This window comes from Lycium barbarum, chromosome 6 (genome assembly GCF_019175385.1).
Source record: "Lycium barbarum isolate Lr01 chromosome 6, ASM1917538v2, whole genome shotgun sequence".
Taxonomy (NCBI): domain Eukaryota; kingdom Viridiplantae; phylum Streptophyta; class Magnoliopsida; order Solanales; family Solanaceae; genus Lycium; species Lycium barbarum.
Genome location: NC_083342.1, coordinates 23,449,124 through 23,521,212, shown reverse-complemented (window position 1 = coordinate 23,521,212; position 72,089 = coordinate 23,449,124). Strand labels below are relative to the sequence as shown.

The 72,089-nt window shown below is 35.1% G+C and overlaps 1 protein-coding gene and 1 long non-coding RNA gene across 3 annotated transcripts; both read left to right on the top strand.

Annotated features, from left to right (window-relative positions):
• Window positions 1-20,133: 20,133 nt before the first annotated feature.
• Window positions 20,134-23,264, top strand: LOC132643622 (uncharacterized). Its single transcript, XR_009583679.1, has 2 exons — window positions 20,134-20,903; window positions 21,070-23,264. It is a non-coding gene; the product is annotated as an uncharacterized LOC132643622 (long non-coding RNA).
• A 2,556-nt stretch (window positions 23,265-25,820) lies between these two features.
• LOC132643621 (ubiquitin carboxyl-terminal hydrolase 24-like) lies at window positions 25,821-40,006 on the top strand. 2 transcript variants are annotated; one of them, XM_060360094.1, is made up of 7 exons: window positions 25,821-26,099; window positions 28,850-29,479; window positions 32,868-33,055; window positions 35,012-35,271; window positions 38,213-38,358; window positions 38,638-38,811; window positions 39,430-40,005. In XM_060360094.1, the coding sequence occupies exons 1-7, from the start codon at window positions 26,085-26,087 to the stop codon at window positions 39,616-39,618; spliced, it is 1,602 nt and encodes a 533-aa protein (XP_060216077.1). In that variant the 5' UTR covers window positions 25,821-26,084; the 3' UTR covers window positions 39,619-40,005. The 2 variants fall into 2 exon arrangements, with proteins under 2 accessions (XP_060216077.1, XP_060216076.1); XM_060360093.1 differs by lacking the exon at window positions 25,821-26,099 and adding an exon at window positions 26,159-26,297 and having other exon boundaries at window positions 39,430-40,006.
• Window positions 40,007-72,089: the final 32,083 nt, after the last annotated feature.

Sequence of the window (72,089 nt, the reverse complement as noted above, 5' to 3'; positions counted from 1 at the left end):
CTTCTCACTTATCATCATCAGCACCAATCACAGGTAACATCAATGTTTTATGGAAATGAGGATGAATGCAATGCAAAACAACAATATCAAGTGAATCATATCAATCCCAGTCGTGCCACACATGGACACATATCACGATATCAATGTAAAGTCAAGTCCTTTCCTTTATCGATGATAATTTCAAGATAAGTGAGGGACAATCGTATCATAATCGCAATATGGCAACTAAGTACAAATCCAATATCACACACATGGAACAAGCCAATAAATCACAAAGAGGCAACAATCCCATAAATCAGTCAACACTACCAACCTAAGAATATCCATCCCAACTTCATACCCAAAGGCTTAACATGCTTTCTACGATAATAACTAACTTCTACATATGATTCACTAACTTAAGTCTAACCGAAAGGTAAGCCGTAACCTACCTCGCTGCCGAGCTAGAGCCACGAATAGTCAAATTCGAGCCTTGCCCTTCTGAAGAGCCTCCAAGTACTCAAAGTCTAGCCATTATCTAATTCTAAGGTGGAAACGAGAAACAACGGTACCCATATTGCTATACATTCGTTCGAATCAAAATAAACTAAGTAAAAGAGGGGAAACAGGCCCACAAGGGTAGAATGAGTATTTCAAAGATGGAATAGGTAACTCAACGTTCTAGAAGTTCAATTCTACTCCCTAATTGCTATATTAGCTCTAGTACTGATCAATTTCAATATTCAAAGCAAAACCCCCAATTTGGGTATTAACCCTAACTTTCAATCTTTCAATTTCTCAACCAGAAAGGAAGATTCAAGCCTATTGGTTACTAATTCATGATATTCCATGCTTAGATTAGTCAAATCCATCAATTAATCTCATATTGGAAGACTAAATTATCAAATAATGAATTAAAAGCCAAAACACATCTTCTTCCTTAAGTTCTATAGGTTTTCTACCATGGATTCATGCTTAAGAATGGTGAATAAGGAAATCAAGATTAGAGAACTTACCTCCAAGAAGAATCTGCTTAGAACCTCTTCAATTCGCCTTAAAGAAATTTAGAAGGAATAAATATAGGAATAGGAAATGAAGGGTTTTACTTAGCATTAAATAGGATTTTGATCTTCGTTTTCACCACAGCGGTAGTGGGACCGCTATAGGGTGTCTGCTCCAGCGGAGCTCCGTCAGCTGGAGCGGATTCCCATAAATCCACTTACCACGCGCCAGCGGACCAGGCCTCGCCGAGGCAGGTCCGCAACAGTGCACAAGGTCCCGCCCAGACGGGACATCAAACACACAGATTGCTGGTTTTTAACTAACCTCTTCCCAAAACCCGACGATGATCCGAGTCCTTCCAGATGCAAAATAGACATGTAAACATACATAAAAACACGCTATAGACTTACTCGTGGTCTCAGAATTCCCGACGGATGTCTATTTGATCGAGTCAACACCCAATGGCCAAATATCAACTCTCAAAACAATATCCCAAAACGCTCCCGAGTGCCTCAGGAACCGAACTGAACATCCCACCAAGTCATAATCGACCATCCCAACCGATTGGAATTGACGAATTTCTGGAAAAAGGTCTGTTTATCCAAAAATCAACTATCAATCAATAACTTTTCGCTTTAAGGATCTATTTCATATAAGTCATCATAAATCTCGTCTGTTACCTCGGGAACCGTGCCACCCATTCCCGCTGGTCAAAATCGTACTAATAGCGTTCGGAGAAGGGCCAACAGGGGTAAATAGGTCAAAAGCGTAATAACGATCAAACAGATCGTTACATCAGCCACCAATTAAATAATCGTTTGTCTTCGAACGAAGAATGATAGTAAGAAAACTGACGGTAGCCAAGGAATCTTTAATATAACAACATGGAAGCCTCCACGGCATGAAGTACGCCAAAATCACTACTCGTTCACCTTATCAGTCAAACTTTCTTCTCAATTTCTATATTTAATTTACTCAAATTTCTCTCACAACTGATCCCCGAATATAAGAACTGTTTTCGCTGGAATTCTCTGATTCGATAGGTCCAACAAATATTTTCCCAAATAACACAATCCTTTAGATATAGATACAACCATAGCCCACTCTGAACCGGGAAGATATTCTGATTCCACTAACCTTTCTTTTACCCTTCTAAGGTCGTTCTTCACACCACGATTTCTTAGAAACACATACACACAAGTCCGATACCATAACTTACTCTTTCCTAGAAAACAATCCTTACTTTATCGGAGAAACTCTAAGCAATTCCTTCAAACTGATCTTACTCACAACCAACTTCACAAGTTCCAAGTGTTCTCAAAGCTTTAAATCACAAAACTAGAAGCATAACTACTGAATATCTTGCTGAGCCAAGTCGGTAGGAAACCATCTGATCACTCTTACGACCTCTTGCAACCGTAATACCTCCTCAAATCATTACCAAGTACCGACATAAACCATAATACTTGTCTGAATAGCTGCTCTAGGTAAACATATCATTAAGTCTACTCGCAAACCCCAATAAAGCTCGGTGAACATGTCATACCTCAAATTTGAACAGAAACTCATCGAATCCGTGAAGGTCATTTATTGGGAGCCCATAAATCCTCCTGGAAAAACAAACATAGTCCATCAAGCTCAAATTGAACAACTCTAACCCGGAATGAATGCAGAACCCTTGAATACGACCAACAGTCACTTAAACTGACCCCAACTTTCTAAAACCAACCACAGTCCTATCACACATTTGTGGCGGTCAATTCCAATCTTTTCCTCATGCATGATCAATTATGTTTGTCACCCTCGACTCCAAAGCCGAGTTCTATCCAAGTCATCAACTTAGTACCAAAAAATTATACCTTACGATTGCAATCTTTATGTTTCTCAACCTTCACCGGACACGAAAATCTGATACAACCCCGAACTTTTCAACGCAAAACTTGTAGCCTCATATAATACCCCCTTTGACCATCAAATCTCCCACTGTAACACCTCGATAAGTCTATAACCATTCCGAAAGCATCAAATCTCACAATATCTTGCGCCAACCTCGCACACCTATTCCCTTGCCTTTAGTATTCCGAAATGCTCACCCAAGCTATTCGATCAGTAATACCCACGACATAATACACTACCACGAATACGGTCTCATATCGAAAATATAACTCTAGCCTTCAAATTATAGAGATTTCCAGAATTTCCTTTCTTTTAAACCACACTAACTCATTCATTGAAGAGGGTTAAGAAATTACCCAACTGCGTACCACACAAGCCACTTTCCATAAACCTTAATATGTCGGTTACCTGAAATTTTCTCCTTACTAGTCGCTGGTCACGAAACCTCACGGAACTTCATCATGTCACTTAGTCCATTTCTGTAAATTTCCTTCTTTAAGCGTACTCAACAATTAGAGCCTGGCTTAGCTTATAAGTTGTTGAAATATATGTTGTTTTCAGCTTTTTTGAGTGTTTGGCTGGCCGGTTTATAAGTCATTTTGTGCTTGTAAGCCCAAAAAAATAAATTAGCCCGTTTGGCTTAGCTTGAAAAAAAGCAGCTTATAAGCTGAAAACAACTTATAAGCTAAAAAAAAAAAAAATTGGCGTACCCCAATTTTTTTTTTGGCTTAAAAGCTACTTTTTTTAAGCCCATTCAAACCGGCTCCCTCATTTGAAATAAGCAAGACAACAACAACACAATATATACTAATCCAAGTAATCCCGAAGATATACCTCATTCTTACCAATTCTTGATCAACTATACATTTTCTTGACTCTTCAATTCCTCAATTTTCATCAATCACAATCACCGCCACCGTACCATCACTCGAACCCACTCAATAACATACCGCATAATCATAAGTCTTCCAGTCTAGCCTAGTCAATTCTGGAGATAATAGCATGCCACACACTCTACACCTTAGAGTTCCCTTACCTTGCTCAACTCTAAAACTGATTGCTTTCTAGATCCAAGGAATCACATACACAGTCCCACTAATGTCCTCATGTATCTCCATTAAGATACCCTTGCTCAATTCCCTTAACTCAATTTTCGAAATGTTTTCCATAACTCGAATTAATACAATCCCCATCATTGATATACCACTTCAAATGGCCTTAAACGTTACTTGCCCGCGAAGAATCACCTCCAACAAATCGTGCGATACCCTTCTCATTCAATCGATTACACAGAGTCAGAACACCAGTAGTAGCCGAAACTTACACAACAGAAACAAGGCTCTCAATCCAAATCTAATATTAGATGCAACGCTTGATAGCTCATTGCGCCATGCACTTGTCCAACACTAGAGTCATTCTTATTAGTCAACCACTGGCTCCCATGGGCCCACGACATAACCCAACATACCAACTCAATACTGAACCCTCATGTCAATTCTGCCATTTATGACCGTAACATAATTCTCAAATCAACTAGCAATTGATTCCACGATATCTTTACCATTCCTCTAAACATGACGACCATGCGAACATACCTCTTACTGAAGGACCATGACCACAGCTACCCAATATTTTAAGTCTCCACTCGTCACAAGTAACCTTGCTTTTCGATCTAGAACCGTTAATCATTTCCCTGGAGGAACTCACAAACCACCCGTTCTCACTTCACCACTACCATAGTGCCATGTCGAACCCCAACTTAACTTTTCACAACTGAATACGAAATTCACTCTCGTACAAATTGTAACCTTATCCTGATGAGTACTTGAGATACCAATTGTTTCTTTCCTATAGCGAAGAGTGATCTATCCAAATACCCGTCCTTACTTCTCCATCCCATAATACAAAAAGTACTCTTACCAATAAACCCTAAAAAAATCTTACTTTGCTACATGTTTTCCACAAACGTCATCCTTCCTGTCCTTATTCTCATCTTCCCTTTTTATTACACACGGTCATTATCCTTTTGGCGAACCCATACCTTAAAGATTCATCCAACAACAAAAATAATATATAAAAGCAACAGAAGCCTAAAATTATAGATGGCTAGTAATGCGGAATATAAACACTATCCGAGGAATCTGGTCTGAATTGTACAAGAGTTATTAATACAAGTCTGAAAAATACGAGTTTGAAATATACAAGGTTGTCTTAAGATATAAAATAAAGACAGCAGGATAGAATAGTCTCAGGGCAGCGGATCGAAACATGGATCACCCTGAAAACTTCAACTGACTGCCTCGGGAACTCACCCACGAGGGCCTGAAGTGGAATCTGTAAAAAACTCTGCACTCAAAAGAATGCAGCAAGGTAGCATCAGTACAAACAACACGCACTGGTAGGTATCATAGGCCGACAACAATTAACTAACATATATAAAAGAAAGTAGTTAATAAATGTCTGGAATCTTGGGTTACTAATTGGTGGAATACTGGGAAATCCAAATTATTTGTGAATAATATTCAAGAAAAGAGTCTTCTAGAAAAATTCATAGAATTAGAGGAACTCCTCTTCTTGGATGAAATGATCAAGGAATACTCAGAAACACATGTTGAAGAGTTTGGGATAGGAATCCATAAAAAAACGATCCAATTAATCAAGATACAAAATGAGAATCGTATCCATACGATTTTGCACTTCTCGACAAATACCATCTGTTTTATTATTCTAAGCGGGTATTCATTTTTGGGTAATGAAAAACTTGTTATTATTAACTCTTGGGCTCGGTAATTCCTTTTGTCACGACCCAACCCCGTGGGCCGCGACCAGTGCCCGAGCTGGGCACCTATACGTACCCGATACCCAAATTAGCATATTAACAGAATAATAATATAATAATAATATCAGTGGACGCTACAGAATTTAACAGAAAAGCAGACTTGGCACACATAGGCCGATAAGGCCATCATAGAACAAAATATCCCAAACATATGTACAGAACCCACACAGATATATCCACAGACCTCTACAGAACATATCATAATCATAAGACGGGACAGGGCCCCGTCATACCCAGAATAATGTACATATCCAGATAGCAGTGACAGACTGTACCAAAAGATGGGCTCTGAAGAAGAGAGCGCCCCAAAATAGCAGAGATGGGATCCTAAACAGATGGATCAGCGAACCTGTCGTCTGTACCTGCGCGGCATGAAAACGCAGCCCCCGAAGAAAGGGGGTCAGTACGAAATATGTACTGAATATGTAAAGCGGAATCACAGAATTCAAATCATAATGATTACAGAAAATGAGTACAAAATCCAGAGTGTCAAATGCATATTTCCAAAACAGACAGAATGTGTACAGAAACATATGTCATATCATATCCGGTCCCTGCCACGGGACTCGGCAGACAGAACGTGGCCACCCTCCCGACACTGGTGCCACCATACAGAGGAATCAGAAAAAGGGGCGTGGCCCCGCATCATAAAATGTCATATCAAAATGGCCATAACAGATCAGATCAGAATAGGCGGACATGGCACATCATACTCCACAGACCCATGTACGCGTATACCTGCCCCCTCACATCGGGACGTGGCGAACAATGCAGAGAATCACGCTTGACAACATATCCTGGCCCGGGCTCAGTGTGGGAAACATTGGGACATCCACGAATGGAGTAGTGAGAGACTAATGCAATTTAAAAATATCATAAAATGTTTTCAAAGACTCGATGAAGCGTATCAAAGCCAAACAAATCCATGGAGTCAGACGGAATCATAATAAATGTATTTCGGATATCATAATAAATTACAGAAATATAACTTTCCTGAAGTCATTCCGAGTGTCAAAATAATTTATAATATTTAGTAGAATATTTAAAATAATATTCGTTAAGCGATTAGTAGGGTAATCGAAGCATTTCTTTCAAAAATCGCTTAAAAAGGAAGCTTTAACACATTAAGGGCAAAACCGGAAATAGTGGGCCCGCCTCGGGACAAACAAGGCGGCGGGCTCAAATTATGCCCTCTAAGCTTATGGTATCACCTAAAAAGGTTCTACAGATATTCCATGAATTTTTAAGTGATTGAGAGCAAAATTGCATAATTCCAAGAAATAGCGTATCAAAATGGTTCAATTCTACTGAAGGAAAAACTGAAATTTTCTCTTGCGGATTCCGAGGGCCATCAAGAGGTCCTTCGAGGCCCGGATCCGACCCTAACACACTAAGGGCATGCAGAGGGAAGAATTGGGGTTGCTTTACATACCTTTCACGCTCCTTACGCCTTTCCAAACTCACTTCCCGTTTCGTCGAAAAACTGCAATTGGTCAAGTTTACCAATTGTAAGTTATAAATACCATAATTTCAACTTAATGCATATTTGTCTACCGAAATTTTGACAGCACTTCCCCTATACATATAGCACCCCGAAAATTCAACTCGGCTATAGATTATCAACAACAACCCAAACGACAACATCAATATCAACAATGAACATTAAAAACACAAATATCCTTCAACTAGTCATTTTTCTCACAAGTTGACATCATCTTCAATTCAACCCAAACTTTCAGCTAATATCAATAATTTCACATTCATCAACAATCAAGATCATCACCATATAGTTCTAGAAACATTTCATATCGTTTTCCTCAAGTTATACACTCGATATACATGATATACAATTTTCCGCCAAAGTCATAACTTATGCAAAACATCAAATCTTTGGCATACAATTTCATAACAAGTTTCCAACTTCCAAATTCAAATCCCAAACTCTCCAAATTCTACAAATGGTCACAATTACCAAATATTAATTATACGCTCTTAGGAATTGAATCTTAAGTTAACATCTTTCTACAGAAATTTGGGCAGCATCTCCCCTGTTTATATGCCTAGCCCGAATTCTCAATTCAACAACCAGCACAACAATAACAATACCAGAATCAATAGTATTATTTCCCACATCAAATTATTCCATAAAACATCCCATAGGGTGTTTGTACCATATTTCCACCAACCAAATTAATTTACAGCAGTTAAACAACTCCTTTTCCGTAAATCAACCAAGATTAATGTTAACAATGAAAGCTTCATACCTATATCGCGATAATATTTCTGTATCTTCACTTCTTCACCCTGACCTTGAGCCACAACACATTACTACACAATTTTGTAGTTGCAACTGTGCGCTGTCTGGACCGGAATTTGAAAATTATATTTTGATTTGCGTGAAAATTGATGGGTGGAAGTTGGTGGAAGTTTTCAGAGATTTTGGGGAGGCTTAGAGGGTGTTTTGTTGTTGATTGGGGGCTAAAGCCCCGTTATATAACCTTTTAGAATCTACCAGAACTGTCTAGAAAAGTGTTCAGCGCGATCGCGCCACCTTCTGGCGCGTTCGCGCTGTGTTACAGATTTTCTTCTGCGCGTTCGCGCCCCTCCCAGGCGCGATCGCGCAGACCTTTTTTTCTGCCTGGACCTTCGTTCAGTAAAACGGTCATAACGTTTGATCCCGATATCGTATGAGGGCCCACGACCTATGGATGGAAAGCTAATTCAATTATCTACAACTTTTATTTCTGGGCGTTTTCCCAAATTCCAAATTTATAATATCGTTTTTGCCCCTAGAAGTCAGATCATCCGAAAATGCTTCCTTAAATTGTCCCTTTTGGAGGGCTTCCACTTTGATTTGGCCCAAGGATCCTTCTTGACTTGTGTTTAACTTCACATATGTGATTCATATAATTTGTCACATGTCCCAAAAAAAAAATCTTGACGTGTGGGCCCCACCTCAACTTACAATTAGTCCGACGTTCAAAAAAAATACGGGATGTAACATTCCTATATAACTTAAGTGACACAGTGAGAAACTGAAAGATAGGCATATAAGCAGTCAAATATACAGTCACTCAGCACATCCACGTCAGACTTACAATAATGTGATCCACTCTAGACCTCAGTAATCTACAGTCATAGCCTAGGCGGAAACCTTTAGTCCTCGAATCCATCAAGTGCCTAGATAAGTGATTAATAAGCACACATCATCTCAAATGAATCAACAACCAAGGGATTAAGGCTGAAACGCACCATTCAATGCAATACGTATAACAACCAGAATCAGAGATGTGAATAGATGTAGTATGAATACATGTACGATGCAATGCAATGCACTGGCCAACTGTATCATATCGTACACACAGGCTACAGACGGAATACCTCTACGTCTCGATAGTCATGACCCATAAGGGACTCGCGAAGTCCATGTACCACTCTCACAGTCCCAGCAAAGACCTCGGGCATCAGACACTCTCACGATCCCGGCAAAGACCTCGGGCATCGGACACTCATCTCTCTTTTATGCCCTCCGGCAAAGACCTAGGAGGCTATACTCTTTCACTTATCATCATTTCCAATCACAATTCATAACACATCATTATATGAAATAAGAATGTATGTCATGCTTGATATCAACATCAATAGTAAATCATATCAAGGATCTCATCCTTACCTGTCATAAAGTATACTTCAATATTTCAATCTATTTTCATTATCCTTCCATTTCCAATGATAAGTGTGATATCAAGAGAGAGATGAATGCAAATAAAAGTCACAAGCATAGAAAATATGGCGACAGGCCCACATAACACCTTATGGAACCAACCTAATTGTATTTTACCTTCACACCACTAGCCATTCCGCACACAGCCCAAAGATGGCTACTATATCAAGTATGGCCAAAGAATCACGAATATTTCCTTCCCACTTATCATCATTGACGAATGTCTAGCGTATATATATTTTATCTCTGTCAAATAATAGTATAGAAAGATGTCGAACCCACAGAGATTAGTTTATCTATTCTACACACGTTTTTTTGTTTTAATTACTATTTGAGACAATAAAAAAAGAGTTGAGTTGTGAGTTAATTAACTAAATATACGCAAATAGGGCAATGGAGATATATTTTGGTTTTTCTCAAATATAAGAAAGGTGTTGGGATCCTGACTTTACTTGATATTTCTATTATAAAGTAAATTCTTTAATCTTCAATTTCTGTTTCTCATAAATGTATAAATGCCTCTCACGATTACATTTATATATTATTACTTAAGTTGAACAATCAATTGCACTCCTCTCAGTTATACAAATTAATTATCAAAATAGTAATATTAAAGAACCAGAAATATATGCTTGAACCGAAACATGCTCTTTATAGTAAGTCCCTTTCGGTTACCTTACTTGCTATAACTAATTAATACACTATCCGCCTCTCTCGATTACAAATAAGTATAAAATTAATTATGACATAAAAGAGATAGATGTCACCAAATAAATGTTAACATCTATCAATACGACAATTAACTGTCGTACCCCATTTTAACCGAGTTAAATCAGGAGTACAACATATTGGTGATTCCTATTTTACTTATTTTAAGGAGTCGCCACCTAATTAATTTAACGGTGAATTAGGACACCTAGATGTTAACTAAGGTAAAGTTAAAACTAAACCTCCGTTAATGGTCTGCTTAACCAGTGTGATTCTAGATAAGGGTTCTATATTATCCTAAAGGGAAGGGGTTAGGCATCCTTTAAGATCCGTTAACTTACGGTTATCCGGCCAAACTTAGGTTAATTAATTAAGGTTAAATAAGGTGCTTAAATTTTAAGAAAATGACTTATTATGTTACTAAGGTTTTAAAGGGAAATATAATAACACTGTTTAAAATAACATTTAAAAATATACTAAGGCTTTAAATAAAAAATGTTATTTTAAACAAGATTTGCATAAAATAGATAAGTAGAAGAAAGTGAGTTTATGCAGCATTTAATAAGTATTTGAGATAATTCAAGTGGCGAGGTGTTAATTGGTTTGGCATTTTAGGAATATAAACAAAAATACAAAAAGTAGCTAATGCAGGTTTTTTATTTTTTATTAGCTATATTTTAAAATTAACTTAAGACTTGAAGAGTTATTTATAAAATATATTTGCGTATTAATGACATTTTTTTTTTTATAATAAGAATACATTACGATTCCTTTAACTCAAAATATACATTCATACTATTGTGAAAACCAACTGTAGTAAAAATAAATATTATAGATGTTGTAAATAATTTTAACATAAATAGAAGAGAGTGTAACTTGCGGAATTAACCTTAATTTTCTTAGGTTAACTACCCACCATTCTAAAACCAATCATACTAATTCCCTATAATTCAAACTAAGCTAAAAAAAACCTACACAGTAAAGAGTTAGTCAAATAATACAAGTCAACTGCACAAGAAATAAAATAGAGGCATAAAATAAATTAAATAGGCTCAGCCCATTTTTCTAAGGACTGCTGCGGATCTGATTGCTATTGGGCTTCGGCCCAGTAACACTCTTATATACTGCTGCTGTTGTCATGCCTATTGGGCCTTGGCCCAGAATTTGTGTTTTCCATTTTTTGCTGTGAAAAGAGGGATGGACGGAGAACGGCGTCATGTTGGGCTTTTAGCCCAACATCAAATGCAGAAGAAAACAAGACCTCGGACTCGTATGCGATAATCATGCATAAAAACGAAAGAAAAGGATTAATGTGTGATCAACAAATAAAGTTAAAATGTATAATGCAAATTAAAAGATCAAACCAATGGATTGCACATATACTATATATATTTAATGTATACCTCATGTATTACACATTCATGGAGATATATATTTTCATGAACATACTTCAAATATACATTCATATACATACTTCAACTGAAATACACTTGCAACGAACGCACAAAATCTAAACAACCCAAACGACAATATAGACTATGTATTTCACCAAAGTATGGTAATCCGTTTCTTCTAAGAAGGCAACAAGGTTATGATAGCAACTACTACATCAAGTGTAGCATATATACTCATTTTAAACACCAATTTAAGTAGCCAACAGGGCTGCAGCTCGATCACAAGAATGTGAGAGTCAGCTCATAGCATCAATATACTTCAAACGTGCAGGCAGCCATAAGTAGTGCTTTGAACCTCAGACACCATCAGTTATCTCAGAGACTGACTCATTAAGTATAGAGCCTGTTGGTTTAAACCAACAGCTAATCCATTAAGGATACTTTAAGAGTGATCAACATGCTTGACTGCAAACAAAATCAACAGAATGGCAGACAAGGAAGCAACAAGTTTATCCCAAAAATGTGACAGCCACAGAGGAGTCTTAAAAGCCAAAATGCTACAGTTCAGAAGACACCCCAGCTACAGGCAAAACAAGTTCTGGACACCTAACATGCGTAATACACTTAGAGAAATATGTATATGGAAAATAGGCTGCAAATTTTCACATGGCTCATTTAGTCACTAACCGAACCTTTAGCAGGGAACAAAATAACCATAGCGGAATCTGAAAGAAAAGAAGTCAACTAAACCAAATCATGCTCGAGTTTATCAACATGTCATAGGTCATCTATAAATAAATAAGAGAGGACCAACTCTGCCTTAAACTGATCAACCCAGAACTTTAGCAGAAACCAAACCTCAAACAAATAATGAAAACCCTCAACGGAAATATGGAGTAACATTTATATATTATTACTTAAGTTGAACAATCAATTGCACTCCTCTCAGTTATACAAATTAATTATCAAAATAGTAATATTAAAGAACCAGAAATATATGCTTGAACTGAAACATGCTCTTTATAGTAAGTCCCTTTCGGTTACCTTACTTGCTATAACTAATTAATACACTATCCGCCTCTCTCGATTACAAATAAGTATAAAATTAATTATGACATAAAAGAGATAGATGTCACCAAATAAATGTTAACATCTATCAATACGACAATTAACTATGTTACTTCTTCCGCCTCTCTCGATTACAGAATTAGTAACAAGTTAATTAGTAGTATAAATTAGATAAACGTTAATTAATAAAATAACATCTAACTGTAAAGCATATAAAAGTTAAATAGAAAGCTTTCGCTCAAACATGTGAAATTGAGGAATAATATCTACTATTATATAAAAATATCAAGATCCGTCATTTTCCCAACACAAAAGAAAGTTACTCCATATTGGAGTTAGTACAACCAACGGAAATATCGATGTCCATTAAGTAAGAAAATAGAAGAAATATTCAAGAAGAAGAATTCCGCTATTTAATTAAAAGCAGAAACTAGAATAATTTCGTATACTAAATAATTGAAGCATAGTAGAAGAAGAAGCTTAAGGATGGGAAGAATTGTATCCGCAACTTCTCCTTCAATTTTGTTCTCTCAAAATCGTCTTTTTTTCAAATGGAAAACAATGTCTCTATTTATAGCCATAGATGCCCCCCAAGCAGCCAATGAGAGTAGGCTATTTGCAATTTGCCAAAGTCTGAATTGCTCGCCTACCATTTCTCTTTTTCCTTTTCCTTTTTAATATTATTTAATATGAACTTTCAACTTGGCAAGTTGTAAATGCCAATTGCTTCTCCAATTAGTATACAGGATACACGAACCAAAATGGTAAGTTGCAACTTTTTCTCTTTCTTCATTTGATTTTCTTTTTGTTTTTGTTTTAATTTGGTGGGTCCCACACTAAAGAAAATTTGCACAATTGGTTTCCTCTTTACAGGCTTCCTTTTCTCTTTCTTTTGCTTTTCTTTCTTCTTCATTTTGATCTCTTGAATTTATTTATTAAATTATAGTATTTCCTGCAAATAAAATATAAAAATATTAATATTAAAAATTAAAACAACTTAATTTATATACGTATTTTTCCCTCATCAATCATCGGCACCAATCACAGGTAATATCAATGTTTCATGGAAATGAGGATGAATGCAATGCAAAATAGCAATATCAAGTGAATCATATCAATCCCAGTCGTGCCACACATGGACATATATCATGATATCAATGTCAAGTCAAGTCCTTTTCGCTATCCATGATAATTTCAAGATAAGTGAGGGACAAGCGTATCATATCACAATATGGTAACTAAGTACACGTCCAATATCACACACATGGCAACAAGTCAATAAATCGCAAAGAGGCAACAAGCCCACAAATCAGTCAACAATACCAATCTAAGAATCTCCATCCCAACTTCATACCCGAAGGCTTAACATGTTTTCTCCGATAATAACTAATTTCTACATATGCTTGGCTAACTGAAGTCTAACCGAAAGGTGAGCTGTAACCTACCTAGCAGCTGAGCTGGAGCCACGAACAGTCAAATCTGATCCTTGCACTTCCGAAAAGGCTCCAAGTACCCAAAGTCTAGCCATTATCGAATTCTGACTTGGAAACGAGAAACAACGGTACTCATATTGCTATACATTCGTTCAAATCAAAATCAACTAAGTAAAAGAGTGGGAAACGGGCCCACAATGGTAGATGAGTATTTCAAAGATGGAATAGGTCACTGAACATTTTAGAAGTTCAATTCTACTGCCCAATTGCTAAATTAGCTCAAGTACTGATCAATTTCATTATTCAAAGCAAAACTCCCAATTTGGGTATAAACCCTAACTTTCAATTTCTCAACCAGAAAGGAAGATTCAAGCCTATTGACTACTAATTCGTGATAATCCATGCTTAGATTAATCAGATCCGTCAATTAATCTCGTACTAGAAGACTAAATATCAAATAATGAAGTAAAAGTCAAAACCTATCTTCTTCCTTAAGTTCTATAGGTTTTCTGCCATGGATTCATGCTTAAGAATTGTGAATAAAGGAAATCAAGGTTAGAGAACTTTCCTCCAAAAAGAATCTATTTAGAACCTCTTCAATTCGCCTTAAAGACACTTAGGAGTAATAAATATAGGAATAGGAAATGAAGGGTTTTACTTAGCATTAAATAGGATTTTGATCTTCGTTTTCACCACAGCGGTAGTGGGACCGCTACAGGGTGTCCGCTCCAGCAGAGCTCCGTCAGCTGGAGCGGATTCCCATAAATCCACTTACCACGCGCCAGCGGACCAGGCCTCACTGAGGCGGGTCCGCAACAGTGCACAAGGTCCCGCCCAAGTAGGACATCAAACACCAGCAGATTGCTAGTTTTTAACTAACTTTTTCCCAAAACCGGACGATGATCCAAGACCTTCCAGATACAAAACAGACATGTAAAGATACATAAAAGCACGCTACGGACTCACTCGTGGTTCAGAATTCCCAACAGAGGTTTATTTGATCGGGTCAACCCAATGGCCAAAGATCAACTCTCCAACCAATATCCCAAAACACTCACGGATTTCTAAAAAAGGTCTGTTTACCCAAAAGTCAACTATCAGTCAATGACTTTTCACTTTAAGACTCTATTTCACATAAGTCATCATAAATCTTGCCCGATTATCTCGAGAACCGTGCCACTTATCATCGCGGGTCAAAATCATACTAATAGCGTTCAAGGAAGGGTCAACGGGGGTAAATGAGTCAAAAACACTATAACGACCAAACCACCCTGTAATCTCGAAATAGACCGCCTCAGGATTAGTCACGGGGCCGAACGCTGGAACATGGATCAGAATCTACACCGACAGAAAAGATACAGCAAGTGTAGTATAAGTACAACCACTAGGACTCGTAGGTATCATAGGCCAACAACGAAGGGAAAACAAATACAGGATATAAAGATTGAAGTTAACAAATAATACATCAGTTCAACTTAGCTTCACTACTAAGCCCAATTAAATCACAGATCATACTGAGGGAGCCAAAGACATAAACATGTAAGGAGAATAAGAGACAAATAGATATATGAATGCATGAATGCAATGCAATGGCCAATAGAAAACCTGGTACACACGCATTAGTTGTCATTCCATCTAGTCGTGACCTGTGGGGGAATCGCGAGGTCCATATACCTGTCATTGTACCGCCCGAGGCCTTTTCCTTCGGACTGTGACCACTCTCTGTACCGCCGAACAATGAGACACTCACTGTATAGCCCGACTTTACAGTCAGACTGTGAGAACAACAACCTTACCTCATTCTGATTATTATATTATCTCGTATCTTTCCCTTTTCACAATTTATCCATATGTGCATATAAATGGAGGATGAATGCAACAGTGTAACATATCATGTCAACAACATTATAGACTTCAAGTATGAATATGCGTAATCAATGAGATTCATGTACCAACTCATAATTCTAAATCAATATCCTTCCATAATTATACGAGGTATGAAACGATGAGGTAAACAATCCAATCAGAAGTACAAGTCAAATCACGGCTATCATAGCCCACATAAACAGAAATCATACCAAACTAGTGGATTTATCACCACATCCACGCCTGAAGGCCTAACATGCTTCCCCGTTATCTTAACTACCTAACAATATACACTGGTACCCACCCAAGTGCTCATCGTAATCATTAAGGTGGGAACCCCATCATGCCTAATACCCCTTCAACATTTATAAACTATATAAGCCCTGCGATCGGAGTCTAAAGAATAAACCATAACCTACCTCAAAGCCGAGCAGGCGCCATGAACCCTCAAGCCAAAGCTTTACCCTTTCGAAGTGCTTCCAAACAATCAAAGCCTAACTAGGATAAATTCTATGTCACAATATGAATCTAAGGATACTCCATAAACCGTAAAAGGATTTGGGTCCAAAAAGTCAAACCAAAAGCCCAAATCCAAACCCCAAAGGTAAAAAATGTAATTTATCATGAAATTAAACTTAACATGATCAAATTAGTAACCTAAACGGTCATACGAACCCAACAATATTCATATTGCTAGACTTAAATTAAAGTCCAAAAATGAACCCAAAACAACCAACCCTAAGCCCTTAGGGAAAAACTGAAAATTGAACCATAGTCTAGATTAGGGTGGCAATTGGGCCATTTGGGCTAAAGTTGGGCGGATCAAGATGGGCTGAACCTATACATGGGCCAAAGCCCAACCCTGCCCAAAGTTTGTTTGGGCTAATATGGGCTGGGTCAAGATGGGCTAAATGAAGGGTCATAACCCAACCCGCCCAACTTAACCCACCTTTTCAACATTTTAAGAAACTAAAAATATCGATATTCTTTGATTGCAAATATTCTCTCGCTCATGCATTTCTAAATAAATAAACGGTGTTTTGAAAAAATCAACTTTAAATACTTTTTGGATATTAAAAAAAATACAAACGAGTGTTTTTACTCAAAATTATAAAGATATTCACTGTAAATATTTACTCATGAGTTATCTAGTACATATATATTTGAAATTATTCCGAAAAGTAAATCAAAAGAAAACTAAATGTTAATTTATGTAATGAATAGTGATTTTGTTAGATTCCTCTCTTTTACCCCTTTGTCTTATTTATATATTTTTATGGTTGTCTTGTACATAACTAAGAGTGGCAAATGTGTGTGGGTCAAAAATAGGTTAAACAAAAACGGATAAGCATAGACCCTCACGAAAAAAATGAAAAACTTAAAAATAAAAAATTACTAGTAAAAAAGTTAAAATAAGGAAATAAAAAATAAAAATATTTTTTTCTAAAATAAATTAAAAATAAACGTTTATAAGAGTAAAAATAATTACAAAAATAAGTTTAAATAATAATTAAAAAGAAGTTAATCATGTTTTATAGCTTTTATACATATGCATAGAGGACAATTGATGGGTCAGTTTGAGCTCATTTGATGGGCCAGTTTGGGTTGATGATTTGTGATGGATCAACTTGGGCTAGCCCAAGTCAGCCCATCTTCAAAATCATTCTAGCCCAAACCCATTAATGCTTGGGCGGGTTGGGCGGGTCAAATGGGTTTGGGCTAGTTTTGCCACCCCTAGTCTAGATAGTTTACAACCTAAATATCATGAAAATCTAACCAGAAATTAGCCTTCAATTTCACTATTTAGTTAAACCCCAATCTATAGAAAATCCTTATTTTTATATGTGAGTTCATGGATTAGAAAGGAAATTGGAGAATGAAATCATGTAATAAAGTCTAGAAGAGAGTTATACTCTTACCCCAATGAAGAATCTTGAAGTTGGAGCTTGGAATCACCCAAACCGAGCTCTAGAACTTAAAATATTTGAGAGTGAAGTCTTCTTTCGAATTTTGAAATTAAATTACTAGTTCAGTGATTTCCTTCATCTCAATCGCGGAGCCACCTAGCGATCGCGATGATGCGCGACTTGGTCCAAAGGACTTGGCCTTCGCGAACGCGAGGCTTCACGAATAGGCCAGCCCAAACCCATTCCTCTTTGTTAATGAGAGAAGGCCCATGCAAACGCGACCCTTGCGAATGCGGTACCTTCCTCGTGAAAGTGAAGAATGAAACTAGCAAAATTGAACCAGATGGTTTTTCACAAACTCGGAATGGATACCCGAAACTTACTCGGAACCTCCCAGAAAAAAACCAAATATGTAGACTGAGAATAAACAACGCTACGAACTCGCTTGCACCTTTAGATTTTCCAAAAGAGTTCGTCTTGACCCAGGGTTGACCACGGTCAACTCCAAAACATCCAAAACTTATAATTCCAACCAATGACCCAAATCACACCTAAACGCCTCGGGGCCCGAACCAAAAACTCAACTAAAACTCAACTAAGTCACAAATGAACCTAATGGAATTGACAAAACTTTGAAAACGATAAGAATACCCCCGGTGTGGACTTTGGTCAACTCTTTTGACTTCTTTAACTTAGAAATCTCTAAAATGCCCAAAACTTTCACAAACTCGGAATGGATACCCGAAACTCACTCGGAACCTCCCAGAAAAAAACCAATTATGTAGACTGAGAATAAGCAACGCTACGAACTCACTTGCACCTTTAGATTTTCCAAAAGAGTTTGTCTTGACCCAGGGTTGACCACAGTCAACTCCAAAACATCAAAAACTTATAATTCCAACCAATGACCCAAATCACACCTAAACGCCTCGGGGCCCGAACCAAAAGATCAACTAAGTCATAAATGAACCTAATGGAATTGACAAAACTTTGAAAATGATAAGAATACCCCCAGTGTTGACTTTGGTCAACTCTTTTGACTTCTTTAACTTAGAAATCTCTAAAATCCCCAAAACCAACCAAAACCCGCCCGATTACCTCGGGAATCGTGTCACCCATCCCCATAAATTATAAATATAGAAAAGAGACTATGGAAAGGGTATTTTGGGTAAAATGGGGTAAGAAATTTAAAACGACTGAATGGGTCGGTACACTTCTTGAGTCGTCTGTCAATATGTTTATAGAGTTGAAATTGTACTCCTTGTTTTATGCTCCTAAACAAACTTTATATAAATCATGTGTTTATTTTCTTTTAGCTTTTAGATCTTACAATGAACCTTTGTGCTCTATTCCGATATGTTAGGCATACGGGTCGCATCTAACCTATTACGGGAGGTAGTTCCAGGTATTTGAGAAGAGAACTAGAGTACAGGCTCTGATAATCTCGAGTGAGAATCATAAGAGCAGCGAGAGTGTATAGTTGTATCACATATGTCTCCTTTGACATGACTTCCTACCCTATGTTTCCTTTCCTATGTGAGTTCTAAAGAACGATTCATCCTGAATCTCCTATTCGTATATTAGACGTTCATATGTTTCTCTCACCTATAATTGTTCATACGATATCGATCTTTCATATGGCCTTATAGGATTCTTGTTGTTTTTCGAGTATGTTAGACTTCTTTATGCGAGAAATCCATATGCAACATGTATATCGAATGAATCACTTCCACAGTAACAACTTCACCAAATCATACGTAACGCTTTCATAAGTTAATGAACGATTATATTTAAAATGCAACTATATATGTTACGCGGGGGGGGGGGGGGGGGGGGGGGGGATCATTTGACGTCTATTGTATGGGGCCTGATGTGGTTTATACATGGATATCATTTGTCGTGCATGACAGAGAGCCCATATGGCTTAAACGGGGGATGGACTTTTGACGTATCCACTCGTTATATGACTCGTTATATATATATATATATATATATATATATATATATATATATATATATATATATCTTTCTCTTCTATGTCAAGGATGTTCAATAGTTAGTACATATCAAACAATATCTATATTTAACCTATATATCCAGAAAAATGCTACTATATATGTTACCAGGGGAAATCATTTATCGTCTATTGTATGGGGCCTGATGTGGCTTATACATGGATATCATTTGTCGTGCATGACCAGAGCCTATGTGGTGTAAACGGGGGATGGACATTTGACGTATTCACTCGTTATATGACCTATGTGGCTCAATTGCTTATATTTTACTATATTATAGAAATGGGACTTGGGTGGACGAACAAAGGTACTGTGGAGATTACACATTTATTTAAGGATAAATTGGTAATTTGATATTGCTTTTCATGCCTTTTCACTAGACGTGTGCACTCTATATTAGTAAACACGTGTGTTGAGCACTTTAATTAGATACAACCAGTTCAAAGAACTTAACTTTCTCTCTCTTCTTCACTCCTCAAAGCCCATCTCTTCTCAACTTTTAAGGCTTCTCATCATTTTTCACTCTTTCAAGCACATGGTTTCTGATTGTAATGAAGGCATATCCTCTTAATTTTGCCTGTTCTTGATTGATTTCTTACATGTGAGTCATTATATTTTAGCACTTCTTTGTATGCATGTTTGATATAGGGAATAGATACTTGGGTACATTTATCGGAATGCATGTTTGTTTCCTTATTGGAGAATGAACACCTACTGAAAATGGAACTTTTGGAATGAATACATATTTATTTAGTTTACCCAGATATTGTTATAGAATTTTGGTGGGTATCAATTTGCACAATATTATACCAAAGATGCTCGACAATATGCCTAATACAAATAAATTATTTTTTCAATTTTCTAAAGGTGTTTTTTTTTCTTCAAATTGAGTTGTGCTTCTATTTTCATTCTAAATTTATATGGGTTTTCTGATATCGTTGCACAAGTAAGTAGACTCAATTTGTTGAGAACAGTCAATGGATGAATCAAAAGGCGCAAAAGAGTAGAGTCAGACACGAATTGTGCCATTGACAAGATATACCCATTTTCTCTCCTCCAACGCTCTTTTTAGGTATAAGCTTTTATCAATCTTTGTTTCTCAATCTCTTTATATCCTATTTGGATGTTCATTTTTGTGCTTTTATTTTTGGTTTTATGTGTGCATGTCATTGTTATGGTAATTGAAATATCAGGTATGTTGAAATTTTTTCATTCTTGATGTTTCTTTTGAGCCTCAGGTGGGGTAATCTAATTGCAGCTTTGGGATAAATTAGTCGTGCTACCTTTTCCCTAAAGGTAAACATGTTTTTTTTTTGGGTTTATATGCAAGAAGCATCTCATGGGGGACAACAATCAACAGATAATTAGCTGGTGCGGGATTATACTCTGAATAACATGTTCGCATACTCTTTTTATCACTTGACACCTAGAAAATTTTGGTATAAATTTGCTATCCTAGACTTGAAGCAGTTAGAAACAATTACCATGAACTACCCTATGCCTTCAAACTTAAAACAAGATTTTTTTTTATTTTTTTTTTAAATTCTCTTACTCATTCACAAAGATATAAAGCAGTATATGTAGTAGTTAGAGAGTCAAAAGCTGTAAACACCTAAAATACACTGACATTCAATGGTTAATAGAAGTTTAAGCCATGATCATCATGTTCGACTCCATTCTTTCATATTCGTTTGGAATATTCTAAGACTCAGAAGCATATTTGTATTCTATTAACAGTTGACTTGCATATTATGCTCTTTGTTTATGAATCTAAGACTTTGATCTCTGTAAAAATCAGGTTTTGAAAGTTTTATTTCTCAAAGAAATACTTCTGATTGGGTATTGTGACCTTTTCTGTTAAAGAATTCTTACGTATCTATAAGAATTCTGTTAAGAAAGAACGCTGCATTGGTATTTAAAAGAATGTTGCATTGGTATTTAAATTGAATAATTTAAAATCAAAGATTATTTAAAAATGCTTTTTCATAGCATCGCATCCTTGGATATTTGTTATATAAATGAATCGATGATGTTGAATGATTAATGCAGGCATCTATTTCTTTTTTCCACAATACTTAGGAAAATGCAAAAGTCCAATATCACATCATGATCATTTACAGTCATTAATATCCACCACATTCTGGTTTTTGTTTTCATTAACGAAAGAGTAACAAAGGAATTTCCAACTGATAAATAGAAAAGACAAAGAATTCAAGAAATTACAGTATATTTTCACCTTAGTAAAGCTGAGAATGAAGCATGTCATCCATCAATTAGAAGCCCCGTTGCAAGAATTGTCGAGCAAGAAAATTTCAGTTTTAGCCTTTACATAGAATTGTGTTATTTCATTGAGCAATAAAAGACAACATTTATAAATGTCCCACTTATGTGAGGGTTTCTACTGACTGGTAATCAAAGTTGTGATTAGAAGAATTACACTTCCTCAAGAAGATATTTGTAAGTCATGTTCCAAACTCCCTCCAGCGTTATGACATTTTACATACGATGTTGTCTATTCTGAAGTCACTAAAAAAACATGTTCATAATATTTTCAAAAACATGTTCATAATATTTTCCTAAACATATGTAAGAAAGACAAGACCGAGATATCAGTCAGCACAAACCCCCCACCACTCCAGCTGCAGATTGGAGGTAAAGGATGGACGAGATTAAGATAAATGAGTCGGATAGCTTTCACTCGGTAGAGAAGTTTGTCGTTTTCTCTTCTGTTTATACCAGTTTCTGAGTTTATCATATTATGATAATGCCTTTTATTTTTGCTAGGTATTTAGTTTCACTCCCAGGATTACACATTTGCACTCAGGATGATGTTTTAAGGCATTGAGGAGAAGTACATTCTTTTAAGCAGTCGAAAATGTATATCAATTTTTATTCTTTCACTTTATTATTGTTACGGATTTGCTGCCGCGGTTAAATGTTGTTTCCATAGTTTTTGGTATTGTTTCTGTTATTAGATATTTTTAGGCGAGGAAAAGTTTCTTTTACAATCTTGGCGCTTCTTGAAGATGTGACATTGTCGTCTTTGAGACTTCTCATTGACATTGTAGTGGTGAGCAATATCTCTTTGTTGCTATAGAGAAGGAAAAATGCAGTGGGAGAACCCTACATCATGTTGAGGCTTCAATTGCATAACTACCGAGTAATGGAAAGAGACATCATTCAAGATTAAATTTCTATAGTGAAAGGGAAATGGGGACTCTATACCACTGTTATTGCCATTGTTCTTGCTGCTCTGGGTTTGTAGTTTTTATCTTTGTATGAGTGATGAACCAATAACATTTAGCTATTATTTAGCTTTGCACTTCACGTATAACTGTCCTAGCACTTAATGTAGTTGTTTTTCCTTTGGTTGAATGTAGTTATGTTAACTGCAACTGTAAGGGTGTTTCAACAAAAGTGTTAGCTACTGAAATTTTGGGTATTTTTTTTTTATCAATTTTTAATCAAGCTGCGACACGATATTGAACTATTTTAGTGTTGGGCCTATGCTTATATATATATATATATATCAAACAATATCTATATTCTATATACCTAGAAATATTTTCCAATGAAAGGTGTTTATCTGACCACCCTTTGGTGGGTGTAGCTCCGTCACTGGGTTCAGGTGAGTTTCGAAATACTGGAACCTAAACTAATGACTGTAAAGTTAAAAGTCAACCAAAGTCAACATTTTACAGACTCGGATTCGTAGTTTGATATATCAGACAATATCTATATTCTATATACCCAGAAATATTTTCTGATGAAAGGTGTTTATCTGACCACCCTTTGGTGGGTGTAGCTCCGTCACTGGGTTCGGGTGAGTTTTGAAATACTTGAACCTAAACTAATGACTTTAAAGTTAAAAATCAACATTTTACAGACTCAGATTCATAGTTTGAAGTGTTATAGGCTCATATGATGATTTGAGACTTATCTGGAAGTTTTTATTGGGACGCGAGAGGTTTGGGTAACATAAACTGGATTAGATTGTTATTGATTTTTTTTTGCTGGTGCAGCCGCAATTGCGGACTAGAATCGCTTTCGCGATAGCTGCATTTGCGATTTATTGACCGCTTGTTGCGAACGGCTGCAAGATTAGAGGCTTTGCAATTGCGATGACGTAGTCATTTTAGGAGGGGCCTGGGACCTGTGAGTTTCGCAATTCTGATGGTCTTCCCACTATTGTGAAGGTCGCAATTGCGACAAAGGGATTGCAATTGCGGAGGTCCATATAGTATAAAAATGGACAGATTTGAGAAATTTGACATTTTTCTTATTGTGGAGCTGGGATTTCGAATTTGGACCATTTAAGGATGGTTTTTCATCACAATATATTTGGGTAAATGATTCTAACTTTGTCCCGATTATTTTGCAATAATACCATTGATTTTCATGCTTAGATTCCTAGATTTGAATGGGAATTCAAGGCTTTTTGGACTTCAACTTAAAAGAATGAATTTGGTTAATTTGAATGTCTAATTTGAACATTGGTTATAATTGAATTCATAGGAGTTTGGGTGAACGTGCCAAAGTTATAATAGAGTATCGATGGACTCGTTTCACTCTATAGAATACAGTTTTAATTAGGTTAGGAGCTTTTCAGAGGCTTTGAAGAAGAGCAAAGTCATTCATGGTATTTGAAATGCTTCAAATTAAAGTAAGTCAAAGCCTTTGACGGGGAAATTTATGACACATGAGTTTCATAGGTTTATTTCATGCACTAGTTACATGTCAAATGACTGCATATGTAATTCATGTTTTCATAATATACATTTTGAATTTTTTGATACGTCCGAGGTGATTATGGCTAAATCAAATCTTCTTTCTGGCGGATTATTTTGAATATGGTCCGATGAGATTTTGCCCGAGGTAAATTGATATGATTATTTGACATGATGAGATCATTATTCTATGTAGGCATATGAACAATGTGATTGTCCCAGATGGGTCAATGGTCGAGCTACCCTCAGCCGGACCAGTGTGTGGACAGTGTGCTAGGAGCACTGGTTGATCAGTTGTGGTATAGAGTCAACATCACATGCATTATGACTCTTATATGTTCATATCATCTCTATATGTTGATTTTGTGCATATTTTATGTTGTTTGATTGGATCTATGCATTTCATTTATATATGTTGATTCTGTGCATTTTATTACATTGTTCGGGTGGATTTACCTTGTGTGCAGTCATTTCCTTATATGTTGAAATTATATAATTGTAGAAGTTGAACGTAAATATTTTGAAGGTCCAACACTCGCCACTGTCTTGTTGGGGTCGGTCGTTGATACTTGCCGAGTACGCATTAATTATTGTACATTCTACACTTACTGTACTTTTTGTGCATATAACAATCCTTGTGGAAATGACACCGTGATCGAGTTTAGAACATGCTTGGAGGGTAAGCTGCTTGACTAGTTCGCAGCACCATGGACTCTCTCTCTCTCTTTTATTACTATTATTCTACTCTTATTCAAACAGTGTATCAAATTTCAAACTTATGTATTTAATTTTTTTTGGATGCTTTGGACTCATATCGCCAGATTTTGAGATTTTCGGTCGTACTTCCGCGCTTATGATTAAATCAGACTTGAATAACCTTATTTATTGTCTTCGGTTGCTTTCAAGTATAACGGCTAAATAAAGATAATCATGTAAAGTTGGAATTAATGCGCCTATCGGGTTGACGTGCAAGTGTCATCGCAGCTTAGAAAATTTTGAGTCATGACAAAATGATATTAGAAAATTTGGCGAGTGATTTATAGCACTTCTAATTTGCATAGAAAATTAGACCCTTCGATTATTTGTATTTTATGAACCATCCATAAATAACTCAATTATACAAAAATTATTGTCCGGTGGTCAATGTGAAATTGACTCTTTATTTACCCATGTACCCTATCCTTTTACCCCCATTTTTTCACCTAAGGTATATTCTTGATTCCAACTTTCCTAAAATAATTCATTTAACCCCCAATCATTTTCATATACCTCTTCTCCCCTTCTGTCATTTTTTCCTCTTTCCTCAAAAACCTTTGCAAAAAATTGCATCTCTGACCACCCCCAAACTCCCCCTTCCACTCTCTTCTTGAGAGAGACCAAACCCTAAAAACTCCCGCCACCCCTCAATTAACCCCACCTCTCTCAGTGAGCTCCATTACTATATTTTACCCTGTATTTTTCATGTCTTCCATTGTTGCTTTGCTCCACTATGGGTTTACTTTGAGGGTTTTGTCCAATCTTCCAAGATGAATGATCAAAAGGTACTTAAAGACTTGTCCTTTTATCATAACTCTACATTTTGATGTGTGATTATTCAACCCTTTTGCTGTTTTTTCCTAGAAATGACAAAGTTGATGCCTTCACACAAAAAAAAAAAAAGTTTTTCTTCTTGAAAGCTTTCTGTTTGATGGGTTTACTTTGCGGGTTTTGTCCAGTCTTTGAAGATGAATGATCAAAAGGTGCTCAAAGACTTGCCCCCTTTTTTTTTTTTTTTTTTTATCATAAAACTACATTTTGATGTGTGATATTTCAACCCTTTTGAATGCTCAAAAGGTACTTAAAGATTTGAACTGTTTCTTTCATAAACCTACATTTTTTTGTGTGATTTTGCAACCCTTTTTCTGGTTTTCATAAAAATGAGAAATTTGATGCCTTTTTACTACAATGGTTCCAAACCCTTAACAAAAAAAAAAGCAAAAAATAAGATTGTTTTTTGAAAACTTCTGGTTGATGGGTTGTGCAGTGGCTATATAGCATTTGAGAAAATTGAATAGCAAGGAGAATGGTGTTAACTGTCAGAAGAAAGAAAAAAAAATATAATCTTTTCCGATTTTCTTTTGGATTTTAGGTGTTATAGAGATGAAGAGAAATTGAGTAGCTAGAAAATGATGGTAACACTACACTTGAAAGAAAATAAAATGTATTCTTTTTTGCGACCTGGGTTCTCTATGGATATGGTACCTTCATCGTGTTAGAGAAATGATGATTTTTTTTAAAAAGCTTGTAGAAGTAAATGATGCATTTGCAGTCATCTGGTATCTATTTCTGTGACGAACGAGTTAACCTCTAACATTAGATATAAACATTTAAGTATAGTTTTTGCTTGTCAGTAGACATTGACTTTGATAGATGAGTTATGATCTTTGCCACACTATGAGTTGTATTGTTGAGCTGAAAATGAACTTTCACTGAAGTTGAGAACACTTTTACCATGAGTAACTAATCTCCTACTGAATATAGTCTTCCTTTCAATAGTAGTAGAATTTTCTTTTATGTTAGATTAGTGTTTGAAATGATAAATTACGTGGTCCAAATCATTGTCCCTGTGGTATCATTTATGTCCTTAAATCCACTCTGCATATGAAGTATGTGATTCTGACAATCTTTTTTGTTTAAGCATTTCAACTATTCTTACTTATAAAGTTAGTTATTGAGTTTCGTAAAACCATAATGGGACGCTGCCTAAACAACTATCCTATTTTACATTTGGTGTGATTTCTGAATCTAGGCAATATAATTAGAGGTGATCTGCGTCTTCTCCTAAACATGTACATCCAAAGCACCCTTTTACATATGTAATCCGTTGTTTTCCTCATGTTATCCGCTGTCAAAATTGCCCCTTTAGCTGTCAGCCAAGCAAGAAAGCACAATTTCCCAGGTGCTCTAGGAATCCAAACCCACACGCAGTAAAATTAACTCCTCTCTCACTGAAAATACACCATCACTTCTTGACCCCCACCTCCATGAATCCTCGTCAGTGAGTGTGGTATTTTGTTTCTAGAGCATTTCCATCAACCTATGGAATTTATCTACCTCCTGATTTTGTAAATTCCTTTTGTATCTCAAGTCCCAGTGAACTCCCAATCTTGTACCACCAGAGTTCTTTTAAAAAGGAAAGGACAATATCAGAAAGAAAAGCCACCTGAGTTTGTTGCTCCATCATCTTTTTCTGGCACAAAATTCTAAACATTTTGGGGAAGATCACCCTCAACGTACTCTCTCTGCACCACCTTTTATACCAAAAACTTACTCTACCTTTATTCGCTTACCCCATAAGTAACTAAGCTGCTGAAATCTTCACAATCCTTTATGATATTTTCCCAAAGACTGCATTCATAGGGTAATGTTATGTTTCAAGACCTTCGTTCTCATTCCAAGACTCCATATTCTCCTGCTATCATCTCCCTTCATAATTCTGCTTCTTAATCTCGAATCTCCATGGGCACTTTCCCAATAGTGTCTTGCTGAAAGCTCTAAGGTCTTTCACTCCAAGGCCCACAAGAAGTTCCTTTGGAGCCTTTCCGACTTCTCTGTCACGCTAACTGGAGCTGGACCTGGGGACAGAGGTGTGTATGTGATAAATTCTGCAAGGAAGTGATGCCAACCGTCACTCAAAAGTGAAAAGGGAAAAGCAAAGCAAAAGATATAAGTTTGGAAAGCTTCTTTTCTCTCTTTATTCGTGGTTCTCCCCTGTTCTTGTCTCCTATTACTAGGCTCACCAACCAATTTGGTCCTTTTTTAATTATTTCTTCCGAATAGTTTCCTAGCCATTAGTCCCTATTGAATCAGTACATGGATTTTTCGGATTCATTAAGAAGGAAGTGTAATAGGCTGCTTATTTGGTCTCTGTAGGAGTTCTGTACCGTCTTGGTACTTTATCAATAAACTTTTACCGTATTAAAAAAAGCCACGACATCCCCTATGACATAAGTACTATTGTGTGGGGCGGAATCAACAACTTCTCAATTTTGACAATATCTCCAACCTAAAGCTCTTTTGAAGCCATACTTGTGTGAGTAGATTGTGGTAGTAGTTTACTGGCTTCTGCCTTTTTTCCCCTTTTGGGAATCCTACTAGTTTGTTTATTAGTTACTCATTTGATATGAAAATGCTCTGCTGTTAGTACATCTTCTTCAAACTAGCAAAAATTGTTATCTGGTTATGTTGCTTCTTGCATCTGTTTTGTGGTTCTGTTTATTTACCTATTTTCTTTTGCTCTTTTTATCATCAGGTGTTGATCTTTGGGTCATTTACAGAAGATGAGATTAAAACTTTGCAAAGCCAGCCGATAACTGATGTAGAGATCACGTTTGGTTCTTTGGATTCTGCAACTTTGAAATCTGTGGGTATTTTCGACACAAAATTGACTGAGTTTGATCATTCTAAGAAACTTCAGCCATCGGAGCTTGCTCATAGAGAGAGTGTCACTGAGGGTCATAGCAATACCGGGAAACCCATACAATCTGTCGGCAAAACTATAAAAGAATATGGTAGTTCTAGTTTTACAAATCCTGCTTACAATAGGAGTGGGTTACATCCATCAGTGAATACTGAAAATGCTTATGACTCGTCAGAGAAATCAAGTTTGTCGCAGTGTGCAGCTGATTATGTGTCTGAATTGTCCAACAGTGTGGAAGACGTTAATTTAACTAATCAACTTAAAAACTATAACCTGGTTAATGGTAGACATAAATCTTTGGAGGCATCAAATGGGTCTGCTGTGGTTTTCAGAAGTTTGTTACCTCGAGGGTTGGTCAACTTGGGGAACTTATGCTTTCTTAATGCAACTCTTCAGGCTCTTCTCTCTTGCTCTCCTTTTGTTCATCTCCTGCAAGAACTAAGAACACGTGACATAACAGAGGTATGGTTATAACCTACCTACTAAAAAAATCTTTTTTGTTATAACCTATACAACAACAACAACCCAGTGAAATCCCACAACGTGGGGTCTGGGGAGGGTAGAGTGTACGCAGACCTTACTCCTACCAAGGTAGGACGGCTGTTTCCGAGAGACCCTCGGCTCAATAAAAACATAAAAACATAAAAAGAGGTCAGATAAGGCTAAGAGATTCAAAGCGATATGGAAATGAAGTAACGCAAGCGAAACAGATAACATAGAATAATCAAAGCACAGGAAATAACAGATAATAGCATAAATCAGAGCACAAGAAATTATACTACGATAATGCGACTACTAATAAGATAGGATAATGAGACTATCTACTAGCCTTCTACCCTAATGTGGGTCCTCCAAATCCTCCTATCTAAGGTCATGTCCTCGGTAAGTTGTAACTGCGCCATGTCGTGTCTAATTACCTCTCCCCAATACTTCTTTGGCCTACCCCTACCTCGTCTGAAACCATCCATGGCCAACCTCTCACACCTCCGCACTGGGGCATCCGTGTCTCTCTTCTTCACATGCCCAAACCATCTCAATCTCGCTTCTCGCATCTTGTCTTCCACCGAGGCCACTCCCATCTTGTCCCGAATATCCTCATTCCTAATCCTGTCACTCCTGGTGTGGCCACACATCCATCTCAACATTCTCATCTCAGCAACTTTCATCTTTTGAACGTGAGAAATCTTAACTGGCCAACACTCCGCCCCATACAACATAGTCGGTCTAACCACCACTTTGTAGAACTTGCCCTTAAGTTGTGGTGGCACCTTCTTGTCACATAGCACTCCGGAAGCAAGCCTCCATTTCATCCACCCTGCCCCAATACGATGTGTGACATCATCGTCAATCTCCTCGCTGCCTTGCATAATAGATCCAAGATACTTGAAACTACTTTTCTTCTGGATGTCTTGGGTACCAAGCCTCACTTCCAAGCCAGCCTCCTGAGGTGCTTCACTAAACTTACACTCTAAGTACTCTGTCTTGGTTCTACTCAGCTTAAACCCTTTAGACTCCAGAGTTTGTCTCCAATCCTCCAGCTTAGCGTTAACTCCGCTACGAGTCTCGTCGATCAGGACTATGTCATCCGCGAAAAGCATACACCATGGCACCTCACCTTGAATTTGCCGCGTCAATGCATCCATCACCAAGGCAAATAAGAACGGACTAAGAGCTGATCCTTGATGCAACCCCATCACAACTGGAAAGTGCTCTGAGTCTCCTCCTACTGTCCTTACCCTGGTTTTGGCTCCCTCATACATGTCCTTGGTCACCCTAATGTACGCCACAGGTACACCTTTAGCCTCCAAGCATCTCCATAGGATCTCTCTTGGAACTTTGTCGTAAGCCTTTTCTAGGTCGATGAATATCATGTGTAAGTCCCTCTTCCTCTCCCTATACTGCTCCACCAGTCTCCTCACAAGATGGATGGCTTCTGTAGTTGAGCGTCCCGGCATGAATCCGAACTGATTCTCTGAAATAGACACGCCTTTCCTCACTCTCATCTCCACCACCCTTTCCCACACTTTCATAGTATGGCTTAGCAACTTGATACCTCTATAGTTGTTGCAACTCTGGATATCTCCCTTGTTCTTGTATAGAGGGACCATCACACTCGACCTCCATTCTTCAGGCATCATTGCCGTCTTAAAGATGACATTAAACAACCTAGTCAGCCACTCCAAACCTGCCGGGCCCGCACTCTTCCAAAATTCCCCAGGAATCTCGTCAGGTCCGGTCGCTTTTCCCCTGCGCATCCTACGAACAACACCCTTAACCTCCTCAACCTTAATACTCCTGCAATACCCAAAATCTTGACGCCTTCTTGTATGTTCTAAATCTCCCAACACAATGTCTCTGTCCCCTTCTTCATTTAAGAGTTTGGAGAAGTATGACTGCCATCTCCGTCTAATGAGAGTCTCCTCTACCAATACTTTGCCATGCTCGTCCTTGATGCACTTCACTTGAACCACATCACGTGCCTTTCTCTCCCTCGCCTTGGCTAGCTTGAACAATTTTTGATCCCCTCCTTTCTCTTCTAGTTCAGCATAAAGGCGTTCAAAAGCTGCAGTTTTTGCCGTCGAAACCGCCAACTTCGCCTCCTTCCTCGCCATCTTATAAAGTTCCCTATTCGTCCACTGCTCCACCTCATCCTTGCTTTCTATCAACTTCGCATACGCCACCTTCTTTGCTTCCACCTTCCTTTGAACTTCTCCATTCCACCACCAGTCCCCTCGATGCTGGCCACGACTACCTGTCGAGACCCCCAACACTTCCCTTGCTACCGCCCTAATGCAACTAGCCGTCCTATCCCACATACTTGTCGCATCCCCACTACTATCCCAGGCCCCCATAACCTTCAATTTCTCTCCCATCTCCACGGCACTAGTCGTGGTCAAACTCCCCCATCTGATCCTAGGTCGATCATCCACGACCCTCTTCTTCCTCGTCATCTTGATCCCTAGGTCCATCACCAAGAGCTTATGTCGGGTTGTAAGATAGTCGCTCGGAATGACCTTACAGTCTTTGCACAGACTTTTATCGTCCTTCCTAAGGAGTAAAAAGTCTATTTGGGTCTTAGCCACTGAACTACGGAAGGTTACCAAGTGCTCCTCCTTCTTTCGGAAACTCGAATTGGCTATCACCAACCCGAAAGCTCTTGCAAAATCCAAAAGTGACTCCTCCTCCATTCCTGTCCCCGAAGCCAAAGCCTCCATGCACATCATCATAACCTCCCGAAATAGGCCCGATGTGCCCATTGAAATCACCTCCCACGAATAACTTCTCAGTAGGCAGTATGCCTCCCACTAATTCGTCCAAATCCTCCCAAAAGCGCCTCTTCTCCTCCTCGCCTAAGCCCGCTTGCGGCGCATTTGCACTAATAATATTCAAAGTGAGCCCTTCAACGACCACTTTAATCGACATCATCCTATCAGTGGCTCTCCTAACCTCTAACACCTGGTCCCTTAAATCACTATCTACTAAAATGCCCACCCCATTTCTATACTTCGACCTACCAGAGAACCACAGCTTATACCCGTCTACCTCTTTAGCTTTAGGACCTACCCATTTAGTCTCTTGGACACAAGCTATATTAATCTTCCTCTTCTTAAGAATCTTAACTAGCTCTATGGACTTCCCCGTTAACGTCCCAATGTTCCAAGACCCTACTCTCAACCTAGAGGCTCCTTTAACCCACTTACCCCTCCTAACCCTCGCCCCCGTCCCCGAACGAGAACATGACCCTAGTCTACCATCACTAACCAAAGCCACGAAAATAAGTATGAACTAATAAATTATTCAAAGGTCTGTAACAACCATAAATTTCAAATATTTGTTTTGCTTATTACAGGCTTCCTATCCAACTTTATATGCCTTTGTTCAAATCATCTCTGACTTTGGCATATTCATTGATTCAAGCATGAAGAAAAAGGAAACAATTGTTCCGGATATTGGGCTGCCTATTCGGCCTTTAATGTTTGAATCTGTCCTAAAGAACTTTACTCCAGATGTCCCAAATAGCTTGACAGGCAGACCGAGGTATGTTACTGACAGCATATAAACTATATCTTATTCTCACTTAACTATTCTTTGGTGCTCTGAGCAACGTCAACGACTTTCCCATTTTTGTCAACTGGATCTTGTCTTATCTTGCAATAGATTTGCAATGCACTAGTATCATAAATTCTTTGGTGTCACTGTCAATATTTTTTGAAAAGCACCATTTTGATAGATTCCCTAGCGTCATTGACAATCACCAACTTTTGTAGCTATACATGCCGTCACAACTTGAACATGCAGACATAAGCTGTGGGAGAGTCCACAATTTACTGCATCTAGTCATCTTATTTCACGCTGGTTTTACTTTCTCTTGAACATTTTCAGTCAAATTAATTTTAATTCAGTTTTAGCAGCTAAAAACAAACATTCCCCCCCCCCCCCCCCCCCCCCACACACACACAAAAAAAAAATCCTTTTATATTTTAATTTGGGGGAAGAGATGAATGTGGAACAATCATATATTGGATCTTGGTCCATGGTGTCCTTTTTATTGATTTTGGTAGTTGAATCTCTCAATGAATGGAAAAGCGGTGCTTTGCTTTGGGTGTAAGCACTAGTCATAGGGAAAAAATTGGCAGAAAGGAGAAAAGAAAGAGCTAAGCTGAAGTAATTGTCTGTGATATATTCTTAAACCAGCTGTCGAATCACAAGTGGACACTAACAAATGAATCAATCTAAGGGAGCGCACCATATATGTCACCTTTTATTTTTGGACTATGTTTTGGAAAATGGGTTGTATATGGTGAGAACACAAATAAAATCATCTCACTCCAATTAAAGTGAGTTTGGCAGGTAGAGATCATTTACTTTTTGTGATATAGAGCCCGTTTGGCTTAGCTTATAAGTTGCTGAAAACAGCTTATAAGCTGTTTTCAGCTTTTTTGAGTGTTTGGCTGACCAGCTTATAAGCCATTTTGTGCTTAAAATAAGCCCAAAAAAATAAGTTGGCCCATTTGGCTTAGCTTAAAAAAAGCAGCTTCTGAAAACAGCTTATAAGCCAAAAAAAAAAAGTTGGGCTACCCCAAATTTTTTTTTTTTTTGGGCTTATAAGCTGCTTTTTTTAAGCCCATCCAAACAGGCTCATACTCATGTGATTTTTTTTTATTTTTTTTTTGATGAAGTAATTGATTCTATTCAAGGCATCCAGAAGATGCAAAGTAGCTTCAAAAGATTGAGCACAAGAATGTCAGCTCTAATACATAACTAGGCTCATATTCATGTGATTACACTGGCTTTCTTTTTAAAACTTTACTTCTGTGTAGAGTGCACTAAGAAAACAGTTAAGATTAGAGATCTTACAACCTAAATGACCAGATTACTCATTTCTTGTCTAGTTCTTACCTATTCAGCTAGCTGTGGAATGATTTTCTTGGCTGCATACGTTCTTGTCTTCTCAATTGTTCTCCGTCTTTAAAGAACTTATCTATGGCATATGCCCCCAAAGCTTTCAAGAACCTTTAGATTTCCTCCTAGACTTCGCCTTTACCACTTTAATAGCTCATTCTGCTTTCCTTTTCAAAGTGAACTTGTCTTTCTTCTCTCTGTCAACATCAATTTAGATTTCCTTCTTTTGGTTCTCCTAACATCCAAGTTCTTTCCCTCTAAACTGGGATTGTTGTCCGACACAAGAAATTGGGAAATGTAGATGTTCAACTGAGTTTCTTATAATTAAAATGCACCTAGCAACTGTCATTTGAAGAGAACTTGGATTGTTGTCCGACACAAGAAATTGGGAAATGTAGATGTTCAAATGAGTTTCTTATAATTAAAATGCACCTAGCAACTGTCATTTGAAGAGAAGTTTGATGACACAAAATTTGATGGAAGTGGTGCTCCTGTGTAATTCTCTCTTTATGTTTGGTTTTATTTGTGTCAAGTGGCTGTAAATGCTGTTTTTCATTTTCGTTGGTGTTATGGTGGATTTGCTACTTACAGGCAGGAAGATGCTCAGGAGTTCCTCAGTTTTCTCATGCATCAGATGCATGATGAATTGCTAAAATTAGAGGGTCAGGTACCAAATGGTATTGGGAGAAGCTCCTCTCTGGTTTCATCAACAGATGATGAGGAAGAGGATGATGATTGGGAGACTGTTGGCCCAAGGAATAGGACTGCAGTTACTAGAACACAGAGCTTTGTCCCGTCAAAATTAAGTGAAATTTTTGGAGGCCAATTGAAGAGTGTAGTGAAGGCTAAAGGTAAACTAAATGCATGGCATTGGATTGGGATGCCTTTATATTTGCTTAGTTATATCAGGATACGTGTTCGGATCCGTCTTGATCCATCACTACCTTGTATGCTTGTACTAACTAGGGTGTATCTAGCTACTGTAGAATAAAATTTAGAATAAGAGAAATAAAAAGAAGCTTAAAAGCGAAGGGTCTAAATTGCTCAACCTAGTAGAGAGCCTGGGTTTTTTTATCATTATAAGAGGGGAAATGAAATGATTTAAAGAAATGGTAGTTTGGAATGTATCACTCTTGCAAACTATGTTTGATCAGAATTTGTGGAAGGTTGTAGGTGCTCATCTAACTCTTCAACAAGACAAATGTTTCAGTTGACCCTTGCGGTGTTTTGAAATCTAACATTGGGCCTTCTTTGTGCAATTACTCGTTTCTTTTTCTTTCACTGATGTATTGACACCTTCATTAGCCAGGCGCTTAGGAATCGTAATGAAGATGATACATCATAATATATTTTGGAATGGAATTATGTAATTTTTTTCACCCGGAGTAAGGTGCTTTTAAGTTGTACATCTTTAGAAAATGAACAATGAGCTTAACTTAACCCCCAAAAGCTAGCAAATGAGGTGAGGATTATGCAAGACCATAGAAGGAAACAACAACTCGTTTCAATCAATGTGAGATAACTTAATACCCTTTCAGACACCTTTGTTTAGACATTTGAAGCATGTACAACATTACCTAGAAGCTCAACAATGGGTAATCAAGAACTGGGATGGGTCTGACTCAAATACTATGTTAAGATAATGGATGTTGAGCCTAACTCAACTCCAAAAGCTAAATCATAAGATGAGGATTTCGCAAAACCATATAACTAGATTAGCTTATTCCCTCAACCAATGTGGAATAAGCTACCTGTGATTGTGATGATTCTCTCTTTCAAACTTAAGCACTTAGAGTTGGGAAGAGGAGTTAGTTTTTTCTTTTTCTGCTTTTCTGATTTTATGCTTAACACATGGAATGGGGTGAGTCTGCCTTCTAGGCCGAAATATAAGTGGTTCATCTTGCTAGCAGAGCGTCTTTTCTTTTCAAGAATGTACTAGAACATGAAAGAATCGATTACGTGTGCTATACTAGATCCATAATGCTCTATGTTTATGCACTAAAAGATTTCAGTAGTATAAAAAGGCAGTCCAATCATTTAGGGTGATTGATCAAAGGGAGAAGTGTTGGAAAAGGACATGATGTAATTTTAAAGCGTTTGGTGGTTATTCAAAGGTATTTGTCGTCTTCAAGCACTGAAGTGCAAATTGCAACTTACTTTTGGTCTGGTCTTTGCTGTTAAATTAAATATTGTTTACATCTCAGAATGATACTGGAGTCTGGTAAAGCCTAAAGGGGAGATCAATTGCTGTCAATTTATTAATTGTTTTATTTGAGCCTAGCTTTGACATGTCATTTTGTGGTTTGAGCTTTAGCTATATGAAGACATTGGAGGATTGTTAGTTATTACTATTTACTACTGGAACTGTTTTGTTGACTGATAATGACATCTGGGCTCTTTCTTCCAAGGCAATTCAGTTCTACCTCTAGTTTTAAAACGTTCAATAACTAGAATGACTCTATTAAACGTGTAGCAGTTTGAGTCTCTTATTTTTTGTCATACTTGTAGCATTTTATCCCAAATTTTAGGAAATTTGCTGTCTTATTCTGCGCATCAAAAGCATATCATTTGGGAGCAATAGTAAAAAGACGTTTTAACGCTGTGTATCTTCTATATAACATTTTATTCTTCTGGTGAATGGATAAATTTTGTGACGTATTTGTCCGTACATGCTCATCCATCTATATAAAACTTAGTCAGTACTCAACAGTGCAAAATATGTACGAAACTCCCAATGTAAATTTTTTCTATTCCAGTTTATACATGTTTAGTTAGCCTGATGGACAAGAAGTCATGAGTTATCCCTGCAGCTAACGATCTCTGCCTTCTGTTGAAGTACCCCTCTAATATAGTGTGTGATAAATGAAAAACAATGTGGGACGAGTTTATTTCTTCCTTATAGAGAGGTATTCGGTATTCTAGAGAATATTGATTTGACCGGTACTTTGGGATTTGTAGAATTTGGACTTTTAAGTTTCTTCTATTGTATTACTCCTTGTCAAAAGGAGGCTATCTTTGTGCCTGTGGCAGTAAGAGCATTTGTTCTTTATCTATCCAAATCTATACTAAAAGTTGTGTTAGCTGAAGCTGAGATCCCTTCTGTGGTTATATCCACTTGGGCCAGTTGAGATACAAGGATATTCTGTAATAGTCATCTTAATTTTTGGCTTTTATTTCCTTTTTCTATCTAAGCTGGCTAATGCATAACACAAAAGCATTAGGCAAAACTTGAACCTGCTAAGAATTTGAATTTGTAAAGCCTTCATCAATTTATGAAAGGACTGGTGTCATTGATCTGCTATGTTTCTTATTCTCTTTTGTTCATATCAGTGTTGTCAAAGGTGCTCTTAAAGCACGCTTAAGCCCTGAAGTTAGGCTCAAAACATGTTAAGCGCTTCGCCTCGCTTTATGTGCGCTTCGGTGTCATCATCAAGGCTCCAAGATCATCAAGGCTCCAAGACATACTTTTCCTTGCCAATGAGCCTCTCGAACACTAGATAATTGATATTTCACTTTATCGTTATGTTTTTACAATTTGTTAGTCCATATATTTGTTATTCATGCTTATTATTATTAGTCTTGGGCTAAACATATATGTATTTTTATTTTTGCACCATTGCACCTTTTTTCATTAAAGCCCACCCTTTATTTGCGCTTTGCACTTAAAGCCCCAGCTGGCCTTCGAGCTTTTTTGCGCTTTTCGCTTTTGATAACACTGGTTCATATAAGTTGATTCCTGTTGGGACTCTCTTATCCATTTGTCTAATAGCTCTTATTCATTGGTTTAACAAGGTAACAAAGCCTCAGCAACAGTACAACCATTTCTTCTGCTCCACCTTAACATTTATCCGGAGCCTATTTGCTCAATAGAAGATGCACTTCGGATGTTTTCTGCACCAGAGGCACTTGAAGGATATCGAACGTCTGCAGCTGGAAAGGTACTCTATTATGTTATGTGGACTTTTGGACAAGTAGATGATTAAGTACACAACTATGTAGTCATTCTGTAGGATACACCCTTTTTAGCATACATGATTATCATACTCTGAGTAAATAAGAAGAAAATTAATGTATTTTCTTCTGACAAAGAAAACACAGTAGTGATTACCTTTTCTTGGCCAAACATTTCGGATAATAACTAATTATGCTTGTGGATGGTAAATCTAGCAAATATTTTGGAGAATGCTTCATGATTCTCTCAATTAATCGTATGTCAGGCTGAGGTAGTCAGTGCGAGCAAGTCTGTTAAGATTCTGGAGCTTTCTGATATAATGGTGCTGCATTTAATGCGCTTTAGCTACGGAAGTGAAGGGAGTACCAAGTTGCACAAACCCGTGCACTTCCCCTTGGAGCTTGTGTTTGGACGTGAATTGCTGGCCTCTCCTTCTGAGGTGAGATTATCTACCTGTTCTTACAAATTTGGCCCTGCTAGTTCCCTTGGTTGAAAGCTGTCCTCAAAATCCTATTATGCACCGAGATTGTCATGTTATTCTTACCTTCTGATCACATTGGATTTGATTTGGCTACATTCCAGTTAAATTGATTTTGACAAATTACTTGGTTTTATTCTCTAGTAAATTCACTTTCACCATTGAAAGGCGCTCAAAATCTTCTAAAGGGTCATTAAGCTTCTAACGATGGTCAATTCCATTCATGTTACCAATTTTTTGTAAAAAAAAAAAAGGATGGTCAATTCGATTCGTTATATGGATAGTAGTTTGGGCTTGTTCCTTCTTCTTGTGTGGTAATCTGGGTAAGATTGGAACATCTGTAATGACCTTGGTATGTATATTTACATGCAATTTTAAAATCTGTTATGTAGATAACTATATAATATTGGTCTGAGATGAGCTTAAATGGAGCACTTTGGTCAGCTAGCCCCAACTTCTTTGGGATTAAGGCATTGTTGTTGTACATAATTGTATGCCTGTATCAGAAATGTATCGATCTAAACCTTGTGCCTGAAGATGATATCGAGTAATGCATATACTTCCATTTAACCGGTACAGGGTAGGAGCTATGAACTCGTTGCAACGATAACTCATCATGGAAGGGACCCTTCAAAGGGTCATTACACTGCTGATGCCCGCCATCCAAGTGGCAAGTGGCTGCGTTACGATGACGTGTCAGTCACAGCCATCCCCACAAGCAAAGTGCTGCATGATCAAGCATACGTTCTCTTCTACAAACAGTTGTAACTTGTATGCTACTTTCAAGTTGCACTAATCTGCCAACAACGAAAAAGAGATTAGGGAATATATTTCTTGTACATGTATAAGAAAAGTTCATAGATAACAGATGCAAATATAGGAGCAAAAGATGTAGAGGAGAACCTTGTTAATCAGTCACAACTCTGAAGAGTAATTTTGTGTTCTAGTAGATGTTCGAAAAGAGGTAGAGGTAGTAGATGTGTTCGAAATTCCCCCATCCCTGAGCACCCAATTTTTTCACCCAGTTTTTACAGGACTGAAGATTGTATTCTATATTCTTAAGGTTCAATCAAAACTGGAAAAATCGCAAAAAAGTTATTGATTTTATTTTATTAATTGGAAACAATGAGATTGAGAAGAAAATAATGCCTTGTGTCAGTAGCAGAATGATTAATGTCGTACTAATTGTGTGAATTCGTTCTTGGGGGATAGCCTTGATGAGGTTGCAAGCTATAAAATTGGACTGGGGAATTTATTTGTACAAACTAATAGATGCATGAATGTTTTTGCACATACATTTCCGTAAATACGTTTCTTTTCTGTAAATTCTTCGGTGTCCCCTGGGGTTTTGACGTGAAAACTTACGCATATAATGGGGAATAGCTCAGCTCTGTAGCTTTTGCATATTGCTCTTGGTTTGATACTAGAAAAGCTGGTTCTCAATCATCGATCTCAATGTACCCCATAAATTATTTTGAAAAATAAGTTGGCAAATTAGTTTTACATAGGCCTATGTTTGCTGTAGTAGGGTTCTGCCAATTTTAAGGTGGCTTACTTTTTCTGTTGTGTGGATAAAGATTAAAGACCCTTTTTTTGGAGCAATATTAAGAGTAATTCTTGTATCAGCTTATTGGCCTGAGATTCTCCATTGAGTGGTTCGTACTTGCGACTTGGATAGTTGGATAATCTGTTTCGTGGCTCACAGGAAATCGTTCGATAAAATCATTAGAAAAGCGATTGTCATTTTTCTTTTGAGCTTCAAAGTCCCGTGTTACCTTTATCCTGATGTTCTTATTTTTGAAGGGAAGAAAACAGGCAAAGTAAACAAACACAAAATGTAATTGAAACTAACATACAAAACGGCACTCTAATGAAGTGTTCGTAAAACATTATCCATACATGTTTCCCTACTGCTTATAAAAAACAACTACTGTAGTTAGACCCAAAAAGATAATAAAATGAACGCAAAAGGTCAAATATACCTCTGTACTATAAAAAATAGTTAAAATATACCTCTCCGGTTATACTTTCGGTCAAAACATACCCCTCTCATTATACTTAGGCACAAATTTGCCCTTAATTTTGACGGTGGGACACGTGGCAAACTCATAATTAAATGACGCACCCCCAATGTAAATACCCAATTCCTTTAGAAACCCACCCGTTTAACTCATCCCCAGCCCATTCCCTCCACTTCAGTTGTGCCAGCCAAATATCAGAGATATGTGAAAGCATTTGCAGTTCTCTTGCATGCACAACCAATCTATATATGTAAGCTACCCGTGATAATACCTGCAGAAAAACAAATATCATCATAAACCAATTAGTTGCTGGTCGAAGGAAATAACCCATGGAGAGGGTATATTTGGATTGAAAGTATAACGGGAGGACGAAGGATATATTTAAACTATTTTTGATAGTACGGGGGTATATTTAGCTATTTTCCGTAAAATGAATCAGAAGGGGATGATTTATAGGGCAACGTTCCTCTGCGGTTCGTCAAAACAAAAGATTTAAGAAAAATATTATGATTCTTTTGACTTTCACGATGTGTTTGTAAGGGTGTGCGTCGTACCAAGGAAAATGTTTTTTCAAAAAAAAAAAAAATCTAGGAAAATAAGTGAACTTTTTACTTCTTATTTTGGGTTTGGTATATAAGCACTCAATACTATTCCAAAAATATTTGTATATAATCTAAGCAAACATTATGAAGGTGGGAGGTGGAGGGTTTGAGTGAGGGTGGTGGAGATGGAGCTATGGTGGGGGGGGGGGGGGTGAGGAGGATACAATCAGTGTGAAATGTCAGTTGGTTCTAGTTATTTTTCTCATTTTTAAGGAGCTTGTTTTCTCAACAAAAAATAAATAAAATCAAAACATGAAAAGATTAAAAAATGTTTTCTTTCATACTAAACATACCCTAAATCTGAAATATTTCTCTAGAATAATGGCTTCTAAGAACCCATCTTCCAAGTTCCAACATCTAGTTACAAAAATATTTTGCGCCAGAAAAGAAAATAAGATTTCCATTACTTATTTGTTGGGTGGTCTATGTACACTTTATTCTCCCCAAACCCCACTTAGTGGAATTATACTGGATATGTTATTGTATTTGTTGTGTGCATACAATCATTTTCATTTTAAACATCCAACTCTTCAGTAACATCGCTTTTTCGATCAATACTTAGATGTTGTCAACTTTTAATACTAGGAGGTAGTTGGCTTTTTTCAAAGAAAAGTCTCTTGCTTTTAAAGACGTTGACTATAGAGAATTACTGTTGTCTTACTCTTACATACACACTGGTACTGTGAAAGAAAGTACTACCAAGAGGGATGTACTCTCAATGCTAGTTTTGAGTCATTTAATATGAGGAATTGAAGAATGTAGTGATTTACTATATAAGTAATGTTGTTAAGTGCGTAATAGCTTGCACTAAAGGATCTGAGAAATGCCAATATCTAAGTAATAGCAGCTCCAGGTTTTGGGTGGCTATCTGATTAGTTCATCTATCGTTTGTTAGACGCTATTAAAAAATTATTACTTTCCGCTGAAATGAATTTTTTCACTGAAAAATGTTGTAGCTATTCCCCATAGATTATTTAACTGAATCAGTGAGAAAATAAAAAATAGTAGCGTTTTTACATGGAAAAATTAGGAAATTTGTCGGCGTTTCGGTGGGAATGAGGTGGGAAAATCATAATTTATAATACAAATTTCTACTAAATGTTGGTGGGAAAACCTCTATTTCTAGTAGTGAGAGATCCCAGCGATTGTTCGGCTACATACTCCCCGACATCTCCTCAAAAGTGTTGTCCCTTTTTGAGTTCATAACCTTCGCTTCATGCTTATATTTAGAGGCGAAGCCAGAGCTTTGATTAACCGGTTCTGAATCACAATTCTCATTCTTAATGCATTCCGAACAAATATTTATATATTAAATGATATTTTAACACAAATGGATGATTAAATTAAGTTTTATCAAACTCGTGATTACAATAGTGGCATCGCATATGCTCATTTCATGTTACTCAGTGTACGATTACCGAATCTTATGTATTAACAAAACCTACAAAGTGAACCGCATATAATTCTCAAGGTAAATCACTACTTTTCACGAAAACTAAATTTCTTAAGTAGAAACATTTTTCTCGAGGAATTTACCTTTTTTATAGTGACCTATTAGATTCTATATATCACAAGAAAGATGACATGTAAAACCCAAAGCTTTATGCTTTTCTCCTATTCGTCCAAAAAAGCAAAAAATCTTACACTTTCGGCAAAGTAATCCCATGATGAATAGCAACCATGGGTCCCACTTGCCATTTACGTAATGATGACGTGGCGTATCACGTGACTATTCAGAGGCAACTTGCTGGTTATGCTTGATAATTATGCCACGTGAGAGAAATGCTAATGTTGGGCCCATTGGTCCTGAAAGGGCAATATGGGAAAGAGAGGAAAGTTAATTGGCTATGAGCTGTCAAAGCAGGGAACAAGACAGGTGTCAAGCTCAGGTGAAATTATTAACATTAAAATATTTAATTTAAAGTAGTGAGTATTTCAAAAAAAAAAAAAAAATTACTAGTATCTTCAATAGAATTATTAATTAGGAATTACTGCGCTTTCCATATCTATATATTCGTACAATTTTTTTTATTTTTTTTTCACACAACATGTATTTATTTCGATCGAGTCAACAAATTTCAAATATCGATCGAAGAAGAAAAAAAATTCAAATATCGATCGAAGAAAAAAATTAAGTACAAACATTTTGATCCACTAAATATGAGGAGATCATTTTGATGGCTCATTACAAAAGTGAAATCAATTCAATAAGCAATTGCAAATGTTTTTGTTACGATCATTTCCACATGAAATTGGTAAAATATAAAACTTCAAATCAATAAATAAAAGAAATAAGATTAGTTTAAAATAATTATTTTTATTTAAATTATAATTGATCATGTAAAATCCTTTTCTCGTCTGTTCTTTCGCGTACTTTTCTCCCTGTTACTATTTACGAGCTTACTTCAACTAAAATATAGTATGTATACAGTATAATTGTAAATTAAATAAGTTGACTCATGTATTTTATAGTCTGATTTTCTTATTTTATTATCAACACGGTGCCGACACTAAGAAAAATTAGCAGCCAAGCAGATTCTACGGTTAAATGTCACGTCCATTGTCGTTTAATAGATTTTTTTTTTTTCCGAATATTTTATAAAGGGTGGTTTTCGGACCACGTGTTGTTTAAAAGTCTAGAAAGTTTACATATTCAAACCCCTCCTTTATAATATTACAACAAACAATATGATATAAATTGTTACGAAGACTGTTTTAATATATTTTTTTCAAAAAAGGACTCGTCTTTTTCAGTAGTAAAGACTAATGTTTTATCAGATACTGTATTAATAATACTAGATGACCTATGCCCGTGCTGCGCACGGGCCCAACACTTCAGATTATAGTGTATCTATGTGTATGTAGTTATCTTTGAATAGTAATTATATATATATATATGTTCAAAACACGATTAATATAACATTATAGTTTGTGCTCCGTATCTAAAATTTTATTATATTAATGTTTGCGATGAATACAAAATCGGCAAATTTATTAATATTTTTTAAAAGAGAAGAGTTGTTTAAAAGGAAACCATTTTTCTCTTTTTGAGATAAAACAATATCAATATTTAAGCATCAGTTGAGACTTTCAATTTTAATTTGATTAATTTAAAAGTGTAAAATACTTATTATTTTTTATCAAATTTTGATTTGGATAATTCTAATTCAAATTATTAAATTAATTTTACATGTTTAAAACGAAACAAAGTAGAAATTGATTTTCTATTTAAAAGAATGTAAATATTCTCGATTTAGCTCATTTGACTTAATGAGATACTTTGGAAATTACATGAATATTGTTTGATTTTTTAATATGGAGTGCACTTTTTTTTTTACATTATTAATTTGCACTATTCTTTTGCATATATATGTGTGTATATATATATATATATATACACACACACTATGTTCAAAGCAGGATTAATATAACATTGTAATTTGTACTTCGTATCTAAAATTTTATTATATTAGCGTTTACTACGAATACAAAGTCTGCACTTTTTTTTTGACATTATTTTTTTTTTTAATATGGGTTCATTTTTTTTTTTTTAATATTGCTTGATTTTATTAATATGGGGTTTACTTTTTTTTTTATATTGGTTGATGTCGTTTAGTATGGGGTCCACCCTTTAAGGGGTGCATTTTTTTTTTTAACATTATTAGTTTGTACTATTTTTATGCATATAATATATATACATATACTATGTTCAAAACACGATTAATATAATATTGTAGTTTGTGCTCCGTATCTAAAATTTTATTATATTAGTGTTTGCTCCGAATACAAAGCCTGCACTTTTTTTTTTAACATTATATTTTTTTTAATAAGGGGTTCACTTTTTTTTTATATTGCTTGATTTTGTTAATATGGAGTCCACCTTTTTTTTCCCCCGCAAGTTTGGAGATGGTGGGTTCCACTTAATTTACTTCCTTTTTTTTTAAATATTGGTTGGCGTTTTTTTCCTTTTATTTTTTAATATTGGTTGGTCATTAATATGGGACCGCACTTTTTTTTAATGCTTAATTGGTTGGTGTTTTTTTTTATTTTTTAATATTGGTTGGTGTTTAATATGGGGACCACACTTTTTTTTTAAATGCTTAACGGATTACGAAGCATGGGAATATTTTACTTGCACGTTATTTTTTACACAATTTTTTACGGAAACGTCAATTAGAATTATAATTTCACTAATTAACCTTATTAATTATTTGATCTCCATTTAATATTATTTTTCTTTTTATGACATTAATCTTTTTTCACATTTATTAGAGTAAGGAAAAATGAAAAAGTAATTAAATTTTATCTTATTTTAATATATAAGTATTTTAAGTATGTTGTTGTACAATAATTTCATTTGCTCTCACTAATGGGTTGATACGCATGTGGCAATAAATCCATCATTATTGATTTAATTGTTTGATTTTCTAAGCACTTTTATACTTTAAGTATGTTGCTGTACAATAATTTCATTTGCTCCCTCTAATGGGTTGATACGCATGTGGTAATAAATCCATCATTATTGATTTAATTATTTGATTTTCTAAGCACTTTGTTTTTAACATTATTTGTTTTTTTAATATGGGATTCACTTTTTTTTAATATTGCTTGATTTTGTTAATATGGGATCCACTTTTTTTGCTCATGAGTTTGCATGTGCCGGGTTCTACTTTTTTTTTTTTTTAATATGAGTTTTTTTTTTTGTATGTTATTGTACAATAATTTCATTTGCTCCCGCTAATAAGTTGATACGCATATGACAATAAATTCATCATTATTGATTTAATTGTTTGATTTTCTAAGCACTTTTTTTTAACATTGTTTTTTTTTTAATATGGGATTCACTTTTTTTTTTTAATATTGCTTGATTTTGTTAATATGAGATCCACTTTTTTTTCCCCCATGAGTTTGCATGTGGTGGGTTCTACTTTTTTCCCATGAGTTTGCATGTGCCGGGTTCTCCTTTTTTTTTTTTAAGATGAGTTTTTTTTTGTATGTTGTTGTACAATAATTTCATTTGCTCCCGCTAATAGGTTGATACGCATATGACAATAAATTCATCATTATTGATTTAATTGTTTGATTTTCTAAGCACTTTTTTTAACATTGTTTATTTTTTTAATATAGGATTCAATTTTTTTTTTTAATATTGCTTGATTTTGTTAATATGAGATCTACTTTTTTTCCTCATGAGTTTGAATGTGGTGGGTTCTACTTTTTTTCTTCTCTTTTTTTTATTATTAGTTGGTGTTTAATATGAGGCCCACAATTTATTTATTTTTAATATGAGTTGTTGTGTAATATATATGGTCACAATTTTTTTTTTTAATATGAGTTGTTGTTTTTTTTAATAATAAATAATATATGAGTCCACCAATTATTTAACATATATGAGTCCGGTTGGGCCCACAAACGGACTACGAAAGGGGAGCCAACCGGCTCTTCTATATAGTGTAAAGTAAATGTAAATAATAACTGTTATTTGTCATAAAACTCATCATTATTGGCAGGATGTTTGATTACTGTTTTTATTTTTCGGATAACTAATATTTGTATAACCTACGTGATAATATGTGTATTAATATCATGTGAAATTAATAGAACGTAAAGTAGAAATACTTTGATTAGTCCAGGTAAATTAAATACCTTGAATTGAAAAAAATGACTTTAAAATGCTTTGTTGGTTGTTACTGAAAAAACATGATAGTAAGTACTTTTTGTAATTTAATATGTATATTTTTAAAACCAAAATTTTAACATGTATACTACTTTGGTAAACCTAATCTTGATTTTAGTAACTGAATTCTTACGTAATAATTTATTATTTTTCATTGCATAATAATTCATAAATTCTTATTTAGCACATCATGTGTTTTCCGGTAAAATCGTTAGCTACCAAAAAACGAAGTTAGAGATTTATTTTTACGGGTTTAAAGACAAGTAGCTCGTACTCAATCCGGAGACTCTCTCGAATGAGCTAGGGTTTTGGTTGTTTTTCTTATAAGGGATACAAGTAATAATATTTATCTAAGTTAACAGTGTAAATGGAAAGTAAGAAAATCACAATAATGATCAGATCTCCGAGGGCAAGTACATTTCTTAGCCAAATAATAATACAAGAAGTGAGAACTTGGGTATAAAAGTGTGATGATGCTTTCTTCTCTCCTAAGCTTCGTTTATATAAACAAACTCTTGGTATGTTACTGCCCTAGGTGGCGCCAGTTGAGTGATGCAACTTGGACTCTGCGCATAGTGACACTCTGCTCAATGACGGCGGATGTGATGGGAGTTGCTGGGAGTGGGAGGCAGCTGTATAGATCCGTTCGAAACTCTTGCGATTGCAGAAATTTCTCGCCTACGCTTTGAGTCCCCCGTGCATGCTTTCTCTTTGTATTTCGAAACCCGAAGTCTCCGGACTCACCGTTCCTAAATACCCTCGGGAGTTCATACCCGCATACATCATGATTATTAATATACTAGAATCCAATGCACCTAAATACCTAATCCATAAACCAAACATCCCTTCATTGTATGATTGTATATGATTGTATCTAACTCGATACTAAAGAAGAGTGTTTTTCTTTTCTTTAAATATACTTTTAGCAGTTTTGGTCCTTTGAGTTTACAAAAATGAGCAGTTTTTAATTTTTCATCAACTGTTTTAATGAATTCTGTTTTGGATTTGAAGAAAACTGGGAAAAAAGATTTGACTAAAAATATCAGGAAAGTCTCATCAACTTCTGGAAATCGCATTGCAAAAAAATTCATTAAACACAAAAATAGGGCAAAGATAGTAAAAAAGTGCATTAGACACTAAAAAATAGATCAAAATTTGCAGAAACTGTAACTACTACACATCTAAATATGAGTTTTCGCTAAAAAAAATAATTCACATTCCCGTTAAGTCTAACATATAAGATTTGTTAGAGGGAGAGTAAAAATATTATAATTTTTAAATCTCAAGAACTAAAACTATTAAGCAGTATATTTAAAGGAAACTGCCATTTTTATTATTTTCTTAAGTAATTATAGTTTGGACATGATTTCATCTCATGAGATGAAATCATGTTTGGACATACAACTTGGATTTCTTAAGTTGCAGTTTTTTTTTATAAACATAAAAACTCCACAAGCTGTGAAAACCATCAAAAAAATTCAATTCTTATAGAATCTTATCAAATGAGTAAATCATAGTTCATAATAAAATTAATACGCAACTAGACGGCCTTTCTAAAAAATACAACATCAATTGATCAAACTTTAGTTCAATAAAAAGGAAAATTTAACATGAATAGTAATATAACTACTCTTTAATATAATCCTCCCACATGGTAAACATGATTGGTAAATATATTTTACCAACTTGGACATTAATATTGAATACAACTGGTTGGTAAATATATCTATCAACTTATGAGTTTTTTTTTGTTACAAAATATAAACGTATAGGTTAAATTTTACCTTTATATTTTTTGAAATCATGATTTCAAATTCCAAATCATACCTTTTGGGATTATTTAGGATTTCATCTCATGAGATGAAATCGTATGTCCAAATATTGATTTCATCTCATAATTTTATCTCATGAGATGAAATTGCGTGTCCAAACGCCTACTAAACTACTTGTTATAGCTTCTCCCCTGTTAAAAAAGGAAAAGAAAAAAGTAAGGTCAGTTCGAAAAGGCTAACTTTCGAAAATCATTAGCTTAATTGGACGAAATATAAATTAAGAAAATAAAAGTGGGGGACAAATTGCAAGTAGCCCCTTTTTGGTCGGTGGCTTCTTCGTGTCAAGTCATTTCACTCGAAATCTTTTTTTCTTTCTATAAGGGAGATAGATCTGACAAATACAAAGATAAAGAATTTTCATAAATTCGTTAAAATGAAAAGACCCTATTTTGTTAAAAGATGAATAAAATGAAAATTCGAAAATGACGAGAAAAATTAAGAATTGAAGATAGTGAGGCCTCTTAGCAATATATGGTAGGAGCATTATTTAATTATTTATTTTAACTTGAAAATTTATTAGCAAAATTTAATGTTGTTTTATTGTATTATTCATTATTTCAACTTCAATATGAAAATATAGAAGTCGAAGTTAAGAAATTAATTTGAGAAGTATTTCAAGTAAAATAATAAATCTTCTCACAAAATTTCAACTTCTGTCTAAGTGAAATTCATATTCAAATACTTTCTTTTCAACTTCAAACAAGTTCTTTTTTTTTTTTTTTTTAACTTCAGTCAAATATTATTTGAAACACATTTTGAGTCTAACACCATTGTGTAAGTTTTGGTATTTTATGTTATATTTCCTTTTTATTTTATTAACAAGTGAATCTCCTTTTTAAATTTGAGTTAACGGTTGTAGTCTTATTGACATATCAAGTCAAGAGGGCGAGGCTCTTATCAATGAGGGAAAAGGGGACTGGGTAAGCGAGCATTACTTTTTATTTTGTTAATTTATAGTTAAATTAAAATGGTCACAGTACAATTGGTTACTATGTGATTTTTGGTAAAGAACACAACTAGTTCGGAGCCAAGTTTTGAAAAAAAACAAAAAGAAATCACATGTTAAAACATACTAGTATACGTACCCGCGCGATGCGCGGTCAGTTAATAAATGTAATCATGAATGGACAGGTTTATTGAACCATTTCACAATTCAACTTGTTGTAAAATAACATTGTAAAACTTAATGAGAGAACGTTAGCATATTGAGCACCTCAATATGTTATAATAGTTAATACTTATAAAAAACAAACCAACATATAAACTTAGTTCATTGTCTAAATTTATTAACGATAACTTTTAGCATTATTTAATTTATTTTACAAATTAACCAAGATCATAAATATCCTCATATTATCCCTATTATCCTCATGTATGCATTTGTTTACTATAATATTTTTAGTTGGTTTTTGTATTTAGTGTTTTACTTATAACTCAAATAAAGATTTTGAACTACTTATATTTAGTTTTCAATATGAATTTAAATTATATTTGTTTTTATGCAATACTATTAAGATTTCAGTTAAGTGACCTTATCTACAGAGTGTGATTTTTTAATCATAATTCGAAGACTTTCTCATCTCAAATATGTCTCATCCTTCTATATATATATATATATATAGAGAGAGAGAGAGAGAGAGAGAGAGATTTCTACACCATAATTTTTTCTTTGTATATATTTTTTCTCCTTCTTGTTCCATATTTATTATGTTTGCATTTTTAAGTACTTTATCATAAGATTGTTTATAGTATTCCGCTTATGTCCTTGCCTATCAATCCCATTTTAATATAATATACATAAATATTTTTATACCCCTTAAGTCTAATTTATTTTATTACTCAAAATTGCTTCATTATGTAAAATTATCAAAGAAATATTATTTCGGCTGCTATAAATAACGTAATTCAATCCAAACTTGAGATAGACCTAAGAATATTGATAGCACCTCAATGTTATAATTTAACAATCTTTTAGCAAGACTTTACATGGTTGGTTGAACTTGTTGTAACTTATAAACTAAGATTTTAATTTATTAGTATTTTAAAAATATAAGTATTTTAAAGTATTGATATTAAAATCGTATACAACATGAAATAAAATTTTCCTTCTAACTTCCCCCTAATAAATTTGAGATTGCTAGTGATCTTACAAAATAGTTGGTAAATTGTTTCAAATTTTAGCCTCTAAACGCATGCTTATTTCCTTGATCGTGCAAATGAGATCAAGCTACAATAATCCATTCACACTGGCTCTACTTGCCTGTTAGATACAATTACTTTTTCTCTTTTAATCAATAACTCATCAACCTGCATATTGTATAAATTATTAAATGTTAAAAGGTCCAAAAATGCAATCACAAAAGCTGATAAGATATATCTAGAGTTCTCATAACAACATTTTCATAGAGGCGTTATAGGAAATAAAGAGTAAATATCCATATTTAATACTGCTAGGCACAATTAGTGTAGAAATGCTTCTACTTCAAGTTTAAATTGAAATGATCAACTTTTCAAATTTCTTTTTTAATTTTTGATTGTCCTTCAAAATTATACGTTAGTATCCAATTACTAAATCAATTATTAATATATAAATCAAATAACATTATAGATTTTTGGCTTTGCTATAAATCAAATAAGGATTTTCAAAAATATACAACCCAACATAAATTATTATGCCACATAGCCCAATATACAACATGGAAAACATAATTGGATAACGAACTCAAAATATGAGCTACGTGGTGTAATTTTTTTCAAAAATAGACATAGAGCGTAACCTTTATAGTGTTTTGGCTTCCCAAAATCGTCATATATGGCATGAGGATAAAGGTCGCCCCTCCAATCTGCCAAAAACAAAAACCCCATTTAGTGTTTCCCGACCTTCCTTTCTAAATAGTATATTTAACATAAGGACATGCAGTAAATATGGCACCAGTTAAAAGATTAAGAAATACAAGCTTACTGTGCATCTTCTGGAATGATTTTCGTTTTTTTTTTTTTTTTTTGACAACTCCATCGATGAAGCTATTAGGTTCATGTCTTAATTAATCCAACATAAAATTATTCAAATCCAGCAATTATTCATAACATAAACAAAAAAAGTTTGAAAAAATCATGCAAATATTAAGTTATAACTAAGAAGAATGTGAACCATTCCTTTAAAACAAAGAAAGAAGATATTAAACAGAAGAAGTAACAAAAGGATGTTAGAAGGAAATAATATTTTCTCCAAAAGTACATAAAAAAACTCATTCCTCTACATGAACTAATAAGATATCATTGTAGACTTGCTCAAGAATAACCTTTTCAAAGTAAAGGGTTGTATGACCATATATACCGGGTTTTTCTTGTCCTAAGACTACAACCATGCATATACAGAAAGACACAGAAAGATGATCAGAACAACTAATTAATAGAGTTAACTTTCTGCTCACGCTAAAAAAAAAAAAAAAACAGAACTACACAAATTAATTAATGATCGTCCACAAGATACAAAGAAACATGCTAAATAGCATCTAAATATATACAGTTCAACAACTCCTTAGAGAATAGGCTATCATTTAGAAAGCCATACATAATTTCATGTATGTTAAAAAATAAAAAATAATCCGCATACCATGATCATTTTTTCAAGAAATGATACCAAGAAGTAATAGCATTGTAGGCAATCAAGCAACTCTAAGATATTGAGAAAGCATTACTAAAGGGACACTATTTATCACTTTCAGGAAGGGTTAGTTGGAAATAAGTATGATTAACCTTCACCGCTCATCTGCACTACCAAATCAACAATTCGGAGAAGCCTAAGCGTCATGTCTTTTTATCAATATATTACGGTGTGCATGGCGCAGATTAAGGGGGGAAATGGGTAAGTGAGAGTTGAACGTGGGGTTCATGGGGGTTAGGATTAGTTGTCTTTTTTCTGATTTCTGTCCTTTTCTTTTCTTTTTTTCTGATTAATTTTTAAAAAGTAATGTAAAAGATCTGGTAGTTTTTCGTCCTAATCTTTGGCAATTTTGAGTTTTATTTTTATTTTTTATGTTTAACTAAAAATTCAAAATTTACCCACAGAAGCAGGGGCGGACCACATATAGTGTTCCGAGTGCTCGAGCACCCATTGACCCGAACAGAAACTGTATATTGTTATTTAGAAATATGTTAAAATATGGATATATTGACTGAATAACACCCATCTTACAAAAACTGGGGTGGGTGCTTTGGTTTAGAGCCTGAGTTTTAAGGTATATTATTGATGAGGCGTGAGGGTTCAATTCCCTGGTGATACAGTTTTAAGAGCTCCCGGGTTCGATCCCTGGCAACGGCGCCAAAAACTTGTTGCTCCCAAACGCACACGCAAGTATACGTGGTCATACAAGTAATATAGACTGTTAAGTCCAGATATCGATCCCACAGAGACTTAGATTCTACTGTTAAACTAATTCAAATTCGAATGAAACTATTCAAGAAAGTGAAAATCAAGATTGTTTGTTGTACTAAACTAAAACTGAAAAATAAACAATTTGTGATGAGTGTTTTTATGACTGGGACTATGTTGGCAAAGATTGTAAGAATTTTCAGATGAGAGAAAGATCTAGGGTTATGGCTTTCGACAATCTAGTTGATCTTCAGACAATTCCACCTATTTTATTTCCTGGGTTACTAGTTAACGGGTTAGTTATGCTTTATGATATTCTCTCGAACTACTCACAAGTTTGTAGATGTTACTGTAACGCCTATATCTCTATGGTCATTAGAGGTAACAAGAACGCATTTATTTCTCCGTATTAAACTAAGTAGGGGTAAGGGGTATATCTCTATCCTCATTAGCGAAACGATTAAATCGAACAAACTCTATTTATTCTTATTACGTACGTGAATTCCCTTTCTCAAGTTCAATTCACGCACCACAGATAGTGTCTAACTATTGGCCAGATAATCAAACAATTAAAATCAAGAATAAATAAGCAACCCACAATATGGAAAATCAATAGATAATAATTGTCATCAAATCAACTTTCAAGTCTTTCGCCACAACCCTAGAAGTAAGAGATTTAGCTACTCATGATTCGATCATAGACAAAAGAAGTCATGAATAACTAGGGTTGAAAAAGATGAAAAATAAAATAACCTAGAGAGAGAAAAGGGAGAACGGTGGCTTACAAATCCTTAAATAATCCCAGCACACTGTTCTCAGCTATTAAAACGTCTATATATAGGCTAGGGTAAAAATAATAAATAAGGAATCCAAATCCTAGTCTAATCGGGAAAACATCCGCAGATCCCCGCTTTCCTTCCGCATCGCGGAAGGATCGCGCAATGTACTGCAGGTTCTCGCTTTCTTCACGCGATGCGCCTCGATGGCCTGAAGTTCTGAGGCTCGAGGTCCCTTCAGTCGATTAGCTCTCCTTTTAGTTCGTCCTTTGCGGTCTTCGACTCGTCACCTCAGCCAATCGACATACGCTACGAATTCCAATCCTTTCAAGCGCAGTTTCCATCGTTTGTCGTCATCGTACCTACACACATGAAATATAACGACATAAGTCCAAATACGACGGTTACGTCATGAATTTAAGCGATAAAAGTCATAAGAAGAAGCTGTAATACGACACAAATCATGATATTTGTGCCAAATATCACTTTCTTTGACTTTTCCTTCTTTTTCTCCACCACTTTCTTTACTGGCTTTGAGTTGGAAATTTTTATGTTCCTTAGTTGTCTTGTACCCACCAACCTTTCCTTATTTTCTCCAATATATATTCTTCTTCTTCTTCTTCTTTTTTACTTTTTTTTTTTTTTTAAACTTTCTTTGTTCAATTTTTCGTTTAGTTTTTAACAATTTTTTCCTGTAATGTTTCTGTTAACTTTTTTAGTTATTGTGTGTTTGAAAAATTTGCACTTAACATATGATCGGTAGCAACTTCACATTAAAGGCAGCACCCACGACCTTAAAATCTTGGATCCGCCACTGCACAGAAGGAGTCCAAAAATGTGGGTGTTAAAACAATAAACCGCATGAAGAGATTATAATCAGTTTGAAGTTCAAAAATCTCAATTAGATATGGATTTAGTAATTAAAAAAAAAAGTAAAGTAGCCCAAAAAACTGTTTTTTATTGCTTATATTTTTGTGAAAATAAAATTGCAATAAAAAAGATCAAAAAAACGTGTTTAATTTTTTGAAATTTTTAGAACTTTTAACCGTGCATGTCTGTGTTTGTGAGTTGGGTAAATGGGCAAGTGACGTGCACATGGGTTAGTTTTTACTTAGTTTTTTTTTTTGTTCTTTTTATCATTTTTATTTCTTAGCTTTGTCGTTTTTCTTTTTCTTTTTTAAAGATAAAAAAAATGTAAAGATAAAATAGGGTAGTAAATCTTGTTCATAAAAAAATGTGTTTATTTTTCAAAACAATTTCAGATAATTTATGTTCTAATCTAAATTCATTATCTTTTAATTTAAATTAAATCCAATATATAGATGTATATGTTTCCTTTTAAAAAACAGATATTTAATTATTTTTAAATACAAAAAATAATAACTAATAACTAACTATTAACTAATTTGTCCTAAAACTATCACTTGTCATAATCTTATGCTGCCACTTGTCACAATCCTAGGGCAAACTATCCTCTTTTTAATAATATATAGATATAGATACTAATCAGTTTTAAACAAAAAGCATATTGTTTGCTTTTGTCTAATTATTTTACTAGATTTGTCCTTTGTGTTATATCATACTAGAACGTAAAAGCTTGAGTTCTACTAACACTTATGTAACATCTCATTACCCTTTCTTTATATTGTGAGACGGTAAATTTTTTCATCTCTTATCTAAGATAGCATGTCAGCGTAAAAGTTTGTCAATCCTTGACCTTTACACTAGCCATCTTTCATCACGGGCTTTATAAGCCCGCCAACTTCCATGCAAAACATCTCCAAACAAACATTGTATATATTATAGAGTAACTGAATCATTCAGTGTGTGATTAAAAAAAACATAAACCTCGATGATGACAAAAGTCCCTAAAAGGAAATACTTTAGGCAAATCTCACTAGACAAAACGTGAGAATATGTTGTATGTATATATAAGATAGTATGCCTTAAATTCTAGTGACACGTTATCCATAAATCTAGATGCAAATAGAAATTTCACTAGTGAATTGAATCGCAGCAAAAAGTATCACTCTTCCAAATTTTGAAATTTTATGATTATCTTTTGTGGTCAATAGCCCACATGCACGGTATTTAAAGGAAAACCGACGTAATGCGAGATCAATATTTTGTTTTGGACTCCAAGGAAAAAGAGAAAAAAAGATGTTTTCCATGAGTCATACGACAAAATTCAAAGGAACTCTATAATTTCAAGAAGTTGTTGCAATATATTATACGTGTATATACAATTTAAAATTTATTCCCTCAAAAAGTTATAAAATATTAATCACTATCTGGTAATCCAAAATTATTGCAAATATCCCTACATTAAGTTGGTACTTGGTAGCTAGGAAAAGAGTCCGGAACAAAAATACCCAATAAAAACCCAAGTGAACCAAAATACCCCTCAAAAAAAATTTAGTACAAAAGTACCTTTAGTGCAGTAAAATACTGCGCTAAAGCACTTAACTGTAACGGCACCGTTAAGTGCTTTAGCGTAGTAAAAGGATATTTCTCTCTCTCTTTTAGCGCAGTAAAATACTGCTCTATAGGAGCCAACATAAATCCCCAACGGGTTCCACCACTGGTCCCCTACACGACCAAAAACAAAAAGGCCATTATATTGGAGGCATTTTCAAGGTGGTCCCCACTTCAAATAACGTCATTTCCTATTAATTTTTGTCGGGAAAGTTTAGATTCTTGGTATATTCAAGTTAAGGAGCAATATTCTAAGTTCGAATTTTAGAAAAAAGCGACGTACAACTCGATTAAAACAACCCTACAAAAATCTTTGATTAAGGTTTTCTACTATGAACTTTTGTTATTAATTTGCTATATACATTATATTCTAAGCATGATTAACATTTAATCGTCATTAATTTCCAAAAAAAAAAAATTGTTCTTTATCGATCTGGCTAGGCAGGGCAGTAGCTTTTGCTACTGTTCCGTTTTTATTTATTTTATTTTATTTTATTTTGTATAAGTTATTATTTGTTAAATTTTTATGAATTGTTAATTTGTTAAATGCTTATGAATTGTTAATTTGTTATATGTTTATTAATTGTTAATTAGTTATATGTTTATGAATTGTTAATTTGTTAAATGTTTATGAATTGTTAATTTGTTATATGTTTATGAATTGTTAATTTTTTATATGTTTATGAATTGTTAATTTGTTAATTGTTTACGAATTGTTTAGTATAGTAATGTACTATTATTTGTAAAATATGCAATTATTAATTAATTATTTTTTAATTATTGATTATGAATTGATATTTTGTTAATTGTTTATGAATTATTATTTTGTTAATTGATTATGAATTGTTAAATCTATATTATTTTAAAAGCATGAATATATATGTTAAATAAAAAAAGATTATCTAAAAAAGAATAGTTAAAGTTCTTCTTTTAATATTTATGTTCACGGAAATAAAAATTATTATGAATTTCATAAATACATACGTTAACGATAAAATGCAAAGTTTCTAGAAAAACATGTAGTCGACGAATATACTCTTTTAGTCTAATTTTATTATATTTGTGTTGGCTATTTGGTCAACTAAAAATATATCACATATTCAAAATAGAGTTCTAAACAAATATTACTGTTGAATTTCGATTCCCAAACTAATTAACTTAAAAGTCTTTGCCATCACATAATTCAAAACCCCGTGTCCTTACTATCACATATTAAATTTACTGCACATTTAATATGACGAAAGTTATTCTGAAAAACAATTATTTTCTTCCAATATTTGGTTAGAGAGTGAAAATAATTTTTGAAAAAGACTATCTACTAAAGATTGATAACAAAATTACCAAATCAAATATTCAGAATCATGCGAGGCAGTAAATATTTGATTTTTATACATTCAAAATAAATATTGTATTGAAGATAATAATTAGATATTATTTTTTCAAGTTGCTTATCAATAGAATGTAACTAATATTATAAAAATCGACAAGAAATATTCATGCAACGCACGTACATATAGACTAGATACCCCCAAAATATGGTAATCTCCACTTATGTTAATTATGGCATTATTACTTTATTTGTGAAATTGTTTATCCCATGTTAATTATTCACAAGATATAATACAACATAATTCACATATTTCATACAAATAATTAATTAGTTAATATAATTTCTCTTTAATTTCAAGAATAATTACTAATTTAGTTTTTACAGACCCGATTCTTTCATGGATCTGAATGTTCCCCCGGGGCCCGATGATCACTCGGGACCCGTTGTTCACCCGAGCCCCGATGATAGATCAGTATTGTCTTTGCAAGACAATCATAGGTCAGAGTTATTATGGGCTGGTACTATAGGGATATCGACTAGGCTCCGTCCCCGTAGGCTGCAGAGAGCGTGGGCTCTTTTACGCGAGCGCCCCTCACACCCCTGCATCTTAGAGATATTGTTTCGGGATGGTATCTATCGTTGCGTGTCCGTTGGTTGGGTACAGCATGATTGGGCGCTCATTACAACCATGGTTGAGCGGTGAAGGCCGGAGACACATACCTTCCATCTTCGCACCGGTGAGGCCACGATTACACTTCAGGATGTGGAGGTCCTCTTTGGATTGCGGGTAGATGGAAAGCTATTACACACTCGGTACGAGCCTCCTCCTAGTAGTACATGGGTGACGGAGTTAACTAGGCTCACCCACTTCGTGCCTGATGCCGAGGGCTAGATGTCGGGATAAAGTCGGGTTCAGATTAGTGCACTCTCCACTTATTTGGAGACAGAGCCTCCTGTTGAGGACGGCACCCAACAGGACGTTGTTGATCGTCATGCCCGTTTGTACCTGCTTATTATATTCGGGGGCATCTTGTTCTCGAACTCATCGGGTGCCTATGTCAGCTTACGATATCTGGCCTTCTTGGAGCATCTGGACCATTTGGGAGACTACAGTTGGGGCGGTGCTGTTTTGGCGTACCTCTACAGATGCCTATGCCGAGCATCTATTGGTCGTGTCAGCGATGTGTGTGGATTTTTTGCTCTTCTCCAGGTAATATTTTAAGTGTGCGTTCCTTTAATGTAAACAAACCTCTTGAAATGACGAATAAAAAATCATATTTTCTAATATCGCTTATAGTTATGAGTAGGGGTGGGCATAATTCCCGAAAACCGAAAAACCGGACCGAACCGAATTAATTCGGTTTTTCGGTGTTCGGTTTTTCGGTGTTCGGTTTTTCGGGTTCGGTTTCAATTTTAAAAAATTTCGGGATTCGGTTCGGTGTTCGGGGTTTAGTATTCGGTTTTTCGGGTTTTCGGTTTAAACCGAAATATTATGTATTAGCCCAAAAATATTAAATAGTCCAAGCCCATGCCCATTAAATTTAAGCCCAAAATAAATAAAACCCAAGCCCACTTTCATTATTTTGTATCAAATATCAATCATCAGACATCAAAGTTCTAACCTAACGTATCCCTATTCCTAATTTAATTTTCACTTCACTGTTCACAACTCCGGTGGCGGCTGCTCTTCCAATCTCGGCGGCGACTTCTCTTCCAAGTTCCGAAGGCGACGGAATAAGTATTTCTCTCTCTCAGTTCTCCTAATTTCAGTCCTGACTAATCACTTCTGGCGGCTGTGTTGTTTGTCCGTTTGGCTGCTGTGTTGTTTGTCGTTGTTGGCTGCTAAACTGCTGCGGCAGTTTCAGCTGCTGCTGCTGCTTGATGGTAGAACAAGGAAACTTTTAGAGTTTGTCGATTGTTGTTGCTACTTGGTCTATTTTTTTTTTTCTACTTGCTAAAAGAATGAATTGGATATTCCAGTTAAAGGAAGCTGAATATTTTCTTTCGAATTCCAAGTAAAAGATGTGCTACACTCCTACTGTTGTTGAATAGTTATATAAAAATTAGCTTCTCAGTAAATCCATTTGTTCGTAATGTGAAAATGACATGTTACTGTAAAGAACTGCGCTGCTGCGGCAGTTTCAGCGCTACTGCTGCTGCTGCTGAAACTGTGGTGCTGAAACCCTGAATTGAAAACACCGAATTGAAAAAACCGAAACCGAACCGAACCAAACTTAAAAAAACCGAAACCGAAAGAACCGAACCGAACTAATTTGGTTCGGTGTTCGGTGTCCACTTTCAAAACACCGAAACCGAAATAGCAGAACCGAAGTAAGGGAAAACCGAACCGAAGAACCGAACGCCCACCCCTAGTTATGAGCGTGGGAGAGGATGCTGCCTTTTCAGCCCGTATGTAGGTATCACCTCGATATTGACATGCCCTATGTGAGGAGGTGGACGGCGGGTTTTGACCGGGATGTGGATATGCACCACAATATTTTTCCATTCCGGGACTAGCTTGATCACATGACGGATGATGCGGTAAAACTATTTAACTTTATATTATTAATTTAATTAAACGCCTTTTCTACTTGGTGATCACTAATTTGTATTTATATGTTATGCAGCTATTTATATAGACGTCGTACGCTGCTATATTGGATGAGTTGCCGGCCTTTTGCAGGGCAGGTCAAGGGATGTGGAGGTCGCGGTGTCCATTGATACACCTAGACATTGTTGAGGACCACACGCCCGAACGCGTCTTATGACAGTTTGGGCATACACAGAGTATATCCCCGACGTTCGTTATGAGCTCCGACACTACCAGCGGGACGATCGGGCCGCCGTTAATGATGAATTTCTATCTTTCATGGCTGTCCAGCTGCACCGTTGGGAGCACAGGTTGGGAACTTTAGCGGTGGTCGGCCATTTGACTCCCATTCAGGATTACATGTGCTGGTATTATCGGATCACACGCTGATTGATCGGTAACCCAGCTTTGCGTCCCACAAGGGATGTAGGATACTCAGCACTCGCGGGGAAGTACGAGGCATTGGTAAGTTTATTGTATTTAGATTTATCAAAAGAAAGGAAGTTTCAAGTATCTTGGGTCTATTATACAGGGAGATGGGGATATTGACGACGATGTTTCACATCGTATTGGTGTAGGGTAGATGAAATGGAGGCTCGCCTTCAGAGTGCTGTGTGATAAGAAAGTGCCACCAAAACTTAAAGGCAAGTTCTATAAAGTGGTGGTTAGACCGACTTTATTGTATGGGGCGGAGTGTTGGCCAGTCAAGAAATTTCACGTTCAGAAGATGAAAGTCGCGGAAATGCGAATGCTGCGGTGGATGTGTGGGCACACTAGGAGGGATCGAATTATGAATGAAGATATCCGAAACAAGGTGGGAATGACATCAGTGGAGGACAAGATGCGGGAAGCGAGGCTGAGATGGTTTGGGCATGTGAAGAGGAGAGACATAGATGCTCCAGTGCGGAGGTGTGAGAGGTTGGCTATGGACGGTTTCAGGAGAGTCAAAGGGAGGCCGAAGAAGTATTGGGGAGAGGTGATTAGACAGGATATGGCATAGTTTCAGCTCACCGAGGACATGACCTTAGATAGGAGGTTGTGGAGGACTCAGATTAGGATAAAAGGCTAGGTGGCTTATCCTTTCACCATAGTAGTTGTAGTTTTGCTCATTTGTTTATTACCATTTGATTTCTGCATTTGATTGCTGCTTATATTTGTTGGGCTGTTGCACTTTGGTTATCTTATTTATCTATAGTAGTTAATGCTCATTTCTTTCCGGACTGTTCTACCATGACTTTCTCGCTTTTGTTATTCCTTGTTTTCATATTGTTTTCGATATGCTTGGTCCTATCTGACCTTTTGTCTTGTTTTCCTCTCTTGAGCTGAGGGTCTTTCGGAAACAGCCGCCCTACCTTTCAAGGTGGGGGTTAGGTCTGCGTACACTCTACCCTCCCCAGACCCCATATGGTGGGATTATACTGGGCTTGTTGTTATTGTATTTAGATTTATTTAATCGTATTAATTGTTACGTTTTTTAAATATTTTTTTTATTGTTGAACACAAATGCAGCTGGTGGCCGTACAACGATTATGCATGTTGGGGTTAGAGTACATGCCTTACCCCGGGCTTGCGGCGGAGATGGTACGGATATCTGAGGATGGTATCCGGCAGGCAGGAGAGTTTAGGCGCATGGAGGAGCCTGTTCCAGAGGTTGAGTTCAGGCAGCATCAGGAGAAGGACGTAGTGCTGCCAAATGAAGAGGACGTAGTGCTGCCAAAGGAGGAGGTCGTGCTGCCAGAGGACACCGTGTTGCCTGAGGACGCGGTGCGCGTAGAGGACGCAGTGCTCCTGCTAGAGGACCTAATGGTGGAGGACACCATCTGGTAGATGAGGTAGATGAGGCCGCTCCCATTCCAGAGGCCGTTCCCGTTCTAGTCCATCCGCAGCCGTTCCAGGCCAGTGGTAGCTCACCGTGACAGTCACCTACATTTACGCCAGCGCTCCTACTTGCTGAGATACCTGGGTCTTCATCACAACTGAGCCAGAATGCGTACATGGAGAAGCGTGGTGACTTCGATTGGGCAGCGTTACGTGCTTTATTAGCTGATGAGTGGCCTGTGAGGAATTTAGACGGACCCAGGATTCTTGACTTCGATGAATTTTTAATCCCGGTTAGTATTTAAAATACTTATTTGATCATTTAAATTACTTATTTTAAATATATATGTTACTTATTATTTCGTAATTTTTCATATTTAGGGTTCAGCGCCAGTGGATCCACAAGAGCGACCTACTCAGGCGTTTTCTCATCAGCCTGCCGAGTCAGCGGTGTCTTCCCATGTGACTGTCGAGCCAAAGGTAAGATTTTTATTAAAATCAATTTTATTCAATATAAGGTGAATATTTAAAATACATATTTGATTATTTAAAGTGCTTATTATATATATATGTTACTTATTATTTCATAATTTTTCATATTATAGGATTCGACGCCAGTGGGTCCACAGGAGCGATCCATTCAGGAGCCTTCTCATAAGCCTGCCGAGGCAGAGGTGTCTTCTCATGAGACTATCGAGCCACATGTAAGCTTTTTACTTAAAATCAATTTTATTCAATGTAAGGTGAATATTAACTTAATTTTTTTAACCTTTATTTGGACCTTGAACAGCATCTCGTCCAGGAGACTACATCATATTCAGCACCGGACCCATCTCAGACGCCTACAGACCCACCTCAGGAGCTTACTCAAGCCGTCGATACACAGGTTTGATTATTCAACAAACGTTAATGTATTCAATTGAATAAATAAGAAATGGTACTATTTATTATATATTTTTCAGGTTAATCCTTCAGCGCCTGCTATGGCAACTCCCGACGAGGAAGAGGTCGAGTTTCCAGACCCAGCTCAGCCTGAGGGTCTAAGCTTGCCAGCGGGACTAGATCCCAAGAAGAAGCACGTTATAGTCAAGGGCGAGGGGAAGAGGAGATGATCATGACTTGGAGCGCCCGGTTATTAAGAGGAAAAAGGGCGATGGAGACGATGGCGAGGGCGGCGGGGATGGTATGAGCCTTAGGCCTAAGGATAGTCTCCGGCATACTACATGTGGGACCCACTAGTATATACAATAATCTTGTACAGTTTAAGTAAATATTGTATATTTAAAGCGTTTCTATTTATATTTATAAATATTATATTAGTCTTTATTATTGTTTATAGAGTGTCACATCCTAAATTGATAATAAATAAAAAACGTGACACATTCGAAATAAAGTTAAGCATTAATTTAAAAATGACACGAAACCCTAAAACATAAATAACGTAAAGCTAAGGACTACAAGTCTTCAAACAAAAATGGACTTTGAGCACTTTTCAACCACTAAAACGACAATCCGAATTTTAACGTATCTTTGATGTATTGAGCCTACCTTATTAATTGCACAAAAATAAGTAGGGTTCTATATAAAATATTGAAGTTCCGCAGTCTCAAAGCATGATTAGTATACTGTTAAAGTACGTAAAAAAGTGTGAAAATATAATAAGAGGCTGTTTTCGAAAATAGGGACTCCTATAGCGCAGTATTTTACTGCGCTAAAGGAGAGAGTCAAAATCCTTTAGCGCAGTAAAATACTGCACTAAAGCACTTAACGGTGCCGTTAAGCGCTTTAGCGCAGTATTTTACTGCGCTAAAGATATTTTTGTACCAATTTTTTTTAGAATATTTTAATTCACTTAGAGTTTTTATTGAGTAACTTTGGTTTCGGACTCCCAGGAAAATAAGGTGAATAATTCGTTGAAGTCAATCAAATTACACTGTTTGAAAATTAATTATTAAAAAAGCTGAGCAAGATATTTTTTTGGAGGGGAAAGTGGGCCATGACATTACCGCCCTACTAATATCCCTATCGAAAACTTTTGGAAAAGCTTTCAATTTCTTTTTCCAAATCTATTCTTAGAATCCTTCGATAATGACTTGTTTTGATTATGACTACTGAATATTATATTATTTCTATCTCTTGAGTGCTGTAGATGCAATAGACTTTTTGTAGAAATAATTGGTAAGGTCAAGCCACCATTATACTTTAGCATGCATGCTTAAGCCTTGATTATAAAGACAGGTTTGATTGTGATATTTTCAATTATTCATGCTTTTTTCTTTTCTTTATTTTCGACTATTTAATTAACTACAATAACAAGCCAAAATGTACAAATAAATATGGCAACAATAATTTTTTTGTCATTGATCTTAGGTATCATTTTTATTTATTTATTTATCTGTCTTTTCTTCAACTACTAGATGTTTTATTTTCATTCATAAATCATAGATTAAAATGTTTTATTAAAAAGGAAAGTCAGTTATTTCATTTTTTCTTGATAATATAGATATTTTATGGTTTGAAGATGTAGTTTTTAACTAAAAGTACTTGTTAGGAGACTTAAGCGTATTTTGGGTTTCCTTAGCGGAAGTGGAATTATTATAACCATAATTCATATCACCTGTTGTCGGAAATGCTGACGAAGCTGATGAATTTCCTTTGTCCACAACCTAAATATTCTAGCCTAGATATCCTCTAGAAGATGCAAAACATTTTTCTTTGTAAACCCTAACTGTCATATTATGGTGAAAATTTTGTATTTTTTAATATACATAAAAATGTATCTACACATTATAGGTATGGTTTAAAAGAAGGACAAACTAATAGACCAAGGAGCTACTTATGATGGACACAACCCAATAGCTTTTTTTCCTGGAGAAAATGAAGAATTCTTCCGTTATAGCACTTTCGCGAGCTAACCATAACTATATCGAATGTATAATTATCTTTTACTTAGGGTGTACTTATCAAAAAACAAATGATTAATAAGAACAATTAAGATGGAAGTTTTCATTGGTCAAATCAAAGTCAAAGTATATATTGCTAAAGTATTTGATGCATGAGAGCCAAGATGGATTCGGGTAGCAATTAGGGACCACCCCTAACCTCCCCCTACTCCCCTCGTTTAAAAAATAAATACTATATATAATAAAATTACAAAATTTGAGTGAGGATACCTATATTCGAATGGCAAAACTGTATATTGAGGGCCAAGTAATAATTAATACTACACAAATTGAACATATAAAACAAAGTCGATTAATTATTGTCTCTTCCACTCTCTCTTCCTCTATTTCCCCCCTTTTAATGGCAGTTGCATGATTATTTTGGAAGAGGAGAAAAATATGGTAAATTTACTTTTGTTTTTCCTTTTTTCTTGATTAGAAATTTGCGATATATACTAATAATGTTGATAGTACGGGTTCGTCCAAAATCGAATCTTAATACAATCCGACTCTTTATAATAATCAGCTTCTATAACATTTAACTATAGAATTTTCTTTGGAATAAATTTTTCATGTTATGTTATATGTTTTTCTATAACACCATTTTTCTATAACAGTAAAAAGACATGCGTACAAACTGTATAGATTTAAATTACTACATGTGGTGTAAAGTGGAAAAAAAAAATTAAAACGCAAAAGACAAAACTAATATGATTTTAATTGTATGAGTAAGAAAATATCACATTACATAATATGTCTCATTATTTATTTATTTATTTATTTTTGTGTTCGATTCTCAATTGTCTTCTTTCTTCAATCTTTCCTTCACCCCACTCTCTATAAAAACCTAGTAGTACTATTTAATTATTGGAGATTTAACTATAACTTTTTGTATTATAGCTAACGACACTAAATAATTTAAAGTATGCCTAAGCTACCCCATTATAAACTAAACATAGTTCCTCGGGTACGTTTGTCTGGTTGTTGTTCCAAATCTAATGTTTAATATTTTTGCCACGTTTCTCTTCCATTTGACAGGCCATCTCCAATCTTGCATCATTTTTTGCACCAAATGCTATTTTGGAGCTCCAACCTTGCACCAATATTTTTTGCACCATTTTGGTGCATGAATAGTGTTGCATTCATTGCACCATTACTATTCATTAATAATTTATTATTATTATTTTATTATTTAACACTTTTAATTTAACATATTATAAATTTTAATTTTTACATTTAGATTCTTAATATACCTATTCATCTACACCATTACTATTCATTAATATTTTTATTTTTTTATTTTTATATAACACTTTTAATTTAACATATTATAAATTTTAATTTATAATTTTAGATTCCTAAAAGAAATATTCTTTTTTGGTGCAAAAAATGGTACAATGGGTTGGAGTTAATTTGCACCATTTTGATGTTTGCACCATTTTAATGCAAAAAATGGTGCAATGGGTTGGAGATGCCCTTATACCTGATCTATGTATGCAAGTCTCTTTCTCCCGGTGTCTTTTATTTTTCCTGCTATTTATACATAACATCTTATAGGCTATAGCAGTCTATCAAGCTACCATAAAAGTCTTTTTTTTCAGTTGATTTTGCTTAAAAAAAAAAAAAAAAGAGAAGGAAAAAGTTAACTAGTTTTCATACTGGGACATGTATGAAACAACAACAATAACAACATACCCAGTGTAGTCTACAGGTGGGGTCAGAGGAGGGAGAGTATACGCACACCTTATCCCTATCTTGAGAGGTAGAGAGACTATTTCCGATAGACCCTCAGCTCAAGAAAGCATGGGACATGCATGAAAATATAGGATAAATAATTGCACTTCTTTATTTACGATCTTTTTAGTACTCATATGGCATTATTCTATAATTAATCATGCTATTTTTGTTATTCAAGTCGAACATTGGAATTAATTATTGGCAGGAGCATTGTTAATCATAGGTATCAAAAGTAACAAAAGGTTATTCCCTTGTTAATGCCTAATGTAGGAGGTTGAGAAAAGAAGAGTCTAGTGCTATAGGGCATTGTATCTATAGTATACACTAAGCTTGGCAACCGGTCTGATTTTATCGGTTCAAACCGGTAACCAGACCGGTTAAATAGGAACCGGAACCAATGAAACCGGTTTACCAGTTCCGGTCAATCGTTTATTTTTTATCGGTCTGGATTTGTATTTTAGGGACCGGATAACCGGTTAAACCGGTCAAATCGGAACCGGACTGGTTAAACTGGTCAAAAATGATTTTTTTTTTTTTTTTAAAAAAAAAGTAGTTGTTGCCATTGTGGGCTGGACCGTTGGCCAACTGTCCATTTGCAAAAATGGTCGTTGGCAACAGCTCCAAACTCCCTTTTTGGCCCGCCAACCCCCCCCCCCCCCCCCCAAAACTTTTTTTAACACCTTAACCCATCCCCCACCCCTATATTAACCCCTCTCCATTTCCATTTTAATTCACACCAATTCACTCTTCTCTTTCTCTCAATTATAGTTACTTTGCAATACTTAGCCACTTAAAATTTCTCTCAATTAAATATTTTAAATTTTTATTCTAGTTTCAATTATTAATTTTGCAATTATAAAAAAAAAATTGTTGGTGGAATTGGTGATTTTGCAACAATCCGAAGTAGCTCCAAAGCTTTGGTGGATTTGCAATTCTAGCCGCCTTTACTTTGTTGAAAATTAGTCCGGCAATTTGGTACTTTCGTTCCAACTCTATCTTTATTTTCTGCTATTTAATTTACGCAATTTAATTTGTTGCAATTTATTTTCTTGTGATTTATTTGAGTGTGATTTAAATTAATTCTATTTAATAATGGCGAAGAGATTTAGATGTGGTGCTGGTAGTAGTGGTATTGTTAGGGGTGGGTTTAATGAGGAAACATTTGTGAACGAAACACCTAATTTAGGTATTGATATTGGCGAAAATAATCCACTTTTAGATCATGAGGCAATGCAACAACTTTATACCGACACTTTTAATGAAATTGATGATGATGATGAAACACAAGCCCCCGAAAATCCCATAGGAGATACAGGTCATGCACAATCACATACACAAGACAAACCGCCAATAACTCGTAAGCCAACCGCTATAATTTGGAAATTTATGACTAAGAATAAGGAAAGACAAATAGCTATATGTAGTTTATGTAAACAAGAATTTACTTTTAGGCAACAAACTAGTAAGAATGGTGGAACGGGTACACTAAGGGGTCATATGAAAGCTAAACATAAGGATGTTTGGGGAGAGCAAACGGGTTCAAATGTGAGCAGGAAGGGGGGGGGGGGGGGGGTATTCAAATGACGATAGACCCACGAACCAGTAAAAATTTTTGCTATGACAAGAAAAAAGAGCATGTAGAAATAGCTAAAATGGTTGCTTTTGATGCTCTACCATTTTCCTTTCCTTTGGGTTTGAGGTTTGTTACTTATATTCAACATTGTTATAATCCGTTATTTGAGGGTATTCCTAGAAATACTTGTAGAGCGGATGTTATAGATTTGTATAAAAATTATAGATTTTATTTGCGCCATGTATTTAATTCTTTAAATTATAGTGTTTCTCTTACCGCCGATTTGAGTCTTAGTCTTAATAAGTTAGATTTTTTTGCTATTACATGCCATTGGGTTGATGATAATTGGGTGATGCAAAAAAGAATTATAGCTTTTTTATATGATAAAGGGAAAGGTCATCACGACGGAAAAAATTTAGCGGATTCAATGTCTACTATTATGAGAATTTTTAACATTTATAGAAAAATACTTTGTATTACTTTAGATAATGCTTCTAATAATACAAAGGCGATTGGTCTTTTAAAAAGGAAATTAAACCCTCCGCTAAAAAATATTTTTCATGTGAGATGTAATTGTCACATTTTAAACTTGGTCTTGAGTGTTTTGAAGATTCTATTCAAAAAGTTAGAAATGCGGTTGCGTTTCTTTTTTGTAATGCTAATAGGGCAAAACTAAGAGATATTAAGAATTCTTGTGTGAAAAATGGCCTTAGACCTAGGAAAATTCAAATAGAAGTTGACACTAGGTGGAACTACACTTACATTATGTTACAACAAGCATATGATTATAGGATTCTCATACAACAAGTTCACAACCATTTTAATACGAATAGTGATGATTGGTTAAATATTACCAATTGGGAAGATGTTAAGTAATGTGTTGAACTTTTACAAATTTTTTATAATAACTCTTGCTTTTTCTAGACAATTCTATCCCACGGTAACCATAATTTTAGCCTACTTAGCGGAAATAGCTAGAGTTTTACAAGAGTATAAAAATAAATCCGATTATCAAGTAGCTATTTTTAATATGACAACAAAATTTAAGAAGTATTTTTTTCCCATCCCAATTTTATTTATATTGGGTTCTCTTTTAAATCCTTGTTTAAAAATGTCTTATACTAGAGCATTGGTTAATCAAATTTATACCTTTTTAAAAGTTAAAGAGGAAGTTAAACCATCTTTAACTGACGCCGAGCTCGCGATTGATGCCGAGTTTAGAAAAGTTTTTAGTCATTATTCTAATTTGGAAGAAAATGCTAGGGCTTGTCGGGTTTGTCGCATTTAAAAGTTTTACATTCACATCCAACTCCTTCTTATAATGCAAACTTCGATGAATATCACCTTTATTTGATGCAGCAAAATGTGAATATCAAAGAACTAGATGATTTGGACGTCTTAGCATGGTGGAAGAGATACAAGGCAAGTAATCCGATACTTTCAAGAATGGCTCGAGATATCCTTACGGTTCAAATATCAACCGTGGCTTCAGAGAGTGCATTTAGCCACGGAAGACAACAAATTGGAGACCATAGACACTCATTATCCGGATATAGCTTGCAAGTACTACTGTGCATTCGCGATTGGATTAGATCGGAGCGACGCAACCAAAATTCAAAAGCGGTGGAAGGCGAAGAGGAAGAGATCGGAGCGAATATGATATGGCGGATATTAGCCAAATGATTGACACTTTTTAATTTTATTATTCTACTATTTCTTTGCAATTCATATATTATTTGCAAGTTAAAAAAAACTACAACTTGCAAATAAATGTTATCCTTGAATGAATAAAATATATGGCTCATTGAGCTTTCTTCTATTTACTTGTGTTCATATTTTTACTTATCTTAAGTTAGGAATATACCTAAAATATATTAAGAATATACTTATAATATACATCTACTTAAATTAAAAACTAGAAAGTTATATACTTGAAAAATAACTAAAATATACTAAGAATATACTTATAATATAAATATACTTAATTTATAAAATAGGAATTTATAAACTTAGAAAAAACTTAAGTTATAATACATATAACTTAAACATATATAAGTATATATAGTATACATATAACTTAAACACACACACACACACACACACACACACACACATATATATATATATATATATATATATATATATATATATATATATATATATATATATATATATAACTTATATAACCTAAGTATATTGATATATATAAGTATATTCTTAGTATATTTTAGGTATATGTAGTATAACTTAATATATATATATATATATATATATATATATATATATATATATACGTATATGTTGTTAGTTAGTAAATATATAAACTTTACTTATAAACTTATATAACATATATAAATATACCTACAATATATATATATATATATATATATATATATATACACACACACTATACAAAAATAAAAAATAAAAAGGTTTTCTAATGTTTTGGACTGGTCCGGTTCCGGTTTCCATGTTTGGAACCGGTAAACTGGAACCAGTTAAATTGGAATTGGTGGCCGATTCCGATTTTTAGATCGGAAATCGGCTGGTTTTATAACCGGTTACCGGTCCGGTTCCGATTGAACCGGTTAACAGGTTTAGTATACACGACAACAACTCTATCAATGATCGACTATCAATTCAAATATATATATAGTAGAACATTTAGGGGGAAAAGATAAATTTCCATTTTGGTTTAGAAATAATAATTTGATTAAGTAATAAGCAAAGGAAAATAATTTTATACACAATCGATCCTTATAGGGTTTATCATATGTATATATATTTATTTTATCCTTTATAAAAGCATAAAACTTTAACATGTAATATTGATCGACATTTTTATTCTTTAAAATAATATATAAAATAAAATTGTAATTGTTTTTAAATATTTGTGACTTTAAAATCAACTAAAAATTTGGTTATTAAATCCTTCCTAATTATTTCAACTATGTAGAAAGTCCTAATTTATTTAGAACTTCAAAATCAATTAATAGGACCCATTTGGCCATAAGAATTATTCACTTTTTTCCGTTTTTTTTTTCACTTTTTCCAAAAATTATTGTTTGGCCATGAAAATTCCAAATACAACTTGGAGTTGTATTTGGAATTTGAAAAACAAGAAAAAATTGTTTTTCACAATCAAAACAAGTATATTTCAACCAAAAAAAAAAAAAAAACTATTTGCAAAAATCATGGCCAAACACAACTCCAACTTCAACACCAAAATTCCAAAAAAAAGTGAAAAGTTTTTTATTTCTATGGCCAAACGCCTACTAAGAGTTTACCTTATATAACTGATTTGCTTGTCACCTTCCATGTTAAATTTTCTAATATTTGGAATTTTGAAATCAACTAAAACTTCATTTAACCTTCCTTATTTGAACTGTACGAAATCTTAATATTAATGACTTTAAATTAATTAAAATTTCTATTACCTTATATAAATTATTTCCTAATGTGAACACTGCTTCCCACCTCATTCCCACCGA

What these genes read in the sequence shown, in the direction of transcription:
- LOC132643621 (XM_060360093.1), top strand. An exon ending in AGCTTGACAGGCAGACCGAG is followed by an intron (nt 33,056 to 35,011) that starts GTATGTTACTGA and finishes TGCTACTTACAG; the next exon opens with GCAGGAAGATGCTCAGGAGT. An exon ending in GAACGTCTGCAGCTGGAAAG is followed by an intron (nt 38,359 to 38,637) that starts GTACTCTATTAT and finishes ATCGTATGTCAG; the next exon opens with GCTGAGGTAGTCAGTGCGAG.